General features: G+C 37.8%; 2 protein-coding genes and 1 pseudogene across 2 annotated transcripts; all 3 read right to left on the bottom strand.

Annotated features, from left to right (window-relative positions):
* Positions 1 to 27,777: 27,777 nt before the first annotated feature.
* LOC111894517 (receptor-like cytosolic serine/threonine-protein kinase RBK2) lies at positions 27,778 to 29,551 on the bottom strand (annotated as a pseudogene).
* Positions 29,552 to 42,124: 12,573 nt separating this feature from the next.
* LOC111894526 (receptor-like cytosolic serine/threonine-protein kinase RBK2) lies at positions 42,125 to 46,241 on the bottom strand. The gene is made up of 9 exons (XM_042902224.2): positions 45,886 to 46,241; positions 44,985 to 45,082; positions 44,543 to 44,893; positions 43,494 to 43,748; positions 43,254 to 43,408; positions 43,097 to 43,176; positions 42,856 to 42,991; positions 42,607 to 42,756; positions 42,125 to 42,471 (listed from the first exon to the last, which is right to left on the bottom strand). The coding sequence occupies exons 1-9, from the start codon at positions 45,900 to 45,902 to the stop codon at positions 42,322 to 42,324; spliced, it is 1,392 nt and encodes a 463-aa protein (XP_042758158.1). The 5' UTR covers positions 45,903 to 46,241; the 3' UTR covers positions 42,125 to 42,321.
* Positions 46,242 to 69,980: 23,739 nt separating this feature from the next.
* LOC128126213 (very-long-chain aldehyde decarbonylase GL1-3-like) lies at positions 69,981 to 71,207 on the bottom strand. The gene is made up of 4 exons (XM_052763983.1): positions 71,005 to 71,207; positions 70,792 to 70,902; positions 70,458 to 70,631; positions 69,981 to 70,323 (listed from the first exon to the last, which is right to left on the bottom strand). The coding sequence occupies exons 1-4, from the start codon at positions 71,173 to 71,175 to the stop codon at positions 70,168 to 70,170; spliced, it is 612 nt and encodes a 203-aa protein (XP_052619943.1). The 5' UTR covers positions 71,176 to 71,207; the 3' UTR covers positions 69,981 to 70,167.
* Positions 71,208 to 72,089: the final 882 nt, after the last annotated feature.

The raw sequence follows: 72,089 nt of genomic DNA on the forward strand, positions 1-72,089 counted from the left end.
GGGAGAAGCTTTTGGCAGAAGAAAAGAGTTCCAGGAGACGATTCAGAGCGAAAGAAAGGTTCTGGAAGACGGTTTTCAACACCAAAAGGAGTAAAGGTTTATATTTTAGTTAAATATGAACATGTCTTTCATTATTTTTAGCTGTGTTGGTCTAGTTGCTATGATGAGCAGCTGAATCTAGCTACTCTTGTTTAGCTAGATGAAGCTTTAAACTTATGAATAGTTATATGCTTATGGATTAAGTTTAGTTGGTAAAATTTGCTTGTGTTTGATTTGAATAACCTAGCATGCTATTATTTGTTTATCTAATTGCTTGATTGCATGTTCTGTGTAGCTTAGTGACCATTAAACTGCATGAACCTATTTACCTAATGATTTATTGAACATTGAATTATTAGAGCTAGGATTGACCAATCTTAGTTAGTAATTAGAATAAATAAAGCTTAGCTATGCTAGAGAACGTGTATTGTGATCATAATTGCGTTTATACAACAAATCTTACATAACATATTTACATTCATAATTAGTTTTGTGTTTAATTATGTGTGAACATACATGGTTTGACATGAATTAGTTAATTATTGGTAAGTTAGAACTAAACTACTAATACAACTAAAAACCAACTTAATAATCCATAATCATTAGCTAGCCATTAGGGAGAAGTGGATTCAAACTAAACAAGAGTGTGTTTTTATTTATTGAATTTGATTTAAGTTCATCTGATCTTGTAAAACCAGATAAAACCCATTTTAAACTTGTTAATAAGTTAGGTTAATTTAATAGTAAGTAAATTAATTAGAACACCGTTCCCTGTGATCGACACCCGACTTACCCAAGCTATATTGTAATCTGACTAGGTACACTGCCTATAAGTGCACAGTTAGTTAAGTTTGTTAGGTTATAAATATTAAAATTAGTGAGTACTTTTGTGCACATCAGTCTATAGAAGAGATATCCAAAGGATTTCTGCGGGTAGTCGATGAAAATACATCGCTCACTATGAGGTTCAAGCTTGTCATGAGTCTCTCGTCTTATGAAACCCTCACAATCGATATGTGCCAATGAGGGAACCTTCCCTATCCACATTTCGTGAGGTGTTTTGGAAACCTTCTTAGTTGGGACTAAATTAAGGATATAGGCGGCATTATCTTAGGCATACTCCCAGAATGAAATAGGTAACGAAGCTCGACTCATCATGGAATGAACCATGTCCAACAAGGTTTGATTGCGCCTCTCCGCCACACCATTCAACTGTGGTGTCCTAGGTGGCGTCAACTGTGAAACAATTCCACATTCCTTAAGATAGTTGTGGAACTCAATACTAAGATACTCACCACCTCGATCGGATCGTAACATCTTTATCTTCCTGCCCAGTTGATTCTCAACTTCTTGTTTGAACTCTTTGAACTTTTCAAAAGTTTCTGAATTGTGCTTGATTAAGTAGATATACCCATATCTGCTATAATCATCGGTAAAAGTCACATAGAAGCGGTTTACATCCCATGTGGTGGATCTAAAGGGCCCACAGACATTCATATGTATGAGATCCAATAAACCGTCACCCCTTTCACAAGTACCAGTCATGGGTGATTTGGTTATCTTTCCAAGCAAACAAGATTTGCACATGTCATCAGACCTAAGGTCAAACGACTCCAATACTCCATCCTTTTAGAGTTGGGCTATATGATTTTTGTTGACATGTCCAAGACGACAATGCAACAAGAATGCTTTGTCCAAACCATTGTACGAATCGGTATGCAACACATTATTTCCTAAGTTGCCTATAACCATCATAGTTTCATATATACCATTACAAGGCAATGCTTCAAAATAGAAAGTACCATTCAAGAGAGCATTAATAGAACCAATTTCATTGTTAAACAAAAATCTAAAACCTTGTTTCTACAAACCATGAAAAGAAATAATGTTTTGTGTCATTTCTGACGAGTAGAAACAATTATTCAACTCTAGACCTAACCCCTACTAAGCACTAAATAATAAACTCCAATATTGGTGACAGGCGACGCTTTCCTATTCCCCATGATCAAGTTCATCTTCCCATGCTCTACATCCCTACTTCTTCTTAGACCCTAAAAATTAGAACAAATGTGAAAACCACATCCTGTATCAAGGACCCAAGAAATAGCATGTGATGAGTTATTATATTGAATAGTATAAATATCTACGAAGGTGGGATTTATCTTCCCATCCTTGATGTCTTGTAGATACTTTGGGCATCATCGTTTCCAATGCCCTTTGTCGTGATAGTAGAAGCACTCTGCATCCTTTGGATTTGAAGAGGGAGCAGCAGGACCACCTTTGGTTCCACTAGAAGAGGATCTATCATGGGACTTTCCCTTGTGGCTCTTAGAAGGAGCCTTCCTCTTCGTCCCTTTCCCTTATCCAATTGCCAAGACAGGGGCATCAACAGTAGGAGTAGATGCAACAATTTGCCTTTCAATCCACTCTCAACAGTTCGTAGAAGGCCTTAGAGCTTGCTTAGAGTGACCTCCTCCTTGTTCATATGATAAGTCATACAAAACTGATAATAACAATAAGGCAAAGAGTGTAGAACAATATCTATGTCCAACTCTTCGTCGAAGTTGACATTCAACTTCAGCAAGCGGTCCACAAATCTTTGCATGTTTTGTAAGTGGGCCATGATTGACTCTCCATCCTTCTTCTTCATAGTGATCATTGAGGCGATGATCTCATACCTTTCCTGCCTCGTACTTTGTTGGTACCTTTCCATCAAATCTTGGTGCTTCTCATAAGGATAGTAGTCCTTGTAGGACTTTTGGAGTTCGATAGTCATGGTTTCAAGCATGATACATGACACCTTTGTTGCATCCCTCTCATAAGCATCATATTGAGCGATTTGCTTAGGAGTAGCAATGTTATGGTCAATCTCCTTTAGCTCCTTTCGAGAAAATACTCCTTGTCCTCGTAGCGGGTGACCATGCGAATGTTGCGAATCCAATCGTTAAAATCGGATCCATCAAAGAACACCCTCACACATAAATTCATGAGGGAGAAAGAGCCATAAGGGTTGGAGTTAGCAGCGTTGTTTGAAGTCGACATCTGAAAAAGAAAAGAGACAAAGTTTAGATTAGATAAGAATCCCTAATTTAACACCCAAATGAAAAATTAGGGCTAGGATGCAACACAATTATTTACAATTCGGAAAAGGGATGTCGTAATCTATATGCAAATAATTTGAAGGTATGTAAATGACGATTTACCAATTTCCACCATGAAAAACAAAAATATATATTAAGTTTTAAGTGAATTGAAATTCCTAGATTCTTTTAAGATTCATTGAACTTTTCAACGACATGTTTCGATCTCGATTACGCCCTTCAAGTTTGTGACTGGGATATCAAGGATCACAAACAAGGTGTGAATAACCATGCAAATGTGCTAGGTACTCTCGATGTCATTTATCACCTAATCAATGTGTTGGTTAACCACACACGCTCCATTGATCTATGATAAACATTGAGCTACCCTTTTCCACCCTTGCTAGTCCCAAATTAATGTATCGGTTTCCACTAACTACTTGGCAAGGTGCAAAGTGTAATTTCATGGGATGACATTATTTTCACATTTTTCTTAAAGTAACTAAGATTGGGAATTTATGAAAATATTTAGTTACTTTATAAGTCATTATACTTATTAATGAGGAATTAGTTTGTCCTATCCTACCCGTTCGGCTAACGACCCTCCACCAATCAAGGAAGCGGTGGGTGAGAGTGGACACCCATTCAACCGCCATTTTATAGGCAATTTCCTTATATCCCCCTTATAGATTGGCTTTGTGAATGAGGCCTACTAACGGTAAGACTGACTCGTCTTATACATACATATATATATATATATATATATATATATATATATATATATATATATATATATATATATATATATAATAATAATTAATCTTTTAATATTATAATAGTATAATGGTAGAATTTTAAACTTTTAAAACTCTAGGGATTAGAATTTAAATATTTCAAAATTAAAAACTTTTAATCAAAATTTAAATTCCAAAACTTGAGGAAAGTTTTGAAACTTTTGAAAACCTTGTAGATCAAATTAAAATATAATATAATTAATCAATTAATTTGTTTTTATCTAAATTTGACCTAAATTAATTTATGGCAAGATAATTCAATAAAATAATACAAATAATTATTCATATAAACTAATAATTATCTTATAGTTTGACAATTATCTTCTAATTAGATGAGGATAATCATTACCATATAATAAAATTTGAATTTTATCAGTCAAAAACGTTTTTGGTAATTATCTTAATCCAATTCTGGTCAAAATCCTGAAAAATCTGCCAACTGACGAGCCGACTCGTCGAGTTCATCAGAGGACTCGACGAGTTCATCAGCAGATTGCAGAAATTTGACCTTTTCAGCTAAGAACAATTAAGCAATGCATCAAATACAATAGAAAAACAACCTAGGCTCTAATACCACTAAAGGGCTTTGAGCATTACATCAATCCTATGGTGCACATGCAACCCTAAAGCTTTGGATCTAGGTTTTCTCTAATTGTACATGCAATAATCATCCAAATATATAACCTTAATCTAGCATGCACAAATCGAAATTTATATTTAAAACAAAGTTAGAATCTTACCTTCCAATTGTAACTAACTTGATCTTCAATGTTTGAGAACTTAGCACCTCAAATGTGATGCCTATTAGAGAAAGAGGGAGAGGCACAAAATCAGCTCAAGATCCTTTTAGGGTTTCTAGTGGCTGATTTCTGCATGCACAAGGGTTCCTTATATAGTTGAGCAACTAGGGTTTCAGTCAAAACCCTAATCTAGTTGCTTAGTCCTTAAACAACCCATAGGATCCTTCCAGAAGGCCCCTTGGACGAATTCTATGTGGACTCCCACATAAATTTCGTCCATCTCTTTCTTATGGACCCTAAGCCCAACTTTGTAACTATCTTATAATTATAGTACCAGTCCCCTTAATTCAATTAATCTCTTTTAACCACAAAATTAATTCTAAATTAATTATTGACAAATATTAATTAAATAATATGATTTCACTTTTAATATATTATTCCTATAATATATTAATAAATCATGATTAACCTTTTTCTCCATAATTCATCCAGTCAAGTTGCTATGGTGAAGGCACCCAAAAGGACCATGCTACTATCGGGTCAAGTACATGCCAATTATAATTATGAGCTTAGATACCTAATCCAACAGTATGTTGGTTTGCAGTTTACAAATTATAGTTACATTTATGGTCCCTCAGTTGTTCTTGTATTAACACAATATATCCTTCAAGTTACACCATAGTCCTTTAACTATTTATTAATAAAATCATTATATCATTTATAATAAAATCTTATCCAAATCATTTAATTCGTTCTTATCCAAATTTATAATCAATAGCTAATGTCATAAAAAGTACGCGGTCACTTATTATCGAAAAACGGGTGTAACGGAAAAATTATCGTTTCACTACTTGGGTTCATCCTTAAATGTATTTACATCATATAATTTGTAATTTTAGGTTCGTTACAACTTTCGTTAAGATTATTTATCCTAAATACTCTTTTTATTTTTAACGTTTGTTTTAGCCATATTTATTATGTTTTTAAAATAAAACTTTTTTTACATAAATATTATATACACATAATATTTGTCAAATGTCTACACATATAACATATACTCGGATAATTATCTTTTACTTATTCTTAAAAGGTTACAATCATCGACCGCCATAAATACATATTTTATAGGATATGCCTAGCAAGAAACGTGGGCGTTACAGTTTTTCAGACTCATTATGGTCATTACAAGTTCGTGGTGATGCCTTTTGGACTCACCAATGCTTTAGCCACATTCATGGATCTCATGAACCGCGTGTGCAATATGATGCTGGATCGGGCTGTGATCGTATTCATTAATGATATATTGGTTTATTCAAGACTCAAGAGCAGCACGATGAACACTTGAAGGAAGTACTGGAGACTTTGAGGGGGAGAGACGTTTCGCAAAGTTCTCTAAGTATGAGTTCTGGTTGCACGAGGTGCAGTTTCTAGGGTACCTTGTCAACTAGAATGGCATTCTGGTTGATCTGGCCTAGGTCGAGGCCACGATGTAGTGGGAGATTCCAAGGCCTCCATTTGATATTCAAAGTTTTCTTGGTTTGGTGGGTTATTATTAGAGATTCATCCAGGATTTCTCCAAGATACCTGTTCCATTGACCTAGTTGACAAAGAGGATGGTTACTTTTCGCTGGGGGGCCTGAACAGCAGGCAACTTTTGAGAGTTTGAGACGGTGGTTGTGTGACGTGCCAATTCTGACCCTGCCGAGGGTGTTGATGATTTCGTGGTTTATTGTGATGCTTTGATCTTAGGATTAGGGGTAGTGTTGATGCAGAGGGGTCACGTGATCGCTTAGACTTCGAGGCAGGAAAAGCCTCATGAGACGAATTATCCGACGCATGATTTTAAGTTAGGGGCTATGGTTTTCTCCCTCAAGATTTGGTGGCATTACCTCTATGGGGCCCGTTGTACTATTTACACGGATCACAAGAGCCTGAGGTACTTGATGGATCTGCTGAATATGAATATGAGGCAGCGTTGGTGGTTGGATGTGGTGAAAGATTATGATAGTGAGATCCTTTATCACTCAATGAAGGCGAATGTGGTGGTCGACTCTCTTAGCCCCAAGGTGGTTGCGGCTACGATCAGAGACATATGTTTAAGGATGACCGTGATTACTCCATTGTTAGACCAAATTTGTGAGGCACATGCTGATGTTATAAAGGAAGAGCACCAGAAGAGGCCCATAAGCGGTACTTGATTTGTCAGGTGGCTTCCTTCAAATTATGATAGTCGTGGATTGTTGACTTTGCATCAGCGAGTTTGGGTTCCGTATTGGGGCGGTGTGCATCGAATTCTAATGGAAGAGGCCCATAAGCGGTACTTGATTTGCAGGAAAGTCAAGGCCGAGTATCAGCGACCTCATGGAAAGATGCAACCATTGGAGATTCCCGTATGGAAATGGGAAGATATTACCATGGATTTTATCACGAAGCTAACCCAGACTGCGTTCGGAGTGGATTCGATTTGGGCCATCATGGATCATTTGACCAAGAGTACGTATTTCATCACGATTCAGGAGAGTTTTTCTGCTGAGAATTTGGCTGTATATTAGAGAGGTTGTGGCACATCATAGGGTGCCAGTATCAGTGGTTTCTAACAGAGATGTTCAGTTTACTTCTAGATTTTGGAAGAGTTTTCATGAAGAGTTGTGTACTCGTCTCTATTTCAGCACAACATTTTATTCGCAAACCGATGGTCAAAGTGAGCAGACTATTCAGACCCTTGAGGATATGTTACGGGTGTGTGTTATAGATTCAGTGGGAGTTGGGATACGTATCTTCCATTAGCGGAATTTTCGTATAAAAATAATTATCATGACAACATTAATTAATCTCCTTTCTATATGCTTTATGGGTGGAAATGTAGGACCCCAGTTTTTGGCGCGAGGTTGGTCAGCGGGTTATGGGGAGTACCGATGTGGTACTTGTAACAACCCAAAAATACCACCCAAAAATTTTGATTTTTATTATAACAAAAACCACGAGACTGAGTATCACATAATAAAACCATATGTTGCGTGTTTCAAAAACCATAATGAAATACTGTGAGAAAAACAGTATCACAACTGTATCCAAACATATCAAGAAAACTAAATCAACTCCCAGGACAAAACTGAAGCTGTGGTGTGTGCGATGCCATCATCCCGAGCTCTTCCCTTTGCTTGCGGAAGTACCTGAAACCAAAACTGAAACTGTAAGCCCGAAGCTTAGTGAGCTCCCCAAACTACCGCATACCACATAATAACATATAAGCACATACTGGGCCTTGCCCACTGCATCGGACCGAAGTCCGGGTTAACTGGGGCCTTGCCCCTTACATCGGACCGAACTCCGAAGCTGACTGGGACCTCTGTCCCCTACATCGGACCGAAGTCCGAAGCTGACTGAACATAGCATAAACATATCAACTAGCATAAACACATAAATCCTGTCTGAGCCACGAAGGCATCAAACATACTAGCTACTGCATTGGACCGAAGTCCAGAAACTACGGCTAACTGAACGGGCCGGCATTGTGGCCTTAGACCCGTTCCTACTGAAGGGAAACTCACCTCGTGAACTGGCTGCTGTGTGAATGGCTCTGGAAGCTAACTGCTGCTGCTCCGATATCTCCCCGGCTACAAGTCCATAAACACACTCAATCAAATGCTTAACACTGCACTGGGGTAAAATGACTCTTTTACCCTTGGTCAAAGTCAACTCTCTCGGTCAAAGTCAACCCACAGTTGACCTGACTCGCCGAGTTGGGCCGCCAACTCGCCGAGTCTCTAGTCTCACTTCTCAAACCTACTCGTGGCTACTCGTCGAGTATGGCATCGACTCGACGAATACCCTCTCGATCCAAGAACTCAGATAATCTTCATCCGACTCGCCGAGTCATATGAACAACTCGACGAGTTGTTCTTCGATCTAAGAAGATTGCCTTGGACTCGCCGAGTTGTATGAACAACTTGTCGAGTCCCACCATTACTAAGTCCACCCTCCGACTCACTGAGTCCATCCTACTGCTCACTGACCTCCACTCGGAAACACTCAAAGGGGGTAAAGATCGGGGACTCGCAACCGGACTCACCGAGTCACATGCATGCAGATCCTAAAAACTCGATTTTGCTCAACACCACCGCATACAAATTATAGATCTGAGTTCCTAAGGCTGATTTACCACATAAAGTTTCCAACTTTACGTGTACATCCACATGAAAAAGGAGATAAAGGCTAAAAAGGCACTTAGAAGAGTAGATCTAGGGTTATCATGCAAAATGGCTCCATAAAGGTGATAGATCTACTATTTTGGAACTAAAACATGGCTAGATCCGAAGGCTAATCAATCTAATGTGATCCCTCTACCAAGAACAAGCTAAGAATTGGCTAAAAGAGGCTAAATATGCTTGCTAAAGAGAAATCAATCATAGAAACAGAAGGAATTCGGATAATACCTCAATGAACTCTGAAATGGGAGCAAGACCTTGGATCTTCTTCTTCTCCTTTGGATCTAGCCTCCTTCTTCTCTTCAAAACTTCAAGATTCACACAAGAAATGCACAAATAACCAAGGAAACGATTAGGGTTTGCTAAATGATGCTCTGAGGGTGAAGGGGATGAGTTTGGGGGCTCATAAGGTGTTTTAAATAGGGTGCAAACCCGGGGATTTAGGGTTTCTACCTGGAAGGCAGACTCGCCGAGTCCCGAATATGGACTCGCCGAGTCCCGAATATGGACTCGCCGAGTCGCCGACTAACACGTGCTCGAAATCTCGTCCCCACTCGACGAGTCGGGCCATAGACTCGTCGAGTCCCTTTCAAAAACTTCTAAATAAATGCCACAGAAGCAACGTACCAGGAATGGGGCGTTACAATTCTCCCCCACTTGTCTCAGACTTCGTACTCGAAGTCTGCTACGGCTGAATCTGAAAATAACTCCGGGTAGTGCTCTCTCATTTCTTCCTCAGCCTCCCACGTCCACTCAGACCCCTTCCGGTGCTGCCACTGCACCTTCACTAACTGAATTGCCTTGTTCCTCAAGGTCTTTGTCTTCCGGTCCAGAATCTCGACCGGCCTCTCAATATAATTCAGGCTGCTATCAACCTGAATATCCTCTAAGGGAACAACTGCTGACTCATCCACCAAACACTTCCTCAACTGAGACACATGGAAAGTGTTGTGGATCTAGCTAAGCTCTACAGGAAGATCCAACCGATAAGCAACCCGACCCACTCGGGCCAAAACCCTGAAAGGACCAATGAACCTGGGGCCCAACTTGCCCCTCTTCCGAAACCTGATGACACCCTTCCAGGGTGAGACCTTCAGAAGGACCATATCGCCCACCCGGAACTCCAAGTCTGAACGCCTCCTGTCGGCGTAGCTCTTCTGCCGACTCTGCGCAGTCTGCAGTCTACTACGGACCTGCTGAATCAACTCGGTCGTCTTGAGCACCACCTCTGTGCTCCTAACGACTCGCTGACCGACCTCGCCCCAACAAATTGGGGTCCTACACTTCCTCCCGTAAAGCATCTCAAAGGGAGGTCGATCAATGCTCGCATGATAACTGTTGTTATACGAAAATTCCACTAGCAGAAGATACGTATCCCAACTGCCACCGAAGTCTAGAACACATGCCCTGAGCATGTCCTTGAGAGTCTGAATCGTCCTCTCGCTCTGCCTGTCCGTCTGAGGGTGGAAAGCGGTGCTGAAATGGAGACGAGTACCCATCTCGTCGTGAAACCTCTTCCAGAATCTAGATGTAAAACGGACATCTCGGTCTGACACCACTGATACCGGCACTCCATGACGTGCCACAATCTCATGCACATAGATATCGGCTAACTTTTCTGCCGATATACTCTCCTGGATCGGAATAAAATGAGCACTCTTTTTTCAACCGATCCACTACTACCCATATCGAATCTACTCCTCGTGCGGTCCTGGGAAGCTTGGTGACAAAATCCATGGTGATGTCCTCGCATTTCCACACGGGAATGTCTAACGGCTGCATCTTGCCGTGAGGCCTCTGGTGCTCCGCCTTGACCTTCCTGCAGGTCAGGCATCTCTCAACATACCAAGCGACATCCCGCTTCATGCAGGGCCACCAATAATCGGGTCGAAGATCTCTATACATCTTCGTCGCCCCTGGATGGATAGAAAATCGAGACTTATGAGCCTCATCCATCAACACCTGCAGTACTCCTCCCCAGTACGGTACCCACACTCTCCCATGAAGTGTCAGCAATCCACAACTGTCATAATCAAATGAAGCTACTCGGCCCACTATCCTCTCACACTTTTGCCTCTCCTCCTTGAGGCCCTCAACCTGAGCCTCCTTGATCCGCTCCAACAACGGAGTAATCACTGTCATCCTCAAACACAAATCTCTGATAGGGGCTGCCGACACTTTGCGACTTAGGGCGTCGGCCACCATGTTGGCCTTCCCTGGATGGTAAAGGATCTCACAATCATAATCCTTCAGCACATCCAACCACCTCCTCTGCCTCATGTTCAGACTCGGCTGATCCATAAGGTACCTCAAACTCTTGTGATCCGTGTAGATAGTACAACGGACCCCATAAAGATAATGCATCCAAATCTTGAGGGCAAACACAACCGCCCCCAGCTCTAAATCATGGGTAGGATAGTTAGCCTCGTGAGGCTTCAACTGCCTCGAGGCGTAAGCTATCATATGGCCTCGCTGCATCAACACTACTCCCATACCTGTGATTGAGGCATCACAGTAGACTACGAAGTCCTCTACTCCTTCTGGCAAGGTAAGGATCGAAGCCTCGCACAATCTCTGTCTGAGGGTCTCGAACGCTGCCTGCTGCTCAGGCCCCCAACGAAATACCACCGACTTCTTGGTCAGTCGGGTGAGCGGCACTGCTATCATGGAGAAGTCCTGAATAAATCTCCGATAATACCCTGCCAACCCTAGGAAGCTCCGAATCTGAGATGGAGACTTCGGGACCTCCCACTGCATCACGGCCTCTATCTTGGCCGGATCCACCAAAATACCCTTCTGGTTGACGAGGTGACCAAGGAGCTACACCTCGCGTAACCAGAACTCACACTTGGAGAACTTTGCGAAAAGTCTCTCCCTCCTCAAAACTTCCAGCACCTCCCTCAGGTGCTCCTCGTGCTGCTCCTGCGTCTTGGAATATACCAAGATATCATCTATGAATACTATCACTGACCGATCCAGCATCGGCCTGCACACGCGATTCATGAAATCCATGAACGTGGCTGGGGCATTGGTGAGCCCAAATGGCATCACCATAAACTCATAATGACCATACCTGGTCCTGAAAGCAGTCTTCTGCACATCCTCATCCCTAACCCGCATTTGATGATACCCGGAGCGTAGATCGATCTTGGAGAACCAAGACGCTCCCTGAAGCTGGTCAAACAAATCATCTATCCTCGGAAGTGGGTAACGGTTCTTCACCGTTACCTTATTCAACTCCCGGTAATCTATACACATACGATGCGACCCATCCTTCTTCCTCACAAACAGGATCGACGCTCCCCAAGGCGAACTGCTCGGCCGAATGAAACCCTTGTCTAGCAGCTCCTGCAGCTGCGTAGACAACTCCTGCATCTCAGGGGGAGCTAGGCGATACGGTGCCTTGGCTATCGGAGCCGCACCAGGAATCAGGTCGATCCCAAACTCAACCTGCCTCTCAGGAGGTATTCCCGGTAAATCCTCGGGAAATACATCCGGAAAGTCTCGCACTATCGGAACATCATCAATTGTCGTCTTGCTCTTCTCCCGGGCATCGTAGACATAAGCTACATAACCAGCGCAACCCTGCTGAAAATAGCGCCTCGCCCTTGCGGCGGAACAAAAGGTCGGTCCGCGCTGTGGCCTCTCGCCCTGAATCACTAACTCTCCCCCACTGGGAGTGCGAACCCTCAGTAGCTGCAGCTCACAATCAATCACCGCCCCATTGGGGCTTAGCCAATCCATGCCCACAATAACCTTATTCCCTCGCAGGGGAATAGGAACCAGGTCCACCGAAAACTGCTCATCAAACAACTGAAGAGAACACCCTCTATGCACTCTTGCGACCCTCACGATCCTGTCATCTGCTATCTCAACCTCTAGTGGACAATCCAGCTCCCCTGGAGCTCTACTAAATCTCTTGCTAAGCGCAAGCGATACGAATGATTGGGTAGCCCCCGAATCGAATAATACCATAGCAGAAATGTCGTTCACAGAGAACAAACCTATATAAAACATACAATCATAAGCAATAATCAATCAATAATAATAAAGAGATGAAGGGAAGATACATACCCGTCACCACATTAGCATTCGCTCGCGCCTCCTCTGCTGTCATCTGAAACGCCCTACTCTTCGCCACTAGCGCCTCGGCTCGGCCCTGCCGGCCATCTGTAATCCTCAAAGTAGCAGGGGCAGGTGTAGCCACCTTCCCTACTGCAGCTAAACTCGGACACTGGGACTTTTTATGTCCCCTCTGATTGCACTGAAAGCAAATCAGATTTGATGCTGCAACGGCAGTAGCTGGGGCCATACAATCCCTGCTCAAATGCCCAGTCCGACCGCACTTGAAGCAGCCGCAACTCCCTGCCTTGCACACCCCATCGTGCATCTTCCCACACCTGCCACATCGACTGTGGCTCGGCTGAACCCTGGATCTGTGATCTGAAACCTTGGGCTTTTTGCCCGAACCTCCTGAACCCGAAACCGTCTCCGGTTTCCTCTTCTTCTCCATCTCAAGATCAATCTCCCTCTCTCGAGCCCTAGCAATCATGTCGTCCAACGTTTTACAGCTGGACCGGCTCACAAACTAGCGAATATCGCTCTGCAACATCTCATGATAGCGGGCCTTCATCATCTCCTCATCGGCTGCATACTGAGGAACAAGAAGAGCCCTCTCCCTGAACTTGGCGCTGATCTCCGCCACGGTCTCTGTAGTTTGGGTGAGGTCCTGAAACTCTCTGGCTAACTGCTGCACCTCAATGACTGGTGCAAACTCCGCCCTGAACCTGGTAGAGAAATCAGCCCAGGTCATCGCATCCAACGCCGGATCATCTCCAATGGTATGTCCGACCTCCTCCCACCAATCATGTGCCCTGTCCTTCAGAAGACAGGACGCCAATCTGACCTTGTCCCCCTCGGGACACCTGCTAGTGCGGAACGCGTTGGCCACATCTGCCAACCATCTAGTACTCGCTATGGGGTCCCGCTCCCCGTGATAGTCTGGAGCTCCACATGCCCTGAACTCCCTGAACGTAAGTGTGCGCGACCCCATCATGGCCGCCACCTCGGCACGGAAGGTGCCCAACCTTTCATCCATCAGCTCTAGGATACCCTCCTTGATCGAACCGAAGATCACAGGAGTCTGCTCTAAAATGATACGAGTAACCTCTGAAGAAAGAAACTTTCTGGTCTGCTCATCCATGCGCTCGTCCCCCGAGCCTGATCTTGATCCCTCCCCGGCACCTCCACTGCCGGCTGCTGTCCTCGGACGCAAAACCACCATTCTGAAACACATCATAGCAACATCAGAAACCTGAAATATCTCAAGGGATCATTGATACTACTACTAGCTTCCTGGTCTTGTCTCGGCCTTCCTTGATTCGAGTACGGATCCTCTGCTTTTAGTAGTACGGGCCCATACTACCTGCCACATATATCCGTACTTTCCTCAAGAACTGCCTTGACTCCACCAAGTCACTTCTACTACTACTGATCTCTGCTACTCTCATCCTAGGCTTTCCCTAGGGAAATCTCTGACTCCACTCAAACCAGTCCTCAGCTGCTGAAGGCCTCCTTGTAATGCTAATTAGCCACCACCTGAATACCATCACATGCAATGAGGCTCGGATAATCCTTCGAGTAAAAGACTCGTCCCTACAATGGTTGGACTCAGACAAGAGCTGCGCAATATGGCCAAATCCATCACTCTAAGATTATTCAACCCTGATCACATGTGAGGTGACGTATTCACCTAATGGCTAACTCCCACCACTCAGAGTCCCACAAAGCACAAAGCAAGCAGCATTCGGATAAAGGAAACATACTCAGGCAAAACTATTCTCATAACGAGAAGCTACTCTAGCATACAATGCTAAGCTCGCGCTACCAGGCATAACCTAAACAGGCTATCCTACTGCTGTCTACTCAATACTAGCATGCAATTCTCATAAAGCTGTAACACATATAGCATGCACATAAGGCATCCTCCTAGATCCTTAGTCCTATACTAGCATGCTGTTCTACTGAAACTGGAACAGTTAATCATAATAATAAAACTTGTATTGGTAATTTGGGAGTACTTACTTGAGCTCGGCTGATCGCATGCACCACACCCTTATCTTGTTTAAAAAATTCTTTTCTTTCTAAGTGCTTTTCAAAATCTCATTCGAAAACATTTTTTTTTGAAAATCTTTTTATCTTTCCCTTAGTTTGAGTTTAGATGCACCCGGAGGTGTATCTAAATCCCTCAAACCAGGGCTCTGATACCAACTTGTAACAACCCAAAAATTTCGATTTTTATTATAACAAAAACCACGAGACTGAGTATCACATAATAAAACCATATGCTGCGTGTTTCAAAAACCATAATGAAATACTGTGAGAAAAACTGTATCACAACTGTATCCAAACATATCAAGAAAACTAAATCAACTCCCAGGACAAAACTGAAGTTGTGGTGTGTGCGATGCCATCATCCCGAGCTCTTCCCTTTGCTTGCGGAAGTACCTGAAACCAAAACTGAAACTGTAAGCCCGAAGCTTAGTGAGCTCCCCCAAACTACCACATACCACATAATAACATATAAGCACATACTAGGCCTTGCCCACTGCATCGGACCGAAGTCCGGGCTAACTGGGGCCTTGCCCCCTACATTGGACCGAAGTCCGAAGCTGACTGGGACCTTCGTCCCCTACATCGGACCGAAGTCTGAAGCTGACTGGGACCTCTGTCCCCTATATCGGACCGAAGTCCGGAGCTGACTGGGACCTCTGTCCCCTACATCGGACCGAAGTCCGAAGCTGACTGAACATAGCATAAACATATCAACTAGCATAAACACATAAATCCTGTCTGAGCCACGAAGGCATCAAACATACTAGCTACTGCATTGGACCGAAGTCCAGAAACTACGGCTAACTGAACGGGCCGGCATTGTGGCCTTAGACCCGTTCCTACTGAAGGGAAACTCACCTCGTGAACTGGCTGCTGTGTGAATGGCTCTGGAAGCTAACTGCTGCTGCTCCGATATCTCCCCGGCTACAAGTCCATAAACACACTCAATCAAATGCTTAACACTGCACTGGGGTAAAATAACTCTTTTACCCTTGGTCAAAGTCAACTCTCTCGGTCAAAGTCAACCCACAGTTGACCTGACTCGCCGAGTTGGGCCGCCAACTCGCCGAGTCTCTAGTCTCACTTCTCAAACCTACTCGTGGCTACTCGTCGAGTATGGCATCAACTCGACTAGTACCCTCTTAATCCAAGAACGCAGACAATCTTCATCCGACTCGCCGAGTCATATGAACAACTCGACGAGTTGTTCTTCGATCTAAGAAGATTGCCTTGGACTCGCCGAGTTGTATGAACAACTCGTCGAGTCCCACCATTATTGAGTCCACCCTCCGACTCACTGAGTCCATCCTACTGCTCACTGACCTCCACTCGGAAACACTCAAAGGGGGTAAAGATCGGGGACTCGCGACCGGACTCGCCGAGTCCGAAGAATGACTCGCCGAGTCACATGCATGCAGATCCTAAAAACTCGATTCTGCTCAACACCACCGCATACAAATTATAGATCTGAGTTCCTAAGGCTGATTTACCACGTAAAGTTTCCAACTTTACGTGTACATCCACATGAAAAAGGAGATAAAGGCTAAAAAGGCACTTAGAAGAGTAGATCTAGGGTTATCATGCAAAATGGCTCCATAAAGGTGATAGATCTACTATTTTGGAACTAAAACATGGCTAGATCCGAAGGCTAATCAATCTAATGTGATCCCTCTACCAAGAACAAGCTAAGAATTGGCTAAAAGAGGCTAAATATGCTTGCTAAAGAGAAATCAATCATAGAAACAGAAGGAATTCGGCTAATACCTCAATGAACTCTGAAATGGGAGCAAGACCTTGGATCTTCTTCTTCTCCTTTGGATCTAGCCTCATTCTTCTCTTCAAAACTTCAAGATTCACACAAGAAATGCACAAATAACCAAGGAAACGATTAGGGTTTGCTAAATGATGCTCTGAGGGTGAAGGGGACGAGTTTGGGGGCTCATAAGGTGGTTTAAATAGGGTGCAAACCCGGGGATTTAGGGTTTCTACCTGGCAGGCAGACTCGCCGAGTCCCGAATATGGACTCGCCGAGTCGCCGACTAACACGTGCTCGAAATCTCGTCCCCACTCGACGAGTCGGGCCATAGACTCGCCGAGTCTCTTTCAAAAACTTCTAAATAAATGCCACAGAAGCAACGTACCAGGAATGAGGCGTTACAGTACTCAACACCACTGAGCTGATTCAGTAGGTTCGGAGTAGACTCCAGACAGCCTAAAGTCGTCAGAAGAGTTATGCCGATAGGTGTTGCGAGGCTTTCGTAAGACGAGAGACTCACGACAAGCTCGAACCTTGTAATGAGAAGTGTTATTTCATCGGCTACCCACAAAAGTCTTTTGGCTATCTTTTTAATAGACCGAGTGACAATGTTGTCTTCGTTGCTAGAAGAGGAGTTTTCCGAGAAAGGGAATTGATAAGCTAAGATGACAGTGGGAGGCAAATTGATTTTGAAGATTTTCAAGAGCAAAGCGATAAAGGAACCTCCAACACTGACACTCAACCCGAGGAGGAAACTCCTGTTGAACCCGTTGATGAGTCCTTACCTCTTAGACGTTCTAGTAGGGTTAGTGTTCAACCCCAGTTTTATGGTTTTCATATTACTGCTGAAGGGGATACGTTTATTAGTGATGAAACACTAATGAATTTGGGCAAACCTAGCAGCTACAAAGAAGCCATGGCAGGCCCGAAGTCTGCCAAATGGAAAGAGGCGATGGACAGTGAGATTCAGTCCATGTTCAATAACCAAGTTTGGAATTTAGTTGATAATGTACCGGGTCGTAAGACAGTCGGGTGCAAGTGGATCTTCAAGAAGAAGACGAACATGGATGAGAAAGTTCACACTTATAAAGCGCGATTGTTTGTGAAGGGATTTACTCAAACTCCTGGAGTTGACTGTGATGAGACCTTCTCACTAGTTGCGAAGATAAAGTCTATTAGGGTAATGCTTCCAATAGCTGCGTTTCATGATTATGAAATCTGGCAGATGGACGTGCTGAGGATGTTTACATGAATCAGCCAGAGGGTTTTGTCGATGCGAAACATCCAAATAGAGTGTGCAAGCTTGAGAAATCCATTTATAGATTGAAACAAGCGTCTCGCAGATGGAATCTTTGTTTTGACAAGAAAGTTAAAGAGTTTGGCTTTCTGCGAAGCGAAGATGAATCTTGTGTATATGTCAAAGCTAGTGGGAGTATAGTGAGCTTCCTCATTTTGTATGTTGATGACATACTACTCATAGAAAACGATGTCCCAACCTTGCAGGAGGTCAAGTCCTGGCTTGGGAAATGTTTCGCTATGAAGGACCTCGGAAAGGCTGCTTATATTCTGGGAATAACGATAGTAAGAAACAGGAAAAAGAGACTGATAGGACTCAGTCAGGATACATACTTGGATAAGGTACTAAAGCGTTTTAGTATGGAAAATTCCAAGAAAGGGGAGTTGCCAATCCAAAGCAATACCAAGCTGAGTAAGACTCAAAGCCCGAGTACAGAGGCAGAGATAGTTGATATGAGCTGAGTACCTTACGCTTCCGCAGTAGGCTCTATCATGTACGCTATGACTTGTACTCGCCCTGATGTGGCCTTCTCTTTGATCATAGCAAAGGTTTGCTGCAAAGTTCATGAGTGCTTATGAATATGATTTGAGCATTGGAATCAACCCGCGTTTGCTGGTATCACTTCATGGTGTTTTACCTGAAGTGATCGCAAAGCGATAATATCATATAGTCTTAAAACTTAGAGATATGGTTATTGTTTACTGATTGGTTATGCGCTGATGATGTGTAAACGCATTAGTAACTTAATGTTATAAAACACATTGTTTTGCATGATTTAGTTAGTAAATAATAGATGCATATGAGTTGAAGTTAATTTGTTCCTTTTATTCTATGAGAATAAAGGTGATATCTTGGCCACTTGATGATTTGGTTTGACATATATGTCGGGCCCGGTCAAAATGGAGTTGACGTGTTTAACTATATTCTATGTCGAACAAATCGGAGATCGAGAAACAAGTGTTGGACAATAAGTATTGTCAGCATGATATCTAGAACAAAGGATTATACGATCCCTTATTTGAAGGACGAGTTATTGATCTGAGTTGACAGCGACGTGTAAGAGCTACGATTGCTAATCGGATCCTGAAGTCATATATGAGATATAGTTACTAGAATTATCCAAGTGGGAGACTGTTGGATTAGTGTCTAAGCCCGTAACTATATTTGGTATGTACTTGACCCGGTTGTGCATGGTCCTTTTGGGTTGCCTTCACTAAAGCAACTTGACAGCTAATTTAAGGAGAGAGAGAGAGAGAATATTATGGCTTATTAATATATTATAAGAATAATATATTAAAGGAGAAATCATATTTATTTAATTAGTATTGGTCATAAATTAATTAGGAATTAATTTGGTGGCTAAAAGAGATTAATTAAATAAAGGGGCATAAACTGTCAAATGTATGATAATTGAGTTTTGGGCTGGGAAACCTAATGGACTTAAGGGGGAACGAAATTATGATGGGGATCCATCATATTTTCGTCCAAGGCCTTATTCCAGAAGGTTCCTTGGGCTGCTTGGTGGCTACGCTGTCCATTAGGGTTTAGACTGAAACCCTAGCAGCCTACAGTATAAATATGACCCCTAGGCTATGAAAATCGGCTACACTTGATTCCAATAGAACCTTAGGGCTGATTTTAGCATCTCTCACCCTATCTCATATTGCCTTCTTGCTTGTGGGGTTTGTGAACCATTAGAGGAGTTACAATTGTGACTCTAAGCTCAAGATCAAGAAGACTACAAGGATTTCAAGCTATTTGAAAGAGGTAAACACTTAGATCTGTTCTTATGATGTTGATTTCAAATTTTATATGATAGATCTAGGGTTGCAAGTCTTGGACTCAAAGCATGTATAATAGAGAAACCTAGATCCAAGAATTAGGGTTTGTATGAGCACATAGGATTGTTCTTATGCATAAAACCCATCAGATTCTACAGTGGTACCATTGGAGGATATTCAGGTGGATGACCGCCTGAATTATATTGAGAGACCGGTGAAGATTCTGGATCGGAAGAGGAAAACCTTGAGGAACAAGATGGTCGAGTTGGTAAAGGTGCAATGGCAACACCACAAGGGTTCAGAGTGGACTTGGGAGCCCGAAGATGAGATGAGGGAGCACTATCCAGATTTATTCGGGGCCGCAGACTTCGAGGAAAAAGTATGATTCAAGTGGGGGAGAATTGTAACACTTGGATGATTGGTATGTTCCTTATTTTCCCTTTATGTTTAAATTGTTGCAGTTATGGTCTTTGGTGTAGTACGCGAGTCGTACCACATGGTACTCTTAGCGTACTAAGGTGGAGTTAATCGAGGATGGGAGGTCTCGTACGCTAGGCTTACGAGGGTTACGCTTAACATACTCAGAGGTTAAGAAACCCTAATTTTAGGAATTGTACCCTATATAAATACCTTAAGTCCCTAGGGATGGCCTCTTTACCAGCCCTCATCTCTTCTAAACCCTAAAATCAACCTCAATCCTCCATTATTGTAATTTTTGATCTCTTAGGAAGTATCTGGTGTTTGTTTTGCTCTCTTTATTGTATCATCCAAAAATTTCCAACCAATTAAAACTTTTCAAAAACAATCCATGTTCCATTAGTTATTACAAAAAGGTTTCCAAATATTATATTATCAGAGTATCCTAGAAACAACATCATAAAAATGAGGAGCGGTACGACCACACCTTTGCCTTGCCACGATCTCCTGATGTACCTAAAACAATAACTGAAAACTGTAAGCCCGAAAGCTTAGTGAGTTACCCCCAAAATACCCATACACATACAACCATACACATACGGAAATGAATAACATACTATGGGTCCAGTCAACCATCGGGTTGGAATACCCTTGACCCTCAACCATCGGGTTAGAATGCCAACATACTACAAGTCCAATCATCCTCGGGATGGAATACTCCCGGACAACAACCATCGGGTTGGAATGCCCACACTCCTACACATACAATAACTACTATGGGTCCAATCGTCCATCAGGATGGAATACCCCAGGCCCTCAACCATCGGGTTGGAATGCCAACATACTACGAGTCTAATCATCCTCGGGATGGAATACTTCCGGCCCACAACCATCGGGTTGGAATGCCCACCTACTATGAGTCCAATCATCCTCGGGATGGAATACTCTCGGCCCACAACCACCAGGTTGGATTGCCCCCATACTATTGAATAAACATGTGCACCTATATCAGATAATCATATAACAGTCTACGAGACAACATACTAGGGCCCTATCATCCTCGGGATGGAATACCCTCAACTACCATACAAACATGTGCACATATAACAGGTAATCTCCTACCAGCATACAGACAGTCAGAACTAACCAATCGTACTAGCACGTAACCATCCTATCTACCAGGATACCGAGCTATCATATCACCATAGTAACTATCTCAAATAACAAATCAAAGGTCCGACCTTGGTGCCTTAGACCCTTGAGTATAGTGAGGATAACTAACTTTGCAAATGCCAAACTGAAGAGATGAGATCAAAACTCCCGATCACCGCCACGAACACCACCGCCTAAAACTTTATTGAAACCATAACCATCAGAGTCCAAATTACTAAAATACCCTTTGAATTCAAACCAGTCAACTCTTGGTCAAAGTCACAGTCCTGGTCAAAGTCAACCTTCCTGGTTGACCCTACTCGCCGAGTCATCCTAGTGACTCGCCGAGTTCATGAACTCAAAACCCCACAATTTGCGACTGGACTCGCCGAGTCACCCCATGACTCGTTGAGTCCTTTAATCCGAATCCTAGCCTGTCTAACTCACTGAGTCACCACTAAACTCACTGATTTCCATCATAACCAGTTGGGTTAGGGTTTGCGACCCAACTCGTCGAGTCGAAGAACAGACTTGCCGAGTCTACTTAATTCGTCCCTATTCAGACGATTTCAGACCATCTCACTGCTTCCAAATCATAGATCTGGACTCCTAGGGCTAGTTTCACACGTAAAGTTTCCAACTTTACATGCATGGAAGGCAATATAGGCTCAACACAAGCTAGAAAGAAGGTCCAAGACAAGAATGCTCTTATACATGCACAAAGGTTGATGCTTTATGCTTCCATGGACCAAAACCAGCCTAGATTAGAAGTTGCAACCTCAAATCTAGTCCCTACACCTGAAATGGATCCTAATCAAGCTAAAAATCCCCAAAACCTTAACCATGAATAGATCTAAAAGGGAAAAGCTCAAGGTATCATCTTGTTACCTCAAAAACATGCCCAAAATGAAGTAGATTCCGGATCTACAAGGATTCTTTGATGCTAGCCTCTTGATCTACAAGCTTCCTTCTCTATATTCCTCCTCCAAAGCTCAAATCACTTCAACAATGGAAGCTCACACGATTCTAGGGTTTACTGACTCTCAAGGGTAACAAGGAGGCTGAGGGGAGGATATAAGGTCCTTTAAATAGGGTGCAAACCCTAAGATTTAGGGTTTTCTCTTCCCAGCACTGACTCGTCGAGTCCAGCCGTCGACTCGGTGAGTCAGGTCACGTATCACGTGCCCAACACACGCTCCGACTTGACGAGTTAAAGCTCCAACTCGCCGAGTCTACTTTTCCATTTACACTTTACACCCCTGAACTCTTGCTTCTGAACTTGGGATGTTACATTTATAGGGATTGAAGAGAAGTGAAGTTGCATTGCTTGGTATGAAGTTTATAGATCCAGAATCACCACTCATCTTGCAAGTCTTTGGAGGTATGAAGTTCATAACTTGGCTTTTGTATGCTTAGATCTCTTTATGTCTTGATTTTTATGCTTTTAGTCCCTTTTTGGGTTGATTGACGAGTTAAGACGTTAGAAGGGCTTATCCTTTTAGATTTGAGCATGTTATGAGGTTCTTAGGCATAAAAGTGAAAGCTTTATGGGGTTTATGGTTTCATACATGTATTAAGTCACCTATTAAGTCATTTTGAGCTTTAAGAGATTCATTTAGCCATGCATGAATGTAAAGTTAGCAACTTTACGTGGTTAACAAACCTTAAAGCATGTATGCTAAGCGTACAATGAGTACGCGGTACTCAGCAGGATTGGACTTCGGTTTTGGGCCAACTTTTAGGATTAGTTGTTTTGGGCCCTGTTGGGCCATCGGGTTTTGGGCTGATAATTATTTTGAGAGGGCCCACAAAGGGATTTGGGCCCAATTTGGAAAATTAGACCATAAATTGGGCCTTGGGTGGGTAATTAGGATCTAGGCCTTTTGGATTGTGAGTTTGGGCCTTAGTCTTGGACCAACTATGTAAGGGGTAAAATAGTATTTTTACCCTAGTTATGGTATGATAGTTATCGATTGGAATCCAAACTATTAATTGGATGTTATTTGGTATTGATGGCTTGGGGATTTATCAAACTAGCAGCCAAAGATCTTTTAGTGTGATTCAACAGTTCGAGGTGAGTTTCCTCACTGTGTTTTGCGGGTCAAAGGCACCAATGTCGGCCCATGATTATGTTATGTTAGTATACTAGTTGTCTGCATGACTCTTGCATGTGTTATGTACTTGTATGCTTACCAGGCGGGGCCCAATGACCATTTTTTATGATATGTATCTTTGTGATTATTGCATGTGTATGTGTTTATTTGATATATGTTATATGTATGCTGGACGAATCTTGATATGTATACCGAGCGGGGCTCGATGTCGGGCGGGCGGAGCCCATTATGTGTTTATTATGTATGGTATGTGGTGTTTTGGGGAACTCACTAAGCTTTGTGCTTACGCTTTTCAATTTATGTTTCAGATACTTCCAGTTCCAAAGGGAAGGGCTCGAGATAATTGCATAGCACACACCACCTCGTTCCGCGTTTTGTGATTACTCTGATTTGATATGATGTTTGCTACACTTGTTTTACATAGATTGTATTGATGATGTTTTTGGAATACTGTTTTTATTAAATTAAAAATAAATTTTTTGGGTATTATTTTTGGGATGTTACACATGCAACCTAATAAGGATCTAAGTCTTTCACATATTGGCAACATACTATGAACTATCATCCTATAAAACTTTTCCTATGAAAATTGAATTCAAATGAACAAGAAACTTACCTTGAAGATTGTTATTGCAAACAACCTTGAATCATTCTTCAAATCTTTTGGCAGCTAGTACCATAAGCGTTGTGCCTCTAATGGCTCACACCCAAAACTAGCAACTATGGATTATGGAGAGGGGAGGCAAATTCTGAAATTATGTTAGGGTTCAAGTGGCTGAAATTTTCAATGCATATGATCCTTTATATATTGCAAGCAGGAAACCTTAGATAAGCCCTAAACCAATAAAATACCATTATCTTATTTTGGTAACTATCCAGCTTCCTAATTATCCTCCAAGGAAATTCTTGAGCTCCAAGAAACCCCTAGAAACCGTCCAAGCTTATAAGGAGGTTCTAGAATGCCTCTTGCTCAACTACTTAATAATTGCACTTTAGGCCCTGCATTTTTAATTAATTCTATTAATCCTAAAATTAATTCCAATCAATTTCTAATTATTTATTAATTAAATATTACTATGTATAATTAATATATTATTCTCATAATATATTAACAAATTATTTATTATAATTTATTATTCAAATAATAAATTAACTTTCTCTCCAAAATCATCATGTCCAATTGTTTTGTTTGAGGACAATCCAGCTACCATCAATTCAAGATTATACCATTTATAGTTATGGGTTTAGATACCTAACCCAACACCAAGTACCAAGGTCCTAGCACGAGACCACTAGGGCAAGGGCCCGAGTCAGACACTAGGTCGAGTAGCAACAATTAACTATGTAGTCCTAAAAATAGTAGTTATGTTATCTTTAATGTATTCCTAGTGGGATACGTTAATAGCAACATTGATTATGCTATGCATAAGGTGGAATGAGAATAGAGTCTTGGGTTAACTTTGGTGAAGATAAATGAAAGAGTTAATGGGTGTGTAAATATGTCCAAAATACATATAAAAATGGCGTTGGATGTCTATAAAAACCGATGCTTATAAAAGTTAAATCATATAAATAATAATTAGACCTAGTGTTCCAATTTCAATTTTTTTTATGATAACACCAAATTGTACAAAAATTACTATATTTTGGATAACTATCACAAAAGTCACTAGATTTGTTTTTTTTTTTTTTTTTTTTTTTTTTTTTTTGTTTTTAATTTCAACACCCATTGTCATCACCGTCAAAGAATGTCATGTCTTTTCAATTTCAAAACCCATTGTCAGTGTCATCAAAGACTGCCACATTATCGTCACCCCATCATGTCACATCAGTCGGCAACCGGATAAGTGGTTAAACTTCAAAAAAAATTTAGAAAACATAATGTTCCATTTAAAAAATAAGGTCAAAATACTTTAAAAAGTTTGAATGTCCAGTATGTTTAAGTGGTTGAAACTTTGTAAGCCTAATAGACATTAGTTTAATGAAACAAAGAAAAACAGAAAGCTCAAAAGACATTAGTTTAATGAAAGCCCAATTTTCTTGTTTTGCAATAATTAGAAGAACAAAACTTGTTGTCACTGTTTATTCTTCCCAAGTCCCATCCCTTCTTGTTAACAACTTCACGCAAATGTCTATTGTTGTTGCTGAAGATATATTGCTACCGATGGTCTTTTTCCGGTGAACTCCCTCCTCTGTTTGTCTTGCACAATGAAACAAGTAAGTTAATAAAAAAACTTTATCCTATTATTTACTGTTAGGTTATTTTAAATTTTCATTTTGTTATTGTGTTGAAAAACTAGAAATTGACAATTACGTTTATTTAGTTAGGGAGTTATGATTAATAATTAGTGATTATTTGTTGTTAAAATTGCGGGGTTTTTTTATTGTATATTACATGATTTTTTTTTGTGCTACCCTTTTACTTTGACACCGACTCCACTACTGTATTAACATATTATACATTTATATGAGCTACTAATAGAAATATTCACTGCTACAAATTTGTGTAATAGGCAATAAATTTTTTTGTCACTTATTGAAACATTTGATCTTTTTGTCAAGGGAAAATGACTCTTGAGGTAACTAACAGTTGCGTTTGTTCTCATTTGGTCCATTTTTTTGTACTCAATATGCCATCGAACTTGTTGTTTGTGTTTACCATAACCTTTTTGATAGGCTTTTGACATGTGATAGCCGGTCAAAGGGATATGGTGAACACATACAACAAATTCGATGGTATATTGAATACAAATAAAAAGGAAAGGGACAAAATGAGAACAAATGCAACAATTGGTTACCCTCCTGATTTATTTTCCCTTTACTCATTTACAACAAATCACACTTCTTCTCCTGCTGATATTAATGACTTTATGAGATTCATTCTTGCTTCTCTTCAAAACATAATCGTGAAAGAACATTATTCATACATGTACAATTTTGTAATGCACTTGAATATTTATTAGGGGAATCTTAACTAAACAAATTCATTTCGTGACTACATTTACAATTCCAATCAAATGATTTATCGTATCATGGATTCTGGACAAGTCTACAAACGAGTGGAATCACAAGTGCTATGATTTTTTAGTTTACTTAGCTTTAAGATCGAATTCATGGGATAAGATACAACATCAATATGTACAATATCATGCAGCTTTTGCAGACACATCACCATAATTTACCTTGAGGTAAACGTTTATGCTGATAAATATACCTCTCATACACATTCATATCCTTTTGGAGAGAGGTATTGGTAGTTAACCACAATAAACATAACATAGACCATTTTTTAACGAAGTTACCCCTCCGAAACGCTCTTCATATACGTTATGGCCAAAGAAGGCTGCAGTCTTTGATAATTTTGCAACTTTAATTTCATTTAATTTTTCGGGGAAAATGACTCAGGATGGTAACCAACTATTGAGTTTTTTTCTCATTTGGTCCATTTCCTTTTTTTTTTTTGTACTCAACATACCATTAAACTTGTTGTTTGTGTCATAACCCTTTGACCGGCTATCACAGGTCAAAAGTCGGTCAAAAGGGTTATGGTGAACACAAACAACAAGTTCGATGATATATTGAGTAAAAAAAGAAAATGGACCAAGTGAAAACAAACGCAACAGTTAGTTACTCTCAATAGTCATTTTCTCTTTTGTCAATTACTAAAGGTGTTGTAAACGACAATTTACAATCGTGAAAAACTTATGTGTAGTCATACAAAATTTGCACTTATAATTATTGGGAAAAAATGTACTTATATTTGCGGAAAATATAAAGTGTTATCCACACATCGATATGTAGACATCATTTTGTTACAACTGATTTCTTGATTCACAAGGATCACAACAGTATTTTTGATTTTTCAAACACATATTATCATGTACATCTAGATAACAATTTTATTTAGTTAAAGAATATCTTAGATTTTAAATACCATGTAATTAGTTTTTCATGGAAACTGTGCATGACATAGGTTACACAATATTACAAAAAGAAAACAAATTAATAGTATATGTTAACCTTCTCACGAAATTTAATGCTTAAGAATCATATCGTACTTAAAATAACATGTTATATAAAATAATTGAAATAATGTGTTTCCTATACAACGAGCAATAATAATAAGATGTACATATGTAACATGTTTACATTAGTAAATGCCCAAGATGCTAGACTTAAGTTAAAAAAAATAATAATAATAACAAGAATCCGTATGTACAACTAAAGTCCCTAAAGATTATATGTTTTTCTTTTGTAAACCTCTTAAAATGAATATTTTTTTTCTTCAGATTCGAGGCATATTGTTAAGATGCTTTGTTACATTGTACTCTTGAGCATCCATGTGCTCTTCTGAATATGTTCTTTGAAATGCTCGTTTTTTTTGTTGTGGTGTTGAACCCTTGGGATTACAATCGTTTCTCAATAGCATCACAACCTAAATTAAAACATAACACCTCCATCGTTTAACATATAAATGTGTGTAAATGTCTAAAATGCCCATAGAGGTACATGATGACAATTGTTTTAATTTTTATAAATAAATAAATTAAAAAGATTCAAAAAGACTTGTCTGACTCATTCTAGGGCGAAGAACGGGAGTTAATTCAATACACAACGAAGCTGCTATAATTGCACGCTCCAATTCTTGTGGGTTGTAATCATCACCAAGACACGGATCAACTAATTCTTTAATTAAATTATTTTCCATCAAAGGTTTTGCCTTCAAAAGAATTAATTTGTATCATAAATTAATAATTCAATTATACAAACATAATATATGAATCTATATTTTAAAAATAAATATATATATAAATTTTACCCAAAGTACAAGACTTCTTTGTGAATCATCTAAAGCTTGTCGTCCTGTTATAATCTCCAAAACTAACACCCCAAAAGAAAAAACATCGATTTTTTCATCCACTATGCCATGCATGAAATACTCAGGTGCAAAATAACTTCGTTCAAGAAAAAAGAATGTTTAATTAATATAAAAGTTAAAACCTCCTCATTGTAATTTTCATAGATAGTAATACTAGAATTTTGATTTTACGTTTTACATACCCAAATGTTCCTTCAAACTTTGATACATTATGGTGACTCCATTCTTTTGGAAGCCATGTTGCAAGGCCAAAATCACATATCTGAAAATTCAAATTGAATTTTAGTTCACGAAACATGAATAACATCAATGAAACATAAACTAATTTTTGTTAAGAACTTGTGGCTCAAAATTTTCTGTAAGAAGAATGTTATCAGCCTTGATATCTCTATGAATGATTCGTCTTTGACAATCCTCATGAAGATACAATAAACCGTTTGTTGTTCCATGTATAATCTTATATCTTGCATTCCAATCTAGTTTCTCCTTTGGACCTAAAAGCAGAAAATAATCATTGGTTTATGTTAAGTGAGAAGAGAAAACAAAAAAAGGAAATTATGGGATGTTGAAAGTAGTTACCACTACGCAACAAGGATCCTAAGCTTCCATGAGGAGATAACTCCATAACAAGATGTGTTCCACCTTCAACTCCATATCCAATCAATTTAGCAGTGTTTGGATGATCAACATGTGCTATGGTTCCAATTTCGGATAAAAATCCTATTATTTGCTCCTCCATTGTTCCTTTGTTGAGTCGTTTGATTGCCACTAGCTCCCATCACATAAACAACCCTTGTACACATCTGCGTAACCACCTTTTCCGATCACATTCTCTAAAATTTAAGAAAATATAATCTTTAAGTAAACAAACCAACTTTATGTGCACAAATGAAATCTATCATCGTGGGAGGGAGCAAAATGTAATTTACTCTAAGACTATGTTTGGCGCGCTACAACTATCTTATTTTTCGAGCTTTTTTTTTTTTTTTTTAATTGTCATGTTTGGCGAACCAAAAAGTAGCTGATAAACCAGCTTTTTAAAAAAACTACTTTGAGTAGCTTTTTGAAAATTTCCCAAATATACTCTTAATTATTAAAAAAAACGTATTCTTCTAAATGTCTTTTTATGTCATTTTATATCTTTCTGCTTGTTTATCAGCTAGTTTTTACCAAAGGTCATTTTTTGTCGGCTAGCTTATAAGCTACCAGCTATCTTTTCAGCTATCAGCTAGCTTTTCAGTTACCTGTTAGTTTTCAAAATATTTTTGCGTTTTTGGATAGATTTCGCAAAAAAAGGGGGGTTTCTTCTTTGTGTTTTTCATAAAAAAAGGTTTTTGATTGAGTTTTGGAGCTTCAAAGTCGAAAAATCGCTGATTTTCACGTAATCTGGAAGAGTTTACGGCCGGAGATTACTGCCGGAAACAGTTCACGGCCGGCGGCGCGTTTGTGTTTACGGCTAGGGTTTCCGGAGATCTCGGCTCGGGAGCGGCTTGCGGATCGAACCGGTGTTTGCGGTCTCGGCTTGAAGAACGGCGTCGGCTCGGTTGGAGTACACGGCTCGGACTTCGGCTCGGCTAGGGAAGCCGGCTAAGCAGGCCGCATAGCGTTTCTATTAAAAAGGAAGGTGCGCAGCGTTTAGGGGGTGCCGAGATTCGAACCCGATCCCCGGCATAGAAGACCAACGCCTTACCAACTCAACTAGCTAACTTCTTGTTCCATTCCTTCGAAAACTAAGATATAACCGTCTTTTTCGCACCTAATTTCGAATTTTAACACTTTTTACCCCAAAACTCAATTTCTTTTAATTCAAAACTTTTTTTTTTCATCCAAAATTAAAATTAATAATAATAATAAAACTAATATAATTAAAATAATAATAATAATAATAATAATAATAATAATAATAATTTTTTAAACTTCTATTTTTGATTTTTGATTTTTTATTTAAAATTTTGATTTTGTCTTTCAAGTTTGACCTTTGATTTTAAATCTTGACTTTTTCGTTTAACCTTTAAAATTTCAAATTTAACCTTTCGGTTTGACTTTTAAGTTTGAATTTTCAAGTTTAATTTTTTAAAATTTGACTTTTAAGGTTAATTTTTTTTATATAATAATAAAAAAGGGGGCATTTTAAATTTGACGTTTGCTTCTAGTTGTTCTTTTAATTAATTGATTTTAAGGTCTACGAGGGAATTTGAAAACATGAAAGAGAATCGTCAGGATATGTTAAGACAAAATTTCAACTTTTTCGATTATGTCCCTGGAGAAACGCTCGAAACTCAGTTGCAGCGATTTACTACACTCACTACTGAGATGAATATAGCCGGGATCTTCTTGACTAAGTCCGAGATCAACAAAAAGCTGTTGAATTCACTTCCAAAATCGTGGGACATGGACGTGGCTGACATCAAGAAGACAAAAGATCTTAATCGTCCTAGTCTGGCTGATATAATTGAAGAACTTAACGCTTTGAATTGTCGAAAAACAATGAGTTCAGCAAACCTTCCGGTCAATGAAGTGTCGTGTTCTCATTTATGTGAAGTTTCATGTTCTCAATCATGTGAAGATACGATTAAATTTCTTTGGGAACAAATTGATTTATTAAAAGGGGAAGTTGAGGAGCTAAGATATAAAGGATATCAACTCAGGAAATGACAGAAACCCCTGAAGGCTGAGTTAGAAGCTAAAACCAAGGACTTTAGGAAACTTCAGGAAGACTACAATAACAAATGTGAAAACTATGATTATGTAGTCAAACAAAATGCTGAGCTAGTGGCTGAAGTTGAATCTTTGAAAGAAAAGTTTGAAACTGCCAAACTTGATGTTAGAAAATATCATTTCTCAAGTGAGGTGGTTGCAAATATGATAGACCAAAGCATGCAGTTTAAAAGGAATCAAAACAAGGGTCTAGGGTATGATAGTGTACCTCCTCCTTTCAATCATAACTACACATCCATCCCTATGAAACAAGAAGAAATTGACAAGGAGGCACATCTTAAATACGGAAAACCAGCTGGATTTGTGTCAGGAGGAGTTATTAATTTTGAAGATGCTAATGTTGCTACTTCTTGTGCAGGAAAAGTAACAGAGGATGAGAACAAGGAGAGTTCTTCTGAACAAACAAACGACCCCTTGAACTCTGAATCTATTGCTTCTAATCAACCTGTCGTTGGTAAATACAGGCCACCATTTCAAGCTAAACAGAGTGCCTGTTGCAACTGTGCGTGTGGGAAAAGTAAGAGACGAGGCAAGGATACGCCACCAGGGGCAGGAAGAGACAACTCCCCAGTGAAGAAAAGTACATGTTTTCACTGTGGAACACCTGTTCACATTGCCCGAAATTGTCCAAATCGTGCATACGTTCCTTACTACGCACGCTGCTGGCAGAACGCGCCAAGAGGGAGATACTCCAAACGATACCCCTCGAGATCACGATCAGACATTGACAACTGGAATGCCAAGAAGGCCAAGAATTCAACTCCCAAGGCCAAGCATCCAACCCACAAGGCAAAGAATTTGAATCCTAAGGGTAAGGAGGGAATGCCGACCAAGAAGTCCAATCCAAGAGATGCCCCAACAAAACCAAGACCGGTTAGGTCAAAGTCATCTCGGCAGCCGGCTTCAAGTTCCAAATCAAGTGCCGAGGCACCCATCGGATCGAAAAAGAAATGGGTTAAACCCAACTACAAATGGGTTCCGAAGGCTCAAACTCCCAAAATTCCTAATGCTTCTAACGTTTCTACATCTTCTGTTTGTGATAAACATGATATGTCATGGGAGAGAGTATCGTGCGTTGATGACAAAGGTCGACCCAGTTTCAAAATGGACTGGGTTCCAAAGACCAACTGATTCCAGTCTGTGTCGGAACAGCTATGGAGGCATATCATCAGACTTCGGTTTGTTGGTAGTGGTTGTTCCAGGCACATGATAGGGGACATCTCTCAAATGTACAACATTCAGACCATTATTTGAGAGTATGTGTCCTTTTGCGGGAAAGGAAGAAAAGAAGGGATCAAACGGGGTTAGTGCTTAATGACATGAAGAACTTTCAGATCTATTCTGAGATTATGCTTGCTGTTCTCAGACCTTCTGAATGCAAATTCAATCGGTGACTTACGGTTTGCGCTTTCTTCTCTATACTCCTGAGTTTTTCTTAAGCTGATTCACTTTAAAGACTAATTTTTGTTTTATGATAGTTTAAATTTGCGCATTTACTTTCGTTTCTCTCCTATGCACAAATTTAGGGGGAGAAATAAAAAAAATTAGAAAATTAAAAAAAAAATCCAAAAACATTAGAAAATCAGAAAATAAAAAAAATAATGTTGGTTATGAAATGTGCTAGAGGGTGATGTTTTGGGAAGTGATATTATCAAGTGATAACAGGCAACCTGAGTCTGCGTAACGTACCCAAAGTTGAAGGGTCTATGCTCTGACTTGATGCGTCGGTAGGCACGAAAAATTTTAAAATGGACATGACTAGGCAGAGTTGAACTTAGGAAATTTATAGACTTGACAAATCTTGACCTAGTTAGATCCATTCAGCCTGACAATACGACGCTTGGATAGGTTGATCAGGGAGATATATATGGGAATCTACTCGTCACATTAATTGAACCCGTACTTGGAACCGTGGTTTAACTTTTCCTCTATGTGCGGATTCTGTCCTTAATTCCGGTTGGATGGGGCGACTGGTAAATTCCGATAAATTAGGTCTGTAGAATATCATTTTCTTTCTTTCTATCTGTTAGTCATATGTTGTCTCCTTTGCGTGACTTCCAATCCGACCTGGTACACAACATATGCAACTCTATTTCTCTGCAGGCTATATATAAATGTGTGAAATACTTCTTATCTGTTAGCCATATGCTATCTCCTTTGCGCGACTTCTAATCCAACCTGGTACACAGCATATGCAACCTTCTTCTTCTCAACCCCTCTGAAGTAGTTAGCAATAGAATTCTGAATCTCTTCTCTCTCTGAATGGTTGTCTGCTCACCCGGTGTAAGGAGTACTCTGGAAGTTCTTGATGGCTGGGGCATATCAGGAAGCGGGAAACACGTTCCAGTACACTTAAAATTGAACTTATACAGATTGTCTGTAGATCTCGCTGCTCAATTTAGGTGGACAACAATATCCCTAGTCGTCGTTAGATGAATGGTCCTTAAGATATAGTATCTAAGAAATTAGGATCAGATATAATTTTAAGGAACTTAAGTTCACCTTGTCTTGTATCAAATAGTATGTCCTAAATTTGTCACAATTTTTCGTGTTTAAGTGGACAACAATACCGACGATCGACCAGACAAAGATGTGAATATGGAAGGTACCGACAAGTGGATAAAGGCTGTCTAAAAACTTTGATCCCAGATCACTCTTAAAGTTAGATATCATTTTTATTTTTGTTAAATTTGTCATAGTTTCGTCTAATTTAAATATTAGGGGAGAATTAAAAATTAAAAAAAAAAGATCAAAAAAATTCAAAAATAAATAAATAAATAAATAAATTTTAAATCCAAAAATAATGTTATTTCTGTTTTATTTCTTGTTCAGAAAAATCAAAAATCCAAAAATGTTTTTGTTTCTATTTTAATTTGTGTGCTAAGTTTTCTTTTAGTTTTGTTTTTGTCTTGAATAGTGATTTCAGGTATAGATAAGACTCATGGAGTTTGTGTTGAAGATTTCTGAGCCAAAGGCTTCGTCCGTGAGCATCGAAGAGTTCACATTCGAAGGGGCAAGAAATGAAGATCATTCTTTCAACATTCAATCCTTCAACCTTAGAAGCAAGGTGAAGCTGCAATTGAAGATTATGTGACGGATTGTATTTAAGCCTCCTCAATCAGTCTGCTGCTATTGTTGTACCCGCTGAAGTGATCTAGAAGATTTGTTCTCTCTGATGTTCTCTCTGAAGATTCTCAAGCTGAAAGCGCTATTTTTTCAAGAATCAGTACGTCAAGCCTCCTCACCCAATGTGCGATCAATGCCAAACTCTGAAGAAAAGCCCAACTGCTTAAGATGAAGTTAATTATTGAAGATTCATCAAGTTCATCTTGAAGTCGTGAAGAATTCGAAGATTAAAGCTGAAGCCAAAGCTCCCAATGAAGATTATCAAGAAAGTCAGCTACTTTTTAGGGGGAGCTTGTTGGGTCAATTAAGAAAAGAAAGCTATAAACCAAGGGGGAGATTGTTGGGTCAAAATATGGTTTATACTTTACTTTTCTGGGCAATTATATTTTTGTGTAATAGTTTATGATTTTATGGTCTAGTTTATGGCTGAGTTTACGGCCGTAAACACCTTACGGCCGTAAACTCATTTACGGCCCATTTGTTTCCGGCCCATATCCAACATGTATAAATAGAGGTGTTAGGGTGAGGAGTAGAGATTGATGAACACGAAGTAGTTTACGGCCAGAGAGAGAAATCGTGTGTATGAATCTTTTGTATCCATATTATAATTCATATCAATACATACAAGATTCATATTAATTCTTCTTCTCCTTCTCTTCTATTTTTGATCTTACATCATCTGTTTGATTGGGATTCCGCACCATCAAACGGATCTGACTAATACACGGGCAGATTAGGGACTTACAACTAGTTGTCTACGTGACTCTTGCATGTGTTATGTAGTTGTATGCTTACCAGGCGGGGCCCAATGACCATCTTTTATGATATGTATCTTTGTGATTATTGCATGTGTATGTGTTTATTTGATATATGTTATATGTATGTTGGACGGATCTTGATCTGTATACCGAGCGGGGCTCGATGTCGGGCGGGCGGAGCCCATTATGTGTTTATTATGTATGGTATGTGGTGTTTTGGGGAACTCACTAAGCCTTCTGCTTACGCTCTTCAATTTATGTTTTAGGTACTTCCAGTTCCAAAGGGAAGAGCTCAGGATAATTGCAGAGCACACACCACCTCGTTCCGCATTTTATGATTACTCTGATTTGATATGATGCTTGCTACACTTGTTTTACCTGGATTGTATTGATGATGTTTTTGGAATACTGTTTTTATTAAATTAAAAATAAATTTTTTGGGTATTATTTTTCGGACGTTACACATGCAACCTAATAAGGATCTAAGTCTTTCACATATTGGCAACATACTATGAACTATCATCCTATAAAACTTTTCCTATGGAAATTGAATTCAAATGAACAAGAAACTTACCTTGAAGATTGTTATTGCAAACAACCTTGATATCATTCTTCAAATCTTTTGGCAGCTAGCACCATAAGCGTCGTGCATCTAATGGCTCACACCCAAAACTAACAACTAAGGATTATGGAGAGGGGAGGCAAATTCCGAAATTTTGTTTTCACGTGGCTGAAATTTTCAATGCATATGATCCTTTATATAGTGCAAGTAGGAAATCTTAGATAAGCCCCAAACCAATAAAATACTATGTCACACCCCAAAACCGATAACGGCGGAATACGTTTCGGGGTGGATGACGTAGTGAACAGTATCATCACAATTGCATAATAGTAAAAACAAGAAACATACAACCATTGCATTTACATAGCATTTTAATTACAAGCGTGTTTGTAATGTTTAACAATCACCCAAAAGCAATTCAAAAATAAGAGATGGGTCTTGTGCTCCACTTTCTCCAAAAATGCCGCGTCTGTACCTGTCTATCTTTGACCTGAAGATACAAGTTATTTTGAAAACAATTATCAACATAAAGCTGGTGAGTTCATAAGAGTTTAGTGTGAGTTTTGTATACAAAGCATTAGTGCTTAAAATGTATCATTTATGTTCATAAGTAGTAGAAACTTTAGAAAATCCCATATTTTCCAGAAAATACATTGTAAGTGACAATCGGTGAAAAATATACATTCTTCATTTCTTTGAAACAGATTATTGTAAAAACATGTTGGCAAATCTCCAAATATCAAGTGTGATGGAATAGGTTGAGCCTGTAATCAGTGATAGAGGTGCAAGCTTCCTTTAGTGATAGATACTTACTTACTTCGGGATGTAGTTTAACATTTAGTGTGGTATTTTAGAGTAGTTGTAGCGTATTGCTTGTATATTACTAATAGTGAGGGTAATAGAGGATCCCATGACCTTCCCGGTCATGCACAGTATAGTGAGTAGTGGCATCCCTGGGCCTGCACGGCGCGGACTGAGATTAACAGTCGGGATGTAATAGCGTCTGCCCCGTATAGATCTATACATGTAGAGTCGTCTCTTGCTGGAACACTCCGGGCGTAGTGAATAGCGAATAGAGTATCTCGTAGTGGGTTAGTGTATTATTGTTTGTTTAGTGTTTTCTCTATGGTTATAGTGTAGTAATCTTTTAGTATTGATCATAGTGTATTCTCTTACTAGTGTATCGTCTAGTAATAGTGAGTATTATAGTGTAGATAGTAATAACTTTAGCGAGTAGTAGCGGTAGTGACCCTAACCATACCTATTATGGTTATCTTAGTGGGGATGTTTCTTAGCACGTTAGTGACTTTAGCATTAAGTGAAAGCAGTAATATTCGTATCCCATACTGATATACAGATTTTATATAAATAAGAAATCAACGACAGTCGGACGGATAACTACTACCCTAAGCCCACAATCAAACAAGAACAGGAAATAAGGCGAGATATCGGTCCTAAGTCCTCCAAGTCTTATTTATATAAATATATCAGAGTGGTTACATTTTATAAGCAAATTGATTTAAATAAAAGTATTTTTCCAAAGAACATTTAAACTCTGATTCACTGTTTAAAAATAGTTTGAAAAGGGTAAAACCCGTTTTTAAGGCATAAGGACAAATCACATGTGATTTGAACTAAGAGTAGTGAATCACATGTGATTAATCCTTGTAACTCGGAAATCGTTCTGCAAAACTTTACATAACATTTATAAGCAACTTGTATCTCCCCCCTAAAACATGTAAAACACTTGAAAGGTTCATTAAAGGGGTATGAACTCACCTGAAATCGCGGAAATCGGGTGAATCGGGTAAATCGGGTAATAGTGTCGATTGAGCGTTTGGTACCAAATAACCACTTGAGCACCTTTTAGGACCCTAATGTCATATGAAATATGTATTTTACAAGGAGTTAATCATCTTATGCTTCTCATTATAGTATTTGGACATTCTAGTGTCGTTTTCGGGGTTTTAAGGCCTAGAAAGGGTTCCCGGGAGTGGTACGAGGCCATGGATGATTTACGGAAGGGTCCTTGAGTTCACCCTCCTAGAGTTTATGGCCTAAAAGCCATTCTTTGGGAGTTTACGGCCATAAGCCCCCTAGGCTTGGCCGTAAGCTCTTGTGACACTCCAAAATGTGTGTTTAGGGCCTTATCTCACTTCCTTAATTTAGTGGTGTGTGTTTTGGACCAAGAGGGAAGGATTAAACATCATAATTTGTGTCATTTTTAGGGAGTTTACGGCCAAGACTTGTTCTTGGGCCGTAAACTCCTATAGACCCTTCAAGATGTAGGTTTTACTTGTACAACATGGTCCCAAATGGCTTAGAAAAATCCTAGAAGGCCCTATAGTGAGTTTGGAACAATTTGGCATACATTTTTGGGGAGTTTACGGCCCAAGAACATACTTGGCCGTAAACTCTTCATTTTGTTCCCAAATGTGAAGTTTAATTGTACAACACACTTCCATAGGCCTTAGATAAATTCCTTTCATGCACTAGGGTAGTTTAGGGACTTGTTTGACACAAAAATTTGGGTGTTTACGGCCCAAGCTTAAGCTAGGCCGTAAACTCCTCTTTTTGGCCTCAAATGGAGTTGTTTGATGCATTTAAGTGTTCCTTGGAGTCAAGTCTAATTTACCAAACATCCTAGAAGTGTTTTTGGGGCTTAAAACATAGATTTATGGGGTGTTTGAGGTGTTTACGGCCTAAGCACATGCTTGGGCCGTAAACTCCTTTTTAAGCATCAATTTCTAGTGTTTTAATGTCCAAACTCTTCTAGTTATAAGCCTTAATTAGTATACTAACTCACAAGAAGGAAAAACTTGGTCTTTGGCTTGGTTTTGGGGGTTTACGGCCTAAGGAGCTTCTTAGGCCGTAAACTCCTCTTTGGACCTTGATTCCTATGACTTTTGGCCCTCAAATTCAATGAAGCATGTCTAGAATAAGATAGAGGATGAGTACTTACGTTTGGAAGTCGGAAATTAGCGGAATCGGGGTCGTTTTCGAGTCTAGAGAGAGAAAGTAGTGAGAGAGAGTGGGTGTGTAGTAAATGAGTGTTCAAATGTTGTGCACACCCATTGCATATGTCTCGGGAATTGCACCCAATACACGGCTACCCGATGTTTAAAGTTAACTGGGTTAAAACTTTTTACCCGGGTGAAGTGGTTGAAAAGGTAATGCAACTCTATTAGGTTAAACGGGGTTAACACATACGAGTTACATTTCTTATGATAATATCAAGCCATGCATAAATTTAGATATTCAGATATTGATGATTCCAAATATTACATAAAATAACGTATAATGACACGTTCCGTTAGTGAAAATGGGATTTGTAACGGAATTAGATTTGGGGTTGTCACATACTATTATCTTATTTTGGTAACTATCCAGCTTCCTAATTATCCTCCAATGGAATTCTTGAGCTCCAAGAAACCCCTAGAAACCGTCCAAGCGTATAAGGAGGTTCTAGATTGCCTCTTGCTCAATTACTTAATAATTGCACTTTAGTCCCTGTATTTTTTAATTAATTCTATTAATCCTAAAATTAATTCCAATCAATTTCTGATTATTTATTAATTAATTATTACTATTTATAATTAATATATTATTCTCATAATATATTAACAAATTATTTATTATAATTTATTATTCAAATAATAAATTAAATTTCTCTCCAAAATCATCATGTCCAATTGTTTTGTTTGAAGACAATCCAAAAGGACTGTGCTACCATCAATTCAAGATTATACCATTTATAGTTATGGGTTTAAATACCTAACCCAACACCAAGTACCAAGGTCCTAGCACGAGACCACTAGGGCAAGGGCCCGGGTCAGACACTAGGTCGGGTAGCAACAATTAACTAGGTAGTCCTAAAAATAACAGTTATGTTATCTTTAATGTATTTCTAAAGGGATACGTTAATAGCAACATTGATTATGCATAAGGTGGAATGAGAATACGAGTCTTGGGTTAACTTTGGTGAAGATAAATGAAAGAGTTAACGGGTGTCTAAATATGTCCAAAATACATATAAAAATGGTGTTGGATGTGTATAAAAACCGATACTTATAAAAGTTAAATCATATAAATAATAATTAGACCTAGTGTTCCAATTTCATTTTTTTATGATAACACCAAATTGTACAAAAATTACTATATTTTGGATAACTATCACAAAAATCACCAGATTTGTTGTTGTTGTTGTTTTTTTTTTTTTTTTTTTTTTTTTTTTTTTTTTTTAATTTTAATTTCAACACCCATTGTCATCACTGTCAAAGAATATCATGCCTTTTCAATTTCAAAACCCATTGTCAGTGTCATCAAATACTACCACGTTATCGTCACCCCATCATGTCACGTCAGTCGGCAACCGGGTAAGTGGTTAAACTTCAAAAAAAAATTAGGAAACATAATGTTCCATTTACAAAATAAGCTCAAAATACTTTAAAAAGTTTGAATGTCTTTGTAAGCCTAATAGACAATAGTTTAATGAAACAAAGAAAAACAGAAAGCCCAAAAGACATTAGTTTAATGAAAGCCCAATTTTCTTGTTTTGCAATAATTAGAAGAACAAAACTTGTTGTCACTGTTTATTCTTCCCAAGTTCCATCCCCTCTTGTTCACAACTTCACGCAAATGTCTATTGTTGTTGCTGAAGATATATTGCTACCGATGGTCTTTTTCCGGTGAACTCCCTCCTCTGGTTGTCTTGCACAATGAAAGAAGTAAGTTAATAAAAAGACTTTATCCTATTATTTACTGTTAGGTTATTTTAAATTCATTTTTTCATGGTGTTGAAAAACTAGAAATTGAAAATTACGTTTATTTAATTAGGGAGTTAAGATTAATAATTAGTGATTATTTGTTGTTAAAATTGCGGGTTTTTTATTGTATATTACATGATTTTTTTTGTGCTACCCTTTTACTTTGACACCGACTCCACCACTGTATTAACATATTATACATTGATATGAGCTACTAATAGAAATATTCATTGCTACAAATTTGTGTAATAGACAATAATTTTTTTTTGTCACTTATTGAAACGTTTGATCTTTTTGTCAAGGGAAAATGATTCTTGAGGGTAACTAACTGTTGCGTTTGTTCTCATTTGGTCCATTTTTTTGTAGTTAATATGCCATCGAACTTGTTGTTTATGTTCACCATAACCCTTTTGATAGGCTTTGACCTGTGATAGCCGGTCAAAGGGTTATGGTGAACACAAACAACAAGTTCGATGATATATTAAGTACAAATAAAAAGGAAAGAGACAAAATGAGAACAAATGCAACAGTTGGTTACCCTCCTGATTAATTTTCCCTTTACTCATTTACAACAAATCTCACGTCATCTCCTGCTGATACTAATCACTTTATGTGATTCATTCTTGCTTCTCTTCAAAACATAACCGTGAAAGAACATTATTCATACATATATAATTTTGTAATGTATTTGAATATTTATTAGGGGAATCTTAACTAAACAGATGCATTTCATGACTACATTTACAATTCCAATCAATGATTTATCATATCATGGATTTTGGACAAATCTACAAACGAGTGAAATCACAAGTGCTGTGATTTTTTAGTTTACTTAGCTTTAAGATCGAATTTATAAGATAAGATACAACATCAATGTGTATAATATCATGCAACTTTTGCAGACACATCACCATAATTTACCTTGAGGTAAACGTTTATGCTGATAAATATACCTCTCATACACATTCATATCCTTTTACAGAGAGGTGTTGATAGCTAACCATAGTAAACATAATATAGACCATGTTTTAACGAAGTTACCCCTCCGAAACGCTCTTCATATACGTTATAGCCAAAGAAGGCTACAGTCTTTGATAATTTTGCAACTTTAATTTCATTTAACTTTTCGGGGAAAATGACTTAGGAGGGTAACCAACTATTGAGTTTTTTTCTCATTTGGTCCATTTCCTTTTTTTTTTTTGTATTCAATATACGTTTGAACTTGTTGTTTGTGTTAACCATAACCTTTTGACCGGCTATCACATGTCAAAAGTCGGTCAAAAGGGTTATGGTGAACACAAACAACAAGTTCGATGATATATTGAGGTAAAAAAAAAAAAGAAAATGGACCAAATGAAAACAAACGTAACAGTTAATTACTCTCAAGAGTCATTTTCTCTTTTGTCAATTACTAAAGGCGTTGTAACCGACAATTTACAATCGTGAAAAACTTATGTGTAGTCATACAAAATTTGCACTTATAATTATTGGGAAAAAATGTACTTATATTTGCGGAAAATATAAAGTGTTATCCACACATCGATATGTAGACATCATTTTGTTACAACTGATTTCTTGATTCACAAGGATCACAACGCAAGGATCACAACAGTATTTTCGATTTTTGAAAACACATATTATAATGTACATCTAGATAACGATTTTATTTAGTTAAAGAATATCTTAGATTATAAATACCGTGTAATTAGTTTTTCATGGAAACTGAGCATGACATAGGTTACAAAATATTACAAAAAGAAAACAAATTAATAATATATGTTAACCTTCTGACGAATCAGATCGTTTATATAAAATAACTGAAATAATGTGTTTCCTATACATTGAGCAATAATAATAAGATGTACATATGTAACATGTTTACATTAGTAAATGCCCAAGATGCTAGACTTAAGTTAAAAAAAATAATAATAATAACAAGAATCCGATATGTACAACTAAAGTCCCTAAAGATTATATGTTTTTCTTTCGTAAACCTCTTAAAATGAATATTTTTTTTTCTTCAGATTCGAGGCATATTGTTAAGATGCTTTGTTACATTGTACTCTTGAGCATCCATGTGCTCTTCTGAATATGTTCTTTGAAATGCTCGTTTTTTCTGTTGTGGTGTTGAACCCTTGGGATTACAATCGTTTCTCAATAGCATCACAACCTAAATTAAAACATAACACCTCCATCGTTTAACATATAAATGTGTGTAAATGTCTAAAATGCCCATAGAGGTACATGATGACAATTGTTTTAATTTTTATAAATAAATAAATTAAAAAGATTCAAAAAGACTTGCCTGACTCATTCTAGGGCGAAGAACGGGAGTTAATTCAATACACAACGAAGCTGCTATAATTGCACGCTCCAATTCTTGTGGGTTGTAATCATCACCAAGACACGGATCAACTAATTCTTTAATTAAATTATTTTCCATCAAAGGTTTTGCCTTCAAAAGAATTAATTTGTATCATAAATTAATAATTCAATTATACAAACATAATATATGAATCTATATTTTAAAAATAAATATATATATAAATTTTACCCAAAGTACAAGACTTCTTTGTGAATCATCTAAAGCTTGTCGTCCTGTTATAATCTCCAAAACTAACACCCCAAAAGAAAAAACATCGATTTTTTCATCCACTATGCCATGCATGAAATACTCAGGTGCAAAATAACTTCGTTCAAGAAAAAAAATGTTTAATTAATATAAAAGTTAAAACCTCTTTATTGTAATTTTCATAGATAGTAATACTAGAATTTTGATTTTACGTTTTACATACCCAAATGTTCCTTCAAACTTTGATACATTATGGTGACTCCATTCTTTTGGAAGCCATGTTGCAAGGCCAAAATCACATATCTGAAAATTCAAATTGAATTTTAGTTCACGAAACATGAATAACATCAATGAAACATAAATTAATTTTTGTTAAGAACCTGTGGCTCAAAATTTTCTGTAAGAAGAATGTTATCAGCCTTGATATCTCTATGAATGATTCGTCTTTGACAATCCTCATGAAGATACAATAAACCGTTTGCTGTTCCATGTATAATCTTATATCTTGCATTCCAATCTAGTTTCTCCTTTGGACCTAAAAGCAGAAAATAATCATTGGTTTATGTTAAGTGAGAAGAGAAAACAAAAAAAGGAAATTATGGGATGTTGAAAGTAGTTACCACTACGCAACAAGGATCCTAAGCTTCCATGAGGAGATAACTCCATAACAAGATGTGTTCCACCTTCAACTCCATATCCAATCAATTTAGCAGTGTTTGGATGATCAACATGTGCTATGGTTCCAATTTCGGATAAAAATCCTATTATTTGCTCCTCCATTGTTCCTTTGTTGAGTCGTTTGATTGCCACTAGCTTCCCATCACATAAACAACCCTTGTACACATCCGCGTAACCACCTTTTCCAATCACATTCTCTAAAATTTAAGAAAATATAATCTTTAAGTAAACAAACCAACTTTATGTGCACAAATGAAATCTATCATCGTGGGAGGGAGCAAAATGTAATTTACTCTAAGACTATGCTTGGCGCGCTACAACTATCTTATTTTTCGAGCTTTTTTTTTTTAATTGTCATGTTTGGCGAACCAAAAAGTAGCTGATAAACCAGCTTTTTAAAAAAGCTACTTTGAGTAGCTTTTTGAAAATTTCCCAAATATACTCTTAATTATTAAAAAAAAACGTATTCTTCTAAATGTCTTTTTATGTCATTTTATATCTTTCTGCTTGTTTATCAGCTAGTTTTTACCAAATGTCATTTTTTGTCGGCTAGCTTATAAGCTACCAGTTATCTTTTCAGCTATCGCCTAGCTTTTCAGTTACCAACTAGTTTTTTGAAGCAGTCTTCCAAACATAGCCTAAGGCTATGTTTGATTTTCTAGCTGAAAAGCTGGTCGTTAAATAAAAAACTAGATGATAAAAAATAATGTTTGGTAAAAGTAACTGAAAAGCTACCTGAAAGATATAAAATTACATAAAAGGGCATATACAAGGATGTGTTTTATAATTAATTAAGGACTATATTTGGAAATTTTTGAAAAAACTCCTTAAAAGCTAGTCTAAGTGGCTTCTTAAAAAGCTAGCTTATAAGCTATTTTTTGGTTTGCCAAACATAACAACATAAAAAAGCTCGAAAATAAGCTAGCTGTAATACGCAAAACATAGCCTAAATATCAAAATATGAAAGATTCAAAGAGAAGTAATTGCATACCTTCACTAAAATTGTTGGTTGCAGCATTAAGTTCTGCAATGGATAGAACTTTCCATGAGGATTTGAAATGGCATAAATTAACATCCGGATGACTCTCTCTAACACTCATGGATTTTCTTCTAGAAGTTTTTGGTGCAGTGGGGGGTAAAGCTGGAACTTTTTTAGAAAATCCTTTTTTCCACTTATTGAAGAATTTTAACCACCTTGAACGTGGAGGTGATACGCTTTCATTTATTTGGTTTTCTTCGGATGAATTTGAAGGGTCTTCAAAGCTTCTTACACATGCTTCCAAAACTCCTCTAGGAGAAGTTACATCTTCTTTCTCTTTTTCCATCTCAAAGAATCTCAAATCTGGCTAAAATCATTTACTTATAAATAAACACATTTATATCAACAACACTAAATTGTATTTTTAGAAGTAATTGTAATTACTAATTAGTACCTTGTGCAGAAGCAGAAGACCAAAGTGTTTTATGTTCTGCGTGAGATTTACTTTCCAAGATTTTCTTTAGGACACGAGATAGGTGATGACCTTTTCTCCTGTAAAAAATAATTAATGAATACAAAGTATTTATACCTTATGAGAATATGAGAAGCCTAAATTGGCATTTGGAAAGAAACCACAAGTCAAACAAGTGATACAATTTCAAAGATAAAACAGTCAACACATAAGTCACTAAACAACATAATCTAGAATAATATTCTTAATTTGAAATACATCTTGAATTGGATTAATAATAATCATACAACCAAACAACGTAATGGTATATCTTGAAAACTAATATACTAACTTTTATATAGGGAATAAAAGGAGAAAGAATCAAACAAATAAAAAAGACCAAGATATATTCCAAAACATGGCCTACAATCAATCATCATCAAACTTGAAGTAAGAAATCCGGAATGAACAGTGGACATCAAAGATGCTAAATGCTAGAAATTGATTCTATAATAAACAAATCAATATAAGAATACCACATAAACTAAACTCCCTTTTAATAAAATGTTTGCATCACACTTCGACTTTTTGGTCTACCTAAATTGGAGATGCAGAATCGAATGAATTCATGTATATTTCTAGGGCAGAAAACGTTGGTTCTAATGACAATAAAACTCCAAATTTCCTTGACAAAGTGATAATTACTTTAAGTATTAACCAAATTTCCTCAAATCACCGAATAAAATAACATGCGCAGCGTAATCATTAGGCCAAAATCTAGAGAAAGGCCACATAATTCACATAATGAAGTCGTTATAGATTGAAACAAACTCGTAGGAAGTCGAAATTTCCAAAAAAAAAAAAGAAAGAAAGAAAATATAAAGGTCGAAAAGAAGAACGTTACGGTTCTTGACTAGCCATGAAGAAGACGATGATGGAGCTCCGTCTATTATTCTAGAAAACAGCCCGATATCATATTGTAACTGATTCAAAACCTCCTTTAATCGATAATATGATCAGAAACCTAAAGGCGCACTAAAGATTGGGGAAATTTTCTGCTATCGATTTGAGAATTATTCATTGAATTCAAATTTCATTTGTTTTCGCTGCAAATTCTCTCAATTTTGGGAAAATTCTGCAACATTATTGAATCTCGTTTGAGAAAATTTTTGTAATTTTGAAATTCTTATGATTTTGTCCACGATGTCGAGCGGAAGCGCTTCGTTGCAAAAGCAAAATATGCTCAACTCCGACTTCTCCTCTCAGCCATAAACCTCCGTCGACTAGTTTCACATTATATTTTAGTCCTCTAGACTATTAGCCCATTGTCACTTTTACCCCCGTAACTAAACATTATATTCCATCTATGGTATATGTATGTAGATCTCATCCAATATTTTAAAAACCGGTTTGAACCGGACGATCGAACCGGTTGGACCGGAAACCGGAGGAGGGAGCGGTTCAACTATCATCAATTTTATGTCAATTTTTAAACTAGATTGAACCGTCGAGTTTTACAAAAATCCGGTAGAAACGGTCAAAATAAATCAGTTGAACCGGTTAAACCAAGTAAAAACACATGGAAAATAATCAGTTGTATAATAAACTTTGGTGATTTTTTTTTAAATCTATTTATTTTTTCTTTAAATAAAAACATATGGTAATTGTTATAAAGTTTTATTATATGTTCGTATTCATCTAAAACTATATTTTGTTTTAGTATTATATATATATATATATATATATATATATATATATATATATATATATATATATAGACATATTTGAATTGATGTAAAACAATAAAACTTATGTTTATGTGTTATTTTAATGTATTTGGATTGATTTACAACTTATTTTTATGTATATTTTTAATGGTTCAACTTGTAAACGTCAAATTCATCATTTATATATGTATGTATGTGTATGAAAATATAAAAAAAGATCAAAATTTCAGAAACCGGTTGACCCCACGGTCGAACTGGTTGACCGGAAACCGATCACCATACCGATTCAACTAAAAATCCGGTTTTTAAAACATTGATCTCATCTAGCAATTTGTGTTTCCATGTCGTGTATGCGCGTCATAAGTTACAGATTTTTGTGAAAATTGAAATACGAACACAACATAAATTGTAAAACCTATTTTGGGTATCAAACATGCACGCAACAAATAGTTAATCTATGTGACATATGACACCACATGAATAGATATATTTTTAATTGTGTTACACAAAAACATGGATTGACATGAATTTATATACGAATTTAAATACGCATTGGCTGCTACCATTATTTAAGCTAAGAAAATATTCATTTAATCTGTGTCTATACATATTTATACATTTATACATGTCACGTGTATCGTGTCTGTACATGTATACGTGTATAAACATGTTAGTCTGTATTTAATAGGTGTAAGACACAAATTTAGAATTTGTGTCGAAATGAAAAGACACGAAACATAAATTTCTAATATCCATATATGGAAAACTCATGTTGTGTCAATCGCATCATGTATCAAATTGTGAGGTGTATCTTGTCTATCATGTCATGCATATAGGGGTGCTTATTTCCACTTAGGATCTGCTTTGTTCACTTAAAATTAAGGTGAATTGAGTTTCTCACATTTTAATTGAAAAAAAAATCATGATGAAAGATATAAAATTCAAATCAAATTACTTTTAAGTGGATGAATAAAAAAACCTAAATAAAAATATCACCTCCCATTCAAATATGGTTTTTTGTGGTTAATTGCTAAAATGACAACAGGAATTGGGTCTCAATGTGTTTTATCCCAAAATATCATTAATTAATTTCACAAAAAAAGACCAAAAAATATCATTGATAGCTTAATATCATAAAATAATTTTTTTTTCTGATATCCAGATCATAAAATATAATGAATGATAGATATTATAAAAATTACATTATGTTATAAGACTATGGTTATACCAGTTATACCTCCTAAGGACGTGAGGCTGATGTAACATTGGCATGGAGGCATGCACACCTCCCTTTGTGCGTGGTTGGTATTTGGTGTACCAAGATATGGCTTTGTCATGTCTCACAACCCCATTTGGCTTTCAATTGAGATGTAATGCTCAATGTAGACGGGGTTTTACTACACTACAAAGTACACGACCACCATTCGGCTTTTGACTACAAGATCACTACCGGTGCATCAGATGAATATCTAAAGATATTTTAGAGAATAGGATGAGAAGGTATGTATTTATTTTGTGAATATGTTATAGAGCTTTAAAAAATAAATATTCGTGAAACTAGGAGTGGTAATGTTGAAAAATTGTTTGATGCAACATAAAGCAGCAAACGGTTTCCCAAGAATGTTAGGAAGAATTGATTGTACGCATTAGACGTTTGTAATTGTCCCAATGCGTAACGTGGTCAGTGATGGGTTTTGAGCATATCTACATTCCTATGTGATCATGCAACTCTAATTGCTTTGAATCTAAGTTTTTCTAGTTATACATGCAAATATAAATTCAAAGCAACAATCCTAATACTAACATACAATTTTCGAAATCTATATGAAAACCAGGGTTAGAAGATTTACCTTGCTTGCTATCTAGTAATAACAAGAATTCATTGGTTGATCTTGACTCTTGAAAGCTTTAATGCCTCAAGTGTTGCACCTCTAATGGAGTCACAAACACCAATATCAAAGGATGTGTAACATCCCAAATATTCAAGCCAATTTAAAACTTTTTAAAACATTTAAACCATTAAGTCATTACAATTTATTTTCAAAATAGTTTAGACATCAGAGTATCCCCATAATCAATCATGAAAATATATAGAGGTGCATGATCACGCCTTCTCCTTCCTGTGATCATCAGAAGTACCTGAAACAACAGTCGATGAATGTAAGCTCCAATGCTTAGTGAGTTACCCCCAAAATACCAACGCCATACATATATAACCATATCACATAACATGTAAGCAAACAAATACATAACAACATGCATAATGAGCCATTAGTCTGACTGGATCGAATCCTGGTCCTCAGTTTATCTGGACCACTCTCCGAGCCCTCGTCACGTCTAAACCGCCATCCTCGGGGCCTTTCAGCCTATCCGGACCGCTCGTTGGGCCTTCGACCTAACTAGATTTTCCTGACCTGGGCCTGCAGTCTACCCGGTCCGCCCAGGGTGTCTTGGCCTACTGCACACAGCAGGACCTGCCTCAACCTTTTCCCCCAAACCAACAAATATATGCACATACATATAAACAATTTGAAATGCAGATCTAAAATATCACTAATCATGGCAACCATCCTATAACCAGGATACCGATCTAACCGATCACTAACATAGCAACCATCCTATAACCAGGATACATATCTAATCGATCTCTAACATAGCAACCATCCTAACTATCAGGATGTAAATCAATAAACATATCATGCAATAAACCCTGATGCAAATCCGATACAGGCCGCAATGGTGCCTTCGATCCTGTTGATATAGTGAGGACAACTCACCTTGTAATGCCGAACTAGACCACGAAATCACGCTCCCGAAAGCTTGCCCCAAACTCCAATACCTATATCCACCGATGATCCATTACCATAAGTACCCATTTACCAAATACCCTCAAAATTCAAACATGGTCAACCCTAGTCAAAGTCTAAGTCAAAAGTCAAGGTCAACAGTCCTTGTTGACTCAACTCGTCAAGTCCAACTACTGACTCATCAAGTTCCTCCAAAACTCAGAAAACCGCGAAATCCTTGAGTCAACTCGCCGAGTCTACTCGTGTCTAATTGTCGGGAAGAACCCAAACTGACTCGTCGAGTCTTCTTATTGACTCGCCGAGTCCATGCAAAACTAATATGGGAAATCTTCAACCGACTCATTGAGTCAACCATGCAACTCGCCGAGTCCCATTCAGTCCATCACTCATTCAGACGATTTTAAGCTGCTCCAAAGCTCCAAGCAGTAGATCTATTAGGGTGTTGTTATCACTTAAAGCTGCTAACTTTATGTGCATGCTGTTGGAATAGTGTCTAAGGCTACAACTATATTAGACAAGTATTTGACCCGATTGTGCATGGTCCTTTTGGGTTGCCTTTACCATAGCAACTTGACAGGATGATTTATTATGAGAGAATAAATATTATTAATATATTATGAGAATAATATGAGGTATAATAATATTATTATTTGATTAATATAATTCATAAATTAATTAGGAATTAATTTGGTGACTTAAAGAGATTAATTAAATAAAGGGGTATAAACTGTCAATTGTTTGATAGTTGCACTTTGGGCTATATATCCTTTATGGATAAGGGGTGGACGATTTCTAGGGCTAAGGATAGCCATAAAATCGTCCAAGGCTTATCATGAAAGGGATTTGGATTGCTTAGGGCCTAAGTTATCCAATTAGGGTTTAAGGGTGAAACCCTAGGAGCCTTGCAAGTATAACTAAACCTTTAGGGTCAAGAGAAATCGGCACTTATGCTTTGAAAAGGAACCCTAGCCGAATTTCTCTTCCCTCCTCTCTCTCAAATCATCCTCCTTGCTAGTTGGTGTTTGTAAGCCATTAGAGGAGTGACAATTGTGACTCTAAAGCCTCAAGACAAGAAGATCAAGCAAGTGTTTCAAGGTAAACTTCTAATCTTTGATTTCATATTGTTATTATTGTATATTAGCCATTAGAAGTCTTGGATTCAATGTATGTTCAATTAGAGAAACCTAGATCCAAGCATTAGGGTTGCATGTGCACATAGGAATGTTCATATGGCTAAAACCCATAAGTGGTATCAGAGCCTAGATTGGTTTCTATTGAATTGATACTTTGATTGCTTGTTTGTTGCTGAAAAAATCATTTTTTTCGTCCTCTGCCTGATGAACTCGGCGAGTCCCATGGTGGTACTCGGCGAGTAGGCTCAACTCAGCGAGTCCATCTGGGTACTCGGCGAGTTCGAGCGTCAGAAAGAGCAATATTCGGGATTTCTTGCTATTTATCTTTGAGATACTTGCCTTAATCATATTAGATCAATATAAATCCGATTTTATGATATATATGAGTATATTCTTGACCTAATCGAAGATATTTATCGATTAATAAAATATTTGTTTCCTTATGTGATAATTGATTAATTATTTTATTAAATTGGTAAATTGTTTTGCAAGAAATCATTAAATAAATCAAATATGGATAATTATGGAATTAATTGTTAATTGAGATTATTTGTTATTTGATCCTCTATGTTTTTAAAAGTTTAAAACTTGCCCTCGAGTTTTGAAATTTATGTTTTGTGATTAAAAGTTTAATTTAGACAATTTAAATTTCAAACCCTAGAATTTTACAAATTTAAAATCCAACCTTGTACTAATATAATATTACAAGATTAATATATATATATATATATATATATATATATATATATATATATATATATATATGTATATGTATAATTAAAATGCTAGTCTTACCGTTAGTAGGCCTCATTCACGAAGCCGGTCTATAAGGTGGGTATAAGGTTGCTGCCTATAAAATGACGCTTAATGGGTGTACACTCACACCCACCGCTTGCTTGATCGGTGAATGGTCGTTAGCCGAACGGGTAGGATAGGGCAACCTCATCTCTTCATTAAAAGTATAATATGAAATACAAAGTAACTACATGTTTTTCAAAATTTCCCAATCTTAGTTACTTTAGGAAAAGTGAATTGATGCAATCCCATGAAATTACACTTTGCACTCTTGCTAAGAAGTTAGTGGAGCGTGTGTGGTTTACCGACACACTAATTGGTTCTAAGCAAAGGTGGCAAAGGGTGATTCATTGTTTATCATAGTTCGATGGAGCGTGTGTGGTTTACCGGCACATCGAATAGGTGATCGTTACAATGAAGGCACCATGTGAATTTGCATGGTAATTCACACCCACTTTGTGATCATTGGTATCCCAATCACAAACGAGAGGGGCATATCGAGATTTAAACATGCCATTGAAAAGTTTCAATGAATCTCATCCAAACCTAGGAATTTTCAATACATTTAGAACCTAAAGTTATGTTTTTATGGTGGAGAATTAGTGAATCGTCATTCACTTACCTTCATGTTATTTGCATGTTGGATTACGGCATCCCTTTTCTAATATGTAAATATTGTTGTTGGATCCTAGCCCTAATTTTTCTTATTGGGTGATAATTAGGGATTCATATTCTAACCTATCTTTGTCCTTTCTATTTGTAGATGTCAAACGCAAACAACGCTGCTGCTAGTTCATTCACATTGATGAGCCTTTGTCAAAAGGTCACTTTTGATGGGACGAACTTTAGCGAATGGATAAGATACATTCGCACAATTGCTTGCTATGAGGACAAGGAGTATGTCCTAGATGAGAAGCTCGAGAAAATCAACCCAGAAATCGCTACTTAGACTGAAATGACCGCTTTTGAAACTCACGAGCGTGATGCAACGAAGGTACATTGCATCATGATAGCCACCATGAATGCCGAATTCCAAAAGTCCTATGAGGACATGTATCCGTACGAAATGCACCAAGACTTGTTGGAGAGATACCACCAGAACGCGAGGCAAGAGCGTTACGAGATTTTCACTAACATGATTTTCGCTAAAATGGGTCATGGAGAATCTCTTACCATGCACCTGCAAAAGATGCAAAGGTATGTCGATCGTCTTCGCAAGTTGAATGTTGACTTTTGGGAAGACTTGGCGATCGACATGGTGCTTCACTCTTTGCCTCTATGTTACAATCAATTTAGGATGACCTATCACATGAACAAGGAAGAGGTCACCCTAAGCAAGCTCCAAGGTCTCCTTAGGGTTGCTGAAAGCAACCTAAAGGACAAGTCTGTTGCACCAACTCCCAATCCACCCCCTGCTCCTGTTTTGGCCATTGGGCAAGGAAGAGGCAAGAAGAGGAAGGCTCCGTCTAAGAGCCACCGCAAGGGAAAGTCCCAAGATGGTTCCTCTTCTAGTGGGACCAAAGTTGATCCTGCTAAACCCTGTCCTAACCCTAAGGAGGCAGAGTGCCATCATTGCCATAAAATGGGGAACAGAAGATCGTCGCCTGTGACCAAGATTGGAGTGTATTCTTTAGTGCTTAGGAATGGTTTATCTTTAGATTTGAACAATTGTTGCTATTCGCCAGAAATGGCTAGAAACATCATTTCCTTTCATAATTTGTTTAGACAAGGTTTTAGATTTTCTTTTAATAATGAGAATGGTTCTATTCTTGCTTATCTAAATGGTGTCTTATATTTTGAAGCTATACCATGTAATGGAATTTATAAAACTATTATCATTGTAGATAACCTAGGAAATGATGTTTTATGCATGGATTCTTCCAATGGTGTGGATAGAGCATCCTTGTGGCATTGTCGTCTTGGACATGTCAACAAGAAGCGCATAGCCCAACTCCAAAAGGATGGAGTGTTAGAGTCATTCGACCTTAGGGAAGATGACACTTGCGAGTCTTGTTTACTTGGAAAGATGACTAAGTCACCCTTCACAAGTACATGTGAAAGGGGTGAGGGTCTATTGGACCTCATACATACCGATGTATGTGGACCGTTTAGATCAACCACGAAGGATGGGAACCGCTTCTATGTGACTTTTACCGATGACTATAGTAGATATGGGTATATCTACTTAATCAAACAAAAGTCAGAAACTTTTGAAAAATTTAAAGAGTTCAAGAATGAAGTGGAGAATCAATTGGGTAGGAAAATCAAGATGCTTCGATCCGATCGAGGAGGAGAGTACCTAAATCTTGAATTCCACGACTATCTCAAGGAGTGTGGAATAGTTTCACAATTGACGCCACCTAGGACACCACAGTTGAATGGTGTGGCAGAAAGGCGTAATCGAACCTTGTTAGACATGGTTCGCTCTATGATGAGTCGTGCTTCACTACCTATCTCTTTTTGGGGGTATGGCTTAGAGACTGCCACCCATATCCTTAACCGAGTCCCTACTAAGAAGGTTGCCAAAACACCTCACGAGATGTGGACAGGGAAAGCTCCCTCGTTAGCACATATCAAGGTTTGGGGTTGCGAGGCTTTCGTAAGACGAGATACTCACGACAAGCTTGAACCTCGTAGTGAGCGATGTATTTTCATCGGCTACCCGCAAAAATCCTTTGGATATCTCTTCTATAGACCGAAGGACAATGTTGTCTTTGTTGCGAGGAGAGGAGTTTTCCGAGAGCGAGAACTCATAAGCCAAGGAGATAGTGGGAGGAAAATCGAGCTTGAAGAGATTCAAGAATCGATAGATGAAGGAACCTCTACCGCTGGCACTCAACCCGAGGAGGAAACTCCGGTTGAACCGATTGACGAGTCCTTACCTCTTAGACGTTCCGAAAGAGTTAGAGTTCAACCCCAGTTTTATGGTTTTCATATTACTACCGAAGGGGATACGTACATTAGTGATGGTACACTATAAAATCTAGATGAACCTAATAGCTCTAAGGAAGCCATGGCAGGCCCGGAGTCTACGAAATGGAAAGAGGCAATGGACAGCGAGATCCAATCCATGTATGACAACCAAGTTTGGAATTTGGTTGATAATGTGCCCGGACGTAAGACAGTTGGGTGCAAATGGATCTTTAAGAAGAAGACCGACGTGGATGGAAACGTACACACATATAAAGTGTGATTGGTTGCGAAGGGCTTTACTCAAACTCCCGGAGTTGACTATGATGAGACCTTCTCACCAGTTGCGAAGATAAAATCTATTAGAGTGATGCTAATTATTGCCGCATTTCATGATTATGAGATTTGGCAAATGGATGTCAAAAGCGCTTTCCTTAATGGGAAGTTGGCTGAGGATGTTTACATGGCTCATCCAGAGGGTTTTGTCGATCCGAAGCATCCGAATAGAGTGTGTAAGCTTGAGAAGTCCATTTATGGACTTAAGCAAGCGTCTCGCAGATGGAATCTTTGCTTCGATGAGAAAGTCAAAGAGTTTGGATTTGTACGAAGCGAAGATGAATCGTGTGTATATGTCAAAGCCAGTGGGAGTACAGTAAGCTTCCTCGTTCTGTATGTCGATGACATACTACTCATAGGAAACGACGTCCCGACTCTGCAGGAAGTTAAGTCCTGGCTCGGGAAGTGCTTCACTATGAAGGACCTCGGAGAGGCTTCCTATATTTTGGGAATAGGGATAGCGAGAGAAAGAAGTAAGAGACTAATAGGACTTAGTCAGAACACTTACTAGGATAAAGTACTGAAACGTTTTAGTATGGAAAACTCGAAGAAGGGAGAATTACCGATACAAAGTAATGCCAAGTTGAGTAAGACTCAAAGTCTGAGTACTGAAGCTGAGATAGCAGAAATGAGCCGAGTACCATACGCTTCCGCAGTTGGCTCAATCATGTATGTTATGACTTATACTCGCCCTGATGTAGCCTTTGCTTTGAGCATGGTTTGCAGATATCAAGGGAACCATGGAAGAGCCCATTGGATTGCGGTCAAGAATATCCTTAAGTACCTTCGGAGGACGAAGGAATGGTTCTTAGTCCTCGGTGGGAGTGATGACTTGAAGGTGCGAGGGTATAGTGACGCCAGCTTTCAGACCGACAGGGACAACTACCGTTCGTAGTCAGGCTGGGTCTTTACTCTGAATGGAGGAGCAGTAACTTGGAAAAGTTCCAAGCAAGAAACCGTAGCTGATTCAACGTGCGAATCAGAGTATATTGCAGCGAGCGAAGCGTCGAAGGAGGCAATATGGTTAAAGAACTTCATCGGTGATCTTGGAGTTGTACCCGCCATAAAGGAGCCCATGGAGATTTTCTGTGATAATGAAGGAACGGTTGCCTTGACCAAGGAACCGAGGGATCATGGTAGATCTAGACATATCGACAGAAAATATCACTTTATTTGACATCGTGTAGAAGAAGGACAACTCATAGTGAAGAGGATATCACCAGAAGATAACCCAGCAGATCCGCTTACCAAGGGACTGAGTAGGGTTAAACACTTGCAGCATGCTAGGAGTATTGGGTTGAAGGATGATATTAGTATAGATTAGATAGTAATAGAAACGTGTAATAGATAAATGTAATTAACATTTGATGATTAAATAAAAGAGTATTATTTATGAGTAATGTTACTGTCTTATGTTAATTGTTTAACTATTGTTTCATTTTTGCATGTCTTGACTTCCAAAATAATTGAGTTTATTAAGAATAATCGAATTATTCAAATTGTCCACAATCGTTCATATGTTGGAAGTAGATATGAATGAAGATTGTCATGAATTGGTGTGCAAATTGTCTAAATGGTATTAGACATAGCAAAAGGTTGCTGCAGCGTTCATGAGTGCTTATGAACTGGTTTTGATCATTGGAACAAACCCGCGCTTGCTGGAATCACCTTATGGAATGTGATAAAAAGGGTGATCGCAAGACGATAATATCATATGGTCTTAAAACCTAGTTATATGGTTTGTTATTTGTTATAGGGTTTAAGGGTGAAACCCTAGGAGCCTTGCAAGTATAACTAAACCTTTAGGGTCAAGAGAAATCGGCACTTATGCTTTGAAAAGAAACCCTGGCCGAATTTCTCTTCCCTCCTCTCTCTCAAATCATCCTCCTTGCTAGTTGGTGTTTGTAAGCCATTAGAGGAGTGACAATTGTGACTCTAAAGCCTCAAGGACAAGAAGATCAAGCAAGTGTTTCAAGGTAAACTTCTAATCTTTGATTTCATATTGTTATTATTGTATATTAGTCATTAAAAGTCTTGGATTCAATGTATGTTCAATTAGAGAAATCTAGATCCAAGCATTAGGGTTGCATGTGCACATAGGAATGTTCATATGGCTAAAACCCATCACATGCAAGGTTTTATGAAGATAAAACACTCATAACTAACATTAAGAGAAGGTTTTGGACATGAAGGATGGCTAGGGCTTCATAAAGCTTAAGGCTTTATGTCCATAAGGCCTTGGGAAGTCAAGATCTGAAGCCATGCCCTTGTGACAAGCTCAAATCCGAGTGTGACCCCATCATGCCCTAGAAATGACAATTCTTTTACCAAAAGGGAGATCTAAGCCGTGAAATGTAAAGGTGGTAGCTTTATACCTCAATCTTGTTGTCACAACACTGGAAAGGATGGATCTACAAGCTCTTCCTTGTTCCAAGCTCTTAACTCCTCAAGAAATGCTCCAATACACTCTCTTTTGGTCTCACACACTTAAGAATAGAGACTAGCTAGCTATTAGGGTTTTTCTGGATGTGAAGGTGACAAGGGAGGATGAGGAGGAAAGTTAAGGACCTTTAAATAGGGTGAAAACCCTAAAAATTAGGGTTTTCACTTTCCAACACCTACTTGTCGAGTCGGGTCCTCAAACTCGTTGAGTAAGGTCTAAAATCTAAGCTGCTGATTTGGTCTCTGCTCAACGAGTTGGCCTATCCACTCATCGAGTCGCCTTTAAAACACGACTCTTAGAGCTTAAACGGATATCGGGAAATCGGGATGTTAAAACTCTCCCCTACTTAAACAAGGCTTCGTCCTTGAAGCCTGCTGCAGTGCAGAACTTCGGATAATGCCCTCATATTGCAGCCTCCGGCTTGTTGGATAAGGTGTCTAAGTCCATAACTATTTCTGGTAAATACTTGACCTGACCCAGCATGGTCCATTTGGGTTGCATGGCACCGTGCAATTGAATAAACTAAATGAAAGAAATAACACATATGGTTTATTAATATATTATAAGTTCTAGTATATTAATAATATTATTAGTTTTGATCAAGAATTAATTTAGAATTAATTAAGTGATCAAAAGATAACTAATTAGATATATGGGTAGATTATGTAAATCTTCCATATCTTATATAGTGGGCTAAGAGGCTCCATGGATTGTCAAGTTGGGTTCCACCCATAGGATGCTCCATGGAGTTAACCCATGGATCAAGAAATGAAGAGTCATGGAACATTAGGGTTTACCTAATGTAACACACTATATAAGCAATGTAACTCTCCCCAAAATCGGCGACACTAAGAAACAAGAGGGCTTGGCCGATTTTGCATGTGGTAGAGTATTCTCTCAAGTTTATTCTTTGAATTTGGTGTTGTGTGAAGCATTTGAGGCATCACACTTGAGGTGCTAGGCTCACAAGGTTTCAAGGAACACTTACAACAACAAGGTATGTAGTTCTGTATATTATTCAAGTTAATATTGTTCCCCATGTATGCTAAATAGGATCATAGCCTTGGAAATCAACTTTGCATGATAATTAGACAAACATAGATCCAAGGTTATTAGGGTTGCATGTACACTTAGGAAGTGTTAGAATGCTCAAAACCCAACAGTGGTATCAGAGCCTAGGCTTGTTTGTTTGTTATTTGTGCTAAATAGTTGAAAAAAGTCGATTTTGTGCAATCTGCCTGATGAAGTCGCCGAGTCCATGGGGGGACTCGCCGAGTTCATGTGAATCTTCAACCTACTCGCCGAGTAGGTTCATGCACTCGGTGAGTAGGAGCCTCAGAATGCAGATTTTTGACTTTAGTTGCTGGAAATGGACTAGAAACATTACCCTAAACTGTTTTGGTACTTGAAAACTTGTTTTAGATGGTGTAATGTCTTTGCTAATCCATTTACTGTTGGAATAGTGTCTAAGGCTACAACTATATTAGGCAAGTATTTGACCCGGTTGTGCATGGTCCTTTTGGGTTGCCTTCACCATAGCAACTTGATAGGATGATTTATTAAGAGAGAGTAAATATTATTAATATATTATGAGAATAATATAAAGAATAATATATTGTTATTTGATTAATATAGGTCATAGAATTAATTAGAATTAATTTGGTGACTTAAAGAGATTAATTAAATAAAGGGGTATGAACTGTCAATTGTTTGATAGTTAAGCTTTAGACTGTAAATCCTTATAGATAGAGATGGGACGAATTCTAGAAGCTAAAGGATAGCTAAATTCGTCCAAGGCTTATCTATGGAAAGGATTTGGATAGCCTTAAGAGAAGATTATCCAATTAGGGTTTAGATTGTAACCCTTAAGGAGTCTACAAGTATAAATAGACCCCATGGCATAAGGAAATCGGAACCTCACCTAAAGTAAGAGAACCCTGGCCGATTTCCTCCCCTCTCCTCTCTCCTAAATCATCTTCCTTGCTATTAGTGTTTGTAAGCCATTAGAGGAGTGACATTTGTGACTCTAGAAGCTCCAAGACCACAAGATCAACAAGGAACTCAAAGGTATGGTTCTAGATCTGTTTCAATGTTGTTATTTAACCTAATTAGCCATTAGAAGTCTTGGATTCAAAGCATGCTTATTTAGAAAGCCTAGATCCAAGCATTAGGGTTTTGCATGCGCACATAGGAAAGTTCTTATGGCTAAAACCCATCATTTACAACAACAAGTTATCAAAATTACAAAGTTTTAAGTGTAAGTTTTGATTCATGAAAGTGTTCATGTTCATGTTCTTTATCTTATGATGTTTAGATGATCATAGGAATTGTTTGTAACCTATGTGGTAGATTAACTCTTGATCATTATGTGTTTTAATGGAGTCCACAACTTGTCCTCAAGTTATGGAAAACCAAAAGTCACTGCACTTTAAAACCATTAAAAGAACATATGGGTTATAAAAATGAAGAGTCTTCATTTTTAATACCCTAATGAACTCATAAGTTACAAGAAATGAAAGGTTTTGAAAGTTTACAAAACTTTCCCTCAAGTTTTGGAACAAGTAAACTCTTGATTAAAACTTTAGTTCCAACCCTTAGAATTTTAAAAGTTAAAATTCAACCCTTATACTTATAATATTATAAGTTAATAATATATATATATATATATATATATATATATATATATATATATATATATATATATATATATATATATATATATATATATATGTATAAGATCAAAGTCGTCTTACCGCTAGTACGCCTCATTCACGAAGCCAATCTATAAGGTGGGTATAAGGTTGTTGCCTATAAAATGGCAACTTAATGGGTGTCCACTCTCACCCACCGCTTGCTTGACTGGTGGAGGGTCGTTAGACGAACGGGTAAGACAAGGACTTATAAATTCTCATTAAAAGTATGATGAATATTATAAAGTAACTAAATGTTTTATTAAATTCCCAATCTTAGTTACTTTAGGAAAAATGTGAATAAGGTGCTAATCCATGAAATTACACTTTACACTTTGTCTAAGTCGTTAGTGGAGCGTGTGTGGTTAACCGACACACTAACTTGGACTTAACAAGGTAGGTAAAGGGTGACTTAATATTTATCATAGTATCGATGGAGCGTGTGTGGTTAACCGGCACATCGATTGAGGGGTAATACATTAAGGGTACCAAGTAATTTGCATGGTTACTTCACACCTCGTTTTGTGATCCTCGGCATCCCAGTCACAAAACTTGGAGGGCACGCTCGAGATTGAAACATGCCTTTGAAAAGTTCATTGAATCTCAAAAGAATCTAGGAGTTTCTAAGAACCAAATTAAATATTTTTAATATTTCGACTTTGGTGGAAATTGGTGAATCGTCATTCACCTACCTTTCAAATATGTTATTACTTAGATTACAGCATACCTCTTCTAAGTATAATATATTGTGATTGGGTCCTAGCCTTAATACTACATTTGGGTGTTTTATGAAGGACTATCTCTATTTCTAAACTAAACTTTTCTTCTTTTCAGATGTCTGCAAACACTACTGCTTCTGGCTCTAATCCTAACGGCTTCTTTTATCTAATGAACTTGTGTGGGAAAGTCACTTTTGATGGATCCAACTTTAATGAATGGATCAGAAACATTCGAATGATTACCCGCTACGAGGACAAAGAATATGTCCTCGATAAGAAGCTTAAGGAGATTGATGAGACAGTTGCTACTCCTCAAGAGATCGCTGACTTTAGGGCACATGAAAGGGATGCCACCAAGGTCGCATGCATCATGATGGCCACTATGACAGCCGACCTCCAAAAGTCCTACGAGGACTACTACCCTTTTGAAATGCACCAAGATTTGATGGAAAGATACCATCAAAGTGCACGACAAGAGAGGTATGAAATCATATCCTCCATGATAACAACCCGAATGAAGGATGGAGAACCCATCACGAGCCACATGCAGAAAATGCAAAGATTTGTGGACCGCTTGCTGAAGCTTAATGTGAACTTCCCCAAGGAGCTAGAAATAGATATTATTTTGCACTCCTTACCTTCATGTTATGATCAATTCCGCATGACATACCACATGAACAAGGAAGAGGTCATTCTCAGCAAACTTCAAGGACTCTTAAAGACCACGGAAAGTGGTCTTAAGGATAAGGCGGTTGTTACTACTCCTACTCCTACCAACTCCGCCCCTGTCTTGGCAATCGTGAAAGGACGAGGGAAGAAGAGAAAGAGTTTTTCAAAGGGTACCAAGGTTAGGACCCTTGATGGCTCTTCTTCAAGTAGAACCAAGAAAGGTTTCATCACTCCTTCTTCTGACCCAAAAGAGGCTGAATGCTTCTATTGCCATGAAAAGGCACATTGGAAGCGGAACTACCCAAAGTACCAGCAAAATGTGAAGGATGGGAAAGTTAAACCCAACCATGCAGGTATTTACACTATCTTATCTAATAACTCACCCCATTCTAACTCATGGGTCCTTGATACCGGTTGTGGTATTCATATCTGTTCTGATTTGCAGGGACTAAGAAGAAGTGAGAATGTGGAGCAAGGAAGAATAAACTTGATCATGGGAAATAGGAAAGCTTCACCTGTCACCAAGATTGGAGTTTATACTTTATCGCTAAGTAGTGGGTTTAGTTTAGATTTAAATAAATGCTGTTATTCGCCAGAAATGGAAAGAAATATTATTTCCTTTCATGCATTGTATAAACAAGGTTTCACCTTTTTATTTGATAATGAAGTTGGTTCGATTAATGCTTTCTTTAATAATGTTCTTTATTTTAAAGCAATACCTTGTGATGGCGTGTATGAAACTGTATCTGTGGTTGATAACTTAGGAAATAATGTATTGTGTGTTGATTCTGTTAATAATAATAACTTGGATAAAACATCACTATGGAATTGTTCTCTTAGACATATATGCAAGAAACGCATAGGCCAACTCCAAAAGGATGGAGTCTTGGAGTCATTTGACCTAAAGTCTGATGATAGTTGTGAATCATGCTTACTTGGAAAAATGACAAAATCACCCTTTACAGGTTCTTGTGAGAGGGGTGAAGGTTTGTTGGATCTTGTGCACACGGATGTGTGTGGACCATTCAAACATGCCACAAGGGATGCTAATCGTTATTATTTGACTTTTACTGATGATTATAGTAGATATGGATATGTCAACTTATTCAAGCATAAGTTAGAGACTTTCGAAAGGTTTAAGGAATTTAAACAGGAAGTTGAGAATCAATTGGGCAGGAACATTAAGATGCTTCGATCCGATCAAGGTGGTGAGTATCTTAGTTCATAGTTCGTCGACTATCTTAGGGAATGTGGGATTATCTCACAATTGACACCTCCCAGGACACCGCAGTTGAATGGTGTGGCTGAAAGGCGTAATCGAACCTTGTTGGATATGGTTCGTTCCATGATGAGTCGAGCTTCGCTACCAATCTCATTCTGGGGGTATGCCTTAGAGACAGCCGCCCATATTCTTAATCTAGTCCCTACAAAGAAAGTTGCCAAAACTCCTCACGAGATGTAGACTGGTAAAGTACCTAAACTAGACCACATTAAGATTTGGGGTTGTGAGAGTTTTGTGAGGCACGAGTCTCATGATAAGCTAGAACCCCGAAGCGAGAGGTGTATTTTCATCAGCTACCCATAAAGATCCTTTGGTTACCTCTTCTACAGACCTAGTGATAATGTGGTCTTTGTAGCAAGAAGAGGAGTCTTTCGAGAGAGAGAATTTATAAGCCAAGGAGACAGTGGGAGGCAAATTGACCTTGAAGAACTTCAAGAGTCAAGTGGTGAAGGAACTTCAAACCCTAGCCCTCAACTTGAGGAGGAAACTCCTGTTGAGCCAATTGACGAGTCTGTACCTCTGAGGCGTTCCACAAGAGTTAGGAATGCACCTGAGCATTACTATGTTTCCATATTACCGCGGAAGGTGAGACACTTATTAGTGATGAGACACTAGTAGGTCTGGATGAACCTAACAGCTACACGGAAGCCATGGCAGGCCCTGAGTCTGCTAAATGGAAAGAGGCTATGGATAGCGAGATACAATCCATGTATGACAATCAAGTTTGGAACTTGGTTGAGAATGTACCAGGTCGTAAGACTGTAGGGTGCAAATGGATCTTCAAGAAGAAGACCGACATGGATGGTAATGTACACACTTATAATGCTCGACTATTTGCAAAGGGCTTCTCTAAAACTACTGGAGTGGATTATGATGAGACTTTTTCTCCAGTAGCCAAGATTAAGTTTATTAGGGTTATGTTAGCCATAGCTGCATTTCATGACTATGAAATATGGCAAATGGATGTCAAAACCTCTTTCCTTAATGGAAAGTTGATTGAAGATATTTACATGAGTCAGCTAGAAGGTTTTGTCAGCAACGAGTACCCTAATAGAGTGTGTAAGCTTGAGAAATCCATTTATGGATTAAAGCAAGCACCTCGCAGATGGAATCTTTGCTTTAATGAGAAAGTCAAGGAATTTGGCTTTTCTAGGAGTGAAGATGAATCTTGTGTGTATGTTAAGGCTAGTGGGAGTATTGTTAGCTTTTTGGTATTGTATGTGGATGACATACTACTCATAGGAAATGACATCCCAACTCTGCAGGAAGTTAAGTCCTGGCTTGGGGAGTGTTTCTCTATGAAGGACCTAGGAGAAGCTGCCTATATTCTAGGGATAAGGATTTTGAGAAACCGGAGTAAATGACTAATTGGACTTAGTCAAAGTACCTACTTGGACAAGGTGTTGAAGAGATTCAGCATGCAGAACTCCAAGAAAGGAGAGTTACCCATCCAGAGTAACGCTAGATTGAGTAAGACACAAAGCCCAAGTACCGAGGCTGAGATAGCAGAAATGAGTCAAGTATATTATGCTTCAGCAGTAGGCTCGATCATGTATGCTATGAAGTGTCCTCGACCTGATGTAGCCTGTGCCTTGAGCATGGTTAGCAGGTATCAGGGGAATCCTGGCAAGACACACTGGACTGCGGTAAAGAATATCCTCAAGTACCTACGGAGGACTAAGGACTGGGTCCTTACCTTCGGTGGGAGTGATGACTTGAGAGTTGTAGGGTATAGTGATGCTAGCTTCCATACTGATAGGGATAATTTCCGCTCTCAGTCGGGCTGGGTCTTTACCTTAAACGGAGGAGCAATCACTTGGAAGAGTTCCAAGCAGGAGACAGTGGCTGATTCCACTTGTGAATCAGAGTATATAGCAGCGAGCGAGGCAGCAAATGAGGCAATATGGCTAAAGAACTTCATTGGAGACCTTGGAGTTGTACCAGCTATAAAGGAGCCCATGGAAATTTTCTGTGATAGTGAAGGTGTTGTTGCCTTAGCCAAGGAACCAAGGGATCACGAGAGATCCAGACACATCGACAGAAAATATCATTTTATCAGACATTGCATAGAAGAAGGAATCCTCGTGGAAAAGAGGGTATCATCGGATAAGAACCCAATAGATCCCCTCACAAAGGGACTGAGTAGGGTTAAGCATCTCCAGCATGCTCGGAGCATAGGGCTGAAGGATGATATAAGTTTTAGTAGTTAGATAAATTATGAAATTTGTAAAGTGTAATTGACATTTGATGATGAATAAAAGTTGTGTTTATTAATGAGTAAAGTGTTACTATCTTTTGTCAATCGTTTACTATAATTTCTTTTGCATGTTTTGACTTCCAGAATAGTATGTTGTGGTTTCACATATTATTCAAACTTTCCACAGTCAGTCATATGTTGGAAGTAGATATGAAGTAAGACTGTCATGAAGTTGGTTGTAGGTGTCAGGATATAAGACAACACTTCATGAGTGCTCATAAGTTATGAGTATTGGAATCAACCCACGCTCACTGGAATCACTTCATGGAATTTTATCTCGAGTGATCGTGAGACGGTAATATCATATAAATCTTCAAACCTAGAGATATGATTTGTTGCCTATGAATTGGTTATGCATTGATTGTACCAAAACGCATTGGTAACTCGATGTTATAAAACGTGCTTTTGTGTATAATTCAACTAGTAGTAGAACAAACATATGAGTCGAAGTTTATCTGTTCCTTCTTAGATTAGAAGCTGATATCTGGGCTCCTCGATGATTTTGTTTTGACCTATGTACTGGGCCCGGTCAGAACTAAGTTGATGTGTTCAATTAAGTACTTTGTCAAACAAATCGGAAATCCAGAAACAAACTGCTGGACAATAAGTAACACTTTGTTCCATGTAATTGTCCGGCTGATATCTAGAACAGAGGATTATATGATCACTTATCTTAAATGGCGTATCAACATCTTCTCAGTTCCGAGAGACCTTGAAAGAGCTACGATTGCCGATCAGTTCCTGAAGTATTGTAGTTATAGTTATTAGACTTATCCAAGTGGGAGACTGTTGGATAAGGTGTCTAAGTCCATAACTATTTCTGGTAAATACTTGACCCGACCCGACATGGTCTATTTGGGTTGCATGGCACCGTGCAATTGAATAAACTAAATGAGAGAATTAACACATATGGTTTATTAATATGTTATAAGTTCTAATATATTAATAATATTATTAGTTTTGATCAAGAATTAATTAAGTGATCAAAAGATAACTAATTAGATATATGGGTAGATTATATAAATCTTCCATATCTTATATAGTGGGCTAAGATGCTCCATGGATTGTCAAGTTGGGTTCCACCCATAGGATGCTCCATGGATGCTCTATGGAGTTAACCCATGGATCAAGAAATGAAGAGTCATGGGGCATTAGGGTTTACCTAATGTAACACACTATAAAAGCAATGTAACTCTCCCCAAAATCGGCGACACTAAGAAACAAAAGGGCTTGGCCGATTTTGCATGTGTTAGAGTATTCTCTCAAGTTTATTCTTTGAATTTGGTGTTGTGTGAAGCATTTGAGGCATCACACTTGAGGTGCTAGGCTTACAAGGTTTCAAGGAACACTTACAACAACAAGGTATGTAGTTCTATCTATTATTCAAGTTAATATTGTTCCCCATGTATGCTAGATAGGATTATAGCCTTAGAAATCAACTTTGCATGATAATTAGACAAACATAGATCCAAGGTTATTAGGGTTGCATGTACACTTAGGAAGTGTTAGAATGCTCAAAACCCAACAAAAACTCCCATCAAACACTTTATGCAAGCACATCAAATAGTCAACAAAGAATTGGGAACCCTAGAAATCCCGGTTTAAGTCCATTTTGGACTAGGACTTCCTTATTGGGCCTAATGGGCCAATAAGTTTCCAATTTGACTATTTTGGGCTTAGAACTCTTAAATGGGCTCTAATTGGACCCACTTCCATTTATTTTAATAATTTGGGCCATATTGGGCCTAGAATGAAATAAATACCCTAATGGACCTTATTGGGCCATAACTCACCTAATTAGCCCTAATGAGCCATAAAATCATTTCTTGATTTATTTTGGGCCATGAACCCTCTCCCAAGACCAATTGGGCCGAAAATCATTTAATTGGGCCATAAAATGGACTTAAGCACAAAAAGCTCAAATTTCTTTTCTTCCTTCTCATTCTCTCGGCCCAACCACACAAATGAAGGAGGGAGAGTTGACTTTTCACTTGCCACCTCACCATTATACATGGGACATCCATGCAAATATCCCATACTTCCAAGCATATATCCTTTTATCTCTCTCTTCCCCCTCTCTCTTTTTCTTCTTCGGCCGAGAACCACAAGGGGAAAGACACACACACACATAATTCACTCAAACACTCTCAAAGAAACACTCTTGCTTGTTCATCCAAAAATTTCGAGATTTAAGGGCTCTTCAAGGAAGTTATTCTACAAAAATCATCATCTTAGGTAAGTTCATGCTTGGATCCATGGTCTAGATTCTTTTTTTTATCAAAAATCTCGTCTTAACTCATTTAAACTCATGATTCCCATCTTAGAAACCTCTAAGTTTGAGATCTTCCAAGAAGGCTTTCTAGGACCAAGTTTTCTTCATTTCTTCCTTCTAAATAAAAAACAACAAGCAAAGGTGAGTTCATACCCCTCTTTTTCGGTTTTACAAGTTTTATGGGGGAGAATACAAGTAAAATGTGTAGATCTATGTGTATGTGTGTGCTATGTATGATTTTATGCATGTATGTGTGATTGTAAGTGTTTATGTGGTAAATATGCAACAAAAAGAGAAGAAATCTCGAGATCTATGACATAAGAAGGAAAACAAACATGATCCAAGGTATACCACACTAAAAAAGTCAAGAAAAATACCCTTTAAGATTTAAAATAGACATATTGTAACATAAAACAAATTTTTGGGGCTTAAATTGTGAAATAAACAAAAGTTGGGTGAAAAGTTGGTATTCACGGTTTTCTTGGGGGTTAAAAGAGTCAAAAAAGTTAAAATAGATATTTTTTTTGACAATTATGCTCTTCAAAGGACTTGAAATGTAAATAATAGCTCAATGGGCCAATTTTTGGGCTTTTCAGCCCATTAAGCTCAAAGTTGCGAAAATTTTGATTTTCAAAGGGCTAAAATGAAAAATTCCTCAAAACAGGGGATAAAAAGGTAAACAAAATTATTTCAAGGGTAAAGATGCGTTTCTTTACTAAAAAGGACCAAAAATGTAAAGATTTTGGATTTTGGGCCAAAATTGTAAAAGTTGCAAAAGTTTGGGCTTTGACCGAAAAATACTTTTCTGGTAGGGCTGAAACTGTCAAAGAGTAATTTTTTGCCTAAAAATATCAATTAAGTAAGTCTATAGGTCAAATGTGTCAAGAAAATGATTTAAGCACTTAAAATGTCATTTTTTTTATAAAAGGGACTAAAATTGTCATCTTTATTAAAGAAGGGCTAAAATGGGTCAAACCTATATTTAGAGTCAATTATTTTATCATTAAAATATTTGGGTCAAAAATACCAAACTACAATTTACGACAAATGTCAAGATGAATATACATAAATTTCCAAATATCGTTATAAATGACCTACCGGTCTCGTAACGATACAAATTTAACAATTGTTCAATTAAACATTACGACAACTATACTATACCTAAAACAAGTAAACACTAAATTCTTTGGGCTTGAAAGTTTCCAAACGTGCTTATTGGGCCTTTGTGACCCATTAACATGACTTTTGGGCCCAAGGGATAATTATAAATGTTATTGGGTCTTCTATGACCTAATTTCATATTTAAGGGGCCCTCAATGGCTTATAAGTGCCATTGGGCCTTAGTGGCCCATTAGCATTGCTAGTAAGGTCCATGTAATCAAATACGAAATGGGCCAACATGTCCTTCGTATACCCAACAGCCCAAAATAATTCACGAAAGTAGCACGACTTTGTATTCCTCTTCTCCTCGTTTGTTAGGCCTATGCGTAATCAAAGTAAACAAATACAGGTTGATAATCAATTGTAATCAAAGTCAATTGGGATTTAGTGAGTAATAATGGGTGGCACCAACGTGTGTCGGTCGTAGTCTGTAGTTATAATCAAAGTCTCCTGGAGGGAGAGCGAGAGTTTGTGTATATATCTATACGGGGGTGACTCCCCCACACCTCAGCTGTTCACTACAGTTAGACTCGGCCAGTCTAGGGTGACAAAATCTTAAGATCAATTCCGGCGTTCACCAGAGTGCCAAGACAGACGAACTAGTCATTATCATGCATGGTTATAACGACTCACATAAATAAATCCAATATAAATCAAGTAAACAAGGTAATTCAAAATCATTCACGTGATGGATAACCATTCAAACCGTTATATGATATTTTTATTTTGGAAAACATCGGGCTTTCCGGGGAAGTTCAACATTTTCACTTGTACGTTAATACAAAGTTTTTCAATTATACATGTTTTGAAATCATCATGCATATATTTACGGATCTTCACACCTTTTTATAAACAATGGTCTTTTCAGAAAATATCGGATTTTCTGGGTTGTTTTCGTTCAAACTACACAAAACATTTTCATATCAAACATGCTTATGAACTCACCAACATTCCATATGTTGACCACTTTTTCAAAATAACTTGTATTCTCAGGTAACATGTAAGCTGAGGAATAAGTACCAAGTATGTCAGTGTGTTTTGCTTTTGAAAACTATCAAACAATTTATGTATGGATTTGTAATATTGTTAAGACAATGTACTTGATGTGAACAATGTCAGTTGTAATATATTGATGCATGGTGATATTTATGTTATGATTCATGTATATTCATTGTGATGATATTCAATTTAAGTCACACGAGCCCTCGGACGTTTCCGCTGTCTGGTTCAGGGGTGTGACACCAATTTCGTTTCGTTTCGTGTATTTTTGTCGTATCGTGTCATAAATTGCCACCCCTAATTTAAAGTACTAGGCATTTTGTTGTGGTTCCAATTTATTTAAGAAATTAAAAGATGTTGTTAGGAACTTGCTGAAAATCAATGAATTGAATAAAAGAAAGTCAATGATGGAAGTCAAATTGTACGAATTCGAGTATGTGTGTCGCTTGTAGACCACCAGAGCTTGGTCGGCACTTGCTTTTTTGAGTATCTAAATTCCTACTTCTGTATTCATGGAGCGTAATGAATCCAATTATCCCGATCTTCATAACCACCGCCAATTATTTCCCCTTTTATTAGAGATTTGAGTTTCTTTCAAGGCAGATTCGTGAAGATCTATGAAGGCAGTTTAAGATGATTTTTTTTTTGTGTTGAGAGAGAACAATAGATTGAAAGAGATGAAACTTTTGAAGAATCAGATCTTTAGAGAGCTTCGAAGAGATAAAGCTGACATGGCATATTAAACTTGTGTATTAGGAAAGGGTTACAACCCCTTCATAATTATCAAAGAGATATTTTAAACCATAAAAACATAATTTGTATCCTTAGAATGTAGAAAAAACATGAGGGACTTATTAAACCAAAATACGTAAATTGGTTGGGCCACATTGACAATAAGCATACAATCAAATATGAATATTTTTTGGGGGTTTGAATCACTTATTCTTAACTCATAACAAGACAACGATGGTTTTATAACATGACTTTCATACTGGCTTAAAACCATGTTTTAAAGCAGCTTCCCAAGCCAAATCAATATGGTCTACGTCAATCTCACCAACTTCATTGTGTTCCCAACCTTCAAGAAGATGAACAATCCCACCCGCATGACAAGCATGAACCACACCTCTTTCTAATGTGTACTGCTCAAACAATATGCATAAAACAAAAAATAAATGTCAATTTAAACTCCAAAACCCTCTAAATAAGCAGCGATCAATTGACCAGAGAGAGGCTATCAGATGTGATAAGGCTAGATTTGTCTTTTTTACATTACCTCGCAGATGCCTAGTCCTTGAACACCATCAGGAAGCTTCATAGCTGCAAGCTTACTATACTTGCAATCTCTTCGGAATTCACTTATAGGTGGAACCACAAACTGATGGAAATGTGTTCCTGGTGGTGCCCAATTTTGCTCACTTGGAGTGATCCATTTTCCGATAATCCAAGTCTAGTTAGTTTCACCAAAATCATTACATTTGTAAATTACCTTTTAATTAATACTTGACTACCAATTAACAAATATATATATATATATATATATATATATATATATAGATATATATATATATATATATATATATATATATATATATATATCACAATCTTACCTTGCACTGTTTAGCTGCTTGATAATTTGTCACTTGAATCAAATGGTTTTGATTAGCTAATGGAATTTCATTCTTAATGCTTATAAATCTTTCAGTTGATTGAGTAAGCATCTGCACAAATATTTAGTTTCCTAAATCAATATCCAAGCAGACGAAATGAAAGAAATAAAAAATAAGTCAAAGATCAACTTTCACAAAAAAAAAAAAAAATACCAAGACTCTAACTTTACGACGAGCTAAGTAAATTGCAATGGCCCTTCCAAGCTTAGAAGTAGAGGCGGTTAAGAACACTTCCTTAACATCTTGAGGAATTTCGTTCAAAATAACAGCAGCAGTCAATGTGTTTCCATGAACTACTCGGACTTTAAGATCCGGATGTTCCATGACAAAAAGTTTCCCACCTCCATTCGAAGCTTCATTCTGTCAATCAACAAATAAACCCATCATATATATATATATATATATATATATATATATATATATATATATATATATATATATATATATAATAATAATAATAATAATAATAATAATAATAATAATAATAATAATTATTATTATTATTATTATTATTATTATTATTATTATTATTATTATTATTATCCTACTATAATTTTTTTATATGTGTAGTAATTTAGTTGATTTTAGTGTGGATATTAAAGTGTGGTTATTCATATATTCCTTGATGAATAATAACATAAAGTTGCGTATACAAAATTCATAGCAGAACTACAACATAAAAGTAGTGTTCTCACGTTATCACTTTATTTACTGTTCTAATTTGAATCATCCTCGATATATATATATATATATATATATATATATATATATATATATATATATATATATATATATATATATATATATATATATAATATCTTAGGTCTTACAAATATGTACCACAAAATACCAACCAACAGGATACCAACCAAATGAAAAATGTCGGAAACCAATATTTTTGTAGTCAACATCTTTCGTTGGTAGTACCATACCAATTGGGTTAATGTCACTGTTAGTGTTAGGTAACAAACTTTTATGAATTGGTTCAAATGGCCCCTTAGGTTTTTTTCTTGCTTTTTAGGGCACAAAGTGCATTTTGTCGGGTTTAAAAATTCACTTTTTGTCGGGTAACCCAGTAACTCAAATGATGCGGCGGTTTAATTGGCAATATAGTCAACATATTGTTTATGTGGCATTTTGGTCAACACTCATTTGACTTTTTAAGACTTCACAACCCTCATCCTATCATCATCTTCAAGACTTCACTATGCTTCTTCTTCAGCAAATCCCAAACCCAA

This window comes from Lactuca sativa, chromosome 5 (assembly GCF_002870075.4).
Source record: "Lactuca sativa cultivar Salinas chromosome 5, Lsat_Salinas_v11, whole genome shotgun sequence".
Classification (NCBI taxonomy): domain Eukaryota; kingdom Viridiplantae; phylum Streptophyta; class Magnoliopsida; order Asterales; family Asteraceae; genus Lactuca; species Lactuca sativa.

What these genes read in the sequence shown, in the direction of transcription:
- LOC111894526 (XM_042902224.2), bottom strand. An exon ending in AACCAACAATTTTAGTGAAG is followed by an intron (nt 43,749 to 44,542) that starts GTATGCAATTAC and finishes CTTAAATTTTAG; the next exon opens with AGAATGTGATTGGAAAAGGT. An exon ending in AGGATCCTTGTTGCGTAGTG is followed by an intron (nt 43,409 to 43,493) that starts GTAACTACTTTC and finishes TTCTGCTTTTAG; the next exon opens with GTCCAAAGGAGAAACTAGAT.
- LOC128126213 (XM_052763983.1), bottom strand. Translation starts at nt 71,175, where the DNA reads ATGGAACATCCGGATCTTAAAGTCCGAGTAGTTCATGGAAACACATTG. An exon ending in AAGCAGCTAAACAGTGCAAG is followed by an intron (nt 70,632 to 70,791) that starts GTAAGATTGTGA and finishes GAAACTAACTAG; the next exon opens with ACTTGGATTATCGGAAAATG. An exon ending in AAGGACTAGGCATCTGCGAG is followed by an intron (nt 70,324 to 70,457) that starts GTAATGTAAAAA and finishes TTGTTTGAGCAG; the next exon opens with TACACATTAGAAAGAGGTGT.